The sequence below is a fragment of the Lithobates pipiens genome, unplaced genomic scaffold (genome assembly GCF_037356315.1).
Source record: "Lithobates pipiens isolate NorthernLeopardFrog02 unplaced genomic scaffold, aLitPip1_a1.2 Scaffold_25, whole genome shotgun sequence".
In the NCBI taxonomy this organism is placed as follows: domain Eukaryota; kingdom Metazoa; phylum Chordata; class Amphibia; order Anura; family Ranidae; genus Lithobates; species Lithobates pipiens.
The window spans coordinates 139,583,575-139,655,663 of NW_027507787.1; positions in this window are offsets into that span (position 1 = coordinate 139,583,575).

Genomic DNA, 72,089 nt, shown 5'->3' on the forward strand with positions numbered 1-72,089 from the left:
GACGTCTCCTTCGCGGGCCCCGCCTACCTGTACACGCGCTCGAAATGGGCGGATTTGCCTCCTCCTTACGTGGGCGAGTCCGTTCATTTCAAAAGTTGAGCGAACTGTTTGCCCAACCTTGTTCGTCAAACAGTCCGCTCGTGTGTGGGCAAGTCCGCTCATGCAAATTTTGAGCGGACTGTTTGACAAACTGTTTGCCGAACAAGGTTGGGCGAACAGTCCGCGCGTGTGTACGCGGCCTAATCCTAACTTTGCTATAAGCCCAGGACCCACCTGCTCAATCAACCAGCCAGACTCCTGGCTGTTCCAAAAACTCGGTCCCAGAATTGGAGATTCCATCGCACCCATAACGCTATGGAATCTCCGGGCTCCAGGTCCCCAAGTAGATTTTACAAACTTTGTAGGAAACTGATAAAACAGATTCCTCCACATTAAATACTTCTGGAGAACCTTGGGCGACAATTACTAGGACAGGGAACTTTACTGTCACATATCCCTCCCCCTTGTTTCGAACCAGAGGGCGAAACACATTGTTTCCTTTTGGCACCTATGTGCCAACTATACCTTACAGAAGTCAAACCCTGTCCAACCTCACTTCTAAAGGGGAACTCAACCCACCACTTCCATTGGTGCCTCTCTCTTTGCCCCCCTGTCACTCTGTAATGGGTTTTGAGATCTTCCCGACTCTTCTTCCGGGTGCATTTCCATAAGGACTTCTTCTCCTGAAATTTAAACAGGGTACTCCTGGTCTTTCTACCAACCCTTCTGCCTCCACGCTTCAAGTTTCCTGGTTTCCCCAAAACTCTCTCCACATTACTGTTCTGAGACTGTAGGGGGCCTATTTCTATAGTGTTTATAACGGGAACCCGCCTCTTATTTCTGGTACCTGACTCAGCAGTCACTAATTGTTTACCAGGTTTACCTGCACCTCTGGATACCACATTATCGTGTACCATTAACACATTACTTGGTTCATCAGTGACAGACATATTCAAACCAACATTAGACCTCTCAATGTTACACATGTCACCAATGCCTTTTTTTTCAACATTTGCTAGGGCAGAGTCCACAGAGGGCACACATACTGGAGGGCTGTCATCACCCACAAGAACCTCACAGGATGTTGCCTCCCCTGGTAGCTGTCCTACCACTTGACCTGTTCTGATGCCATCTGTATTTTTATCCACCTGAACAGGCAAGCTCTCGTCTGATCCACATACAATTTTTATCACGCTCCTTGTCCATTCCCCTGTCTCAGGGCCCTTATTAGGTTTGTCACCTAAACCAACCATTGGACTGGGGACCCCAGTCTCTTTACCCACCTTTGTTTGAGCCCTGGTCAGGATCTCTGCTGCTTTCAGGTTCACACTTGGCCCTTCCATCTCATGTGGTTTTTCCACTGGTGCAGTATACGTGCCCTTCACCGACAACTGACCAGCACCACCCTGAACCATAGCAGCAGAAATGCTTCCCATCTGGCTGTTAGGAGGTGAAACCACAGACATTTTAGGCTTATTTTCCATTTCTCCAAAGTCTGTCTCAAATATTTCTTCAGTACGTAATCCAGCAGCATACGTAGTTGCAACTTTTAACAAAAGTAGCAGATTTAGGAATAAACCATTCCTTTCCTGTTTTTCTTTGCTCTGTATAGCCTGCCATACAGTGCTCCACCTAGAGGTTCTCCGCAGTGCCAGACCATCAGACTGTGGAGGAGACACACTAGTATAGATTGGCTGTACATCCCAAAGTTCAAGCATCTCTTTTAATGCTTTGGTTAATAACCAGGCCCTTGACTCCAGACCTTCCTGGGGACTTTCATGACACTGGGGATGCAGAGAGACTCACTTGCTGAGACTTGAAAAGTTGCGACGGTAAACGGAACCTCCTCGCAGCTGGAGGTAAACACAGCCTGGTGCTCCACTAGAGCGCTGCCAGGTGCTGAACTCATACCCAACTTCTCAGGTTCAGCTTCAGTGAACTGCTCCAGAACATTACTAGTGACAACGTCACGTTGACACTCCATGTAAACCTCAGTTTGGTGGGTCACAGACTGTCTCTGCTGTGCCCTTATTTGGTTCATCCTGCTCACAAGGGTTAACCCCTGCAGCAGCCACCGTGCCCTCAGGTACAAGCTGTTCTGCAGCCTCCCCTGCTGGTACAGCAGAAACCATGTCTGCCTTATTTTTGTGCATAAAAGCCTTATCTATCAGGGAGATAAGATTTTTACTCCAACTATCCCAATCTATTGTATGTGCGCTCCCTTCTGCGGTACTCCTCAGCACCGATCCATCTGCCCAAGGAGACGCATAAGAACAGACTGGCTTAGCTGCAGACTCATTACACCAGTCATTGTAAATCATGTCAGACTGTGTTAGCACAGGTTGCAATACACCATATTCACCACCTTTCTCGGCTTGCGTTTCATAAACCTCACACACCTTTGCATTTTTCACAGGTTGTGTTAATCCACCATTTACCTGCACATTTTTAGTACTAGCAGCTTTCACTAACACATTACCATTACACGGTACAGTTCCATTCTGTCCCACCAGAGTGACATCGCAGTTGTCCAGGGCAACCTCTGACTCCAATACATGAAGTTCCCTGGAGATTCCTGTGGAGAACTGTGCTGTCTTACCACCAGTTGCTACAGGCAATGGCCCACATTTGCTAACCCCAGGTTCTTTCAGAGCAAAAGTTTTCCCAACAGCAAACTTTTCATTAACAGTAACACTTATAGCATTTTTAGCTTTTGCAGGTTGTCCTAGCCCACGGCCAACTTGAGCCTGATAGTCACTAGACACAACACTTTTAGTCACCAACACAGGTTCTATTTGGACTTTAACCCTTGCATTCCCACTGTATAGGGAAAAGTCATTCTCAAGTGCACATTCAGTGGCCCCACTAACTGGGGTCACTCTCACATCATCATGGACAGTCTCGTAACCAGTCCTTTTATACATGAAATCAGCAGTTCCAGCCATCACTACATTAAAGACAGTCTTACCCACCGCAGTAGTTGGGGTCACCATCTTCATTTGAGTATGTTGTCTTATGCACCAGTCCTCTGCTGCACTTTTACTGGCCAACTTCCCCTGGTGGCCATGGGATGAAACTACAGCAGGCATCTCCCACTGTTTTGCACCCCCTGCAGGCACAACAGGAAACTATTTGTTGCTAGGGGTGACTGCAAACATATTTTCACAGGAATCTGGGCCTACAGACAAAACTTTCTCAGCAACATTATCTCCAGCCGTATTCCATAACCTAGGGCAAAAAAACACACCATGCCCCAGCTGGCCACATTCCAGGCATGGTTCTGGACGATTTTTTTTCCAAAGCGATTCTCTCCTGGTGATTCCCAGCTGGCCGGAATGCACAGGCCTCTTTGTGGGGACGCTGAACCAAATCTCTACTGCAGCTCCTTTCAGGCATAAATTTCACTCCGGTTGCTATGGGAGACCGCACTCTCCCAGCAGAACTTTGCTGGCTCTCTCCAACATGATATATGGTCTCCTCCTTAAGCCACTTTCCACGATCCTTATTAGACATAGCTCATGGTACAGAAACAGCCCGACTGGCTTCCTCGGCGTTGCTATGGGCAACCACTCTCATCCTCAGCCTTTGATCAGCCTCTCTTCTTGCACATAGCATGGGCTTCTCTCTGCTGGATCCCGTCTCATGCTGTGACACAGTTACATCTTGCACAATAGCTGTTTTAACTGCAGCAGCTTTGTCAGGGGCAACAACACCCTCTTCCAGTTATGGACATCCAGCGGCTTTCCCCTTGCACTGAGGGTTGGCTTGCTTTCCTCTGTAGCTTGGTTAATTCCTGCCAGGTGCCGCTTGCACCAATCCACTGCAGATTCAAATGCTGGTGGACTCTCCATAACAGCAGTCACCTGTGCACTCATTGCACCAGTGTTGCTAGGGACAACCCCAGCCCTTTTTCTCCTTGATAAACTCTGATCAGGTATGTATGGGGCTCGTTCGGGTGGTAACAACCCCTCCAACCACAGAGCTCTGTCTCTCATTTCAGCAAACCTTGCTTCTTTTAGGAGCTTTGACCGCCCCATACTTAGCGACTCCAGAACAACTTTACACAGTCCAGGAAAATGAAAGTGTCCCTTTTAACCACTTGCCGACCGCCGCACGACGATATACGTCGGCAGAATGGCACGGGCAGGCATATGGGCGTATATATAAGTCCCTGCCTGCCCGCGGGTGGGGGGCCCGATCGGGCCCCCCCCCGGTGCCTGCGGCGGTCGGCATTCCTTCGAGAGCGATCCGGGATGAGGGGGCGGCCATTCATTCATGGCCACCCCCTCGCGATCGCTCTCGACGAATGGAAATCCCCCGTGACATCACTTCCTCTCCTGTAATGTAAACACAGGAGAGGAAGTGATGTATTCTCTCCTCCGTGTCGGTATTTTTCGTTCCGACACGGAGGAGAGCGGATCGGTGAGTTGCACCAACACTCTACACACACAGTAGAACATGCCAGGCACACTCACACCCCCCCTTTACCCCCCGATCACCCCCCCAATTACCCCTGCCCCCCAGTCACAGTGACACCAATGTCATTTTTTTTTTTTTTGCATTGGTGTCATTTGTGACTGTAATAACTATTAGGGCAGTTAGAGTTAGCCCCCTTTAGTTCTAATGTACCCCCCTAACCCCCCCAATAAAGGTTTAACCCCGTGATCACCCCCCGTCGCCAGTGTCACTAAGGCTGGGTTCACATTGCAGCGGTTTATGAGAACGAATGTGATTCGCACCGCACTGCAGTGCAAATCACATCCGATCTCTGTGCGATTCGAGTTCAGCCATTCGCCGCACCCGCCACACCCGCCGCACCCGCCGCAAATTCGCACGGGACCCTTTTTTTGGCCCGCAGCAGAATCGGATCGCATGGGTGTTCACACCATGCGATCCGAGTTTGCAGATCGCACTGCGATATGCGAACTGATCTGGGGGTGTCAGTAACATTTCACTGACACTCCCAGCAGTTCGCATAGGGCAGTGTGAACTGCCGCCGGGAGGCATGCGATGCGGGAACCCGCCGCGGATTTGCGGCGTTTCCGCATCGCTCCAGTGTGAACCCAGCCTAATAAGCGATCATTTTTCTGATCGCCGTATTAGTGTCACAGGTGACGCTAGTTAGGCAGGTAGGTATTTAGGTTCGCCGCAGCTTTTTATAGCGCCAGGGACCCCCATATACTACCGCATAAAGCCCCCTGATTGCCCCCTAGTTAACCCTTTCACCTGTGATCACCATATAACTGTTACAGGTGACGCTGGTTGGTTAGTTATTTTTTTTATAGTTTCAGGGCACCCGCCATTTATTACCTAATAAAGGTTTAACCCCCTGATCACCCGGCGGGTGTCATTTGTGACTAATAACTGTTAGGGCAGTTAGGGTTAGCCCCCTTTAGTTCTAAGGTACCCCCCTAACCCCCCCAATAAAGGTTTAACCCCGTGATCACCCCCCGTCGCCAGTGTCACTAAGGCTGGGTTCACATTGCAGCGGTTTGAGAACGGATGTGATTCGCACCGCACTGCAAATCACATCCGATCTCTGTGCGATTCGAGTTCAGCCATTCGCCGCACCCGCCGCACCCGCCGCAAATTCGCACGGGACCCTTTTTTTGGCCCGCAGCAGAATCAGATCGCATGGGTGTTCACACCATGCGATCCGAGTTTGCAGATCGCACTGCGATCGCATAGGGCAGTGTGAACTGCCGCCGGGAGGCATGCGATGCGGGAACCCACCGCGCATTCGTGGCGTTCCCGCATCGCTCCAGTGTGAACCCAGCCTAATAAGCGATCGTTTTTCTGATCGCTGTATTAGTGTCACAGGTGACGCTAGTTAGGCAGGTAGGTATTTAGGTTCGCCGCAGCTTTTTATAGCGCCAGGGACCCCCATATACTACCGCATAAAGCCCCCTGATTGCCCCCTAGTTAACCCTTTCACCAGTGATCACCATATAACTGTTACAGGTGACGCTGGTTGGTTAGTTATTTTTTTATAGTTTCAGGGCACCCGCCATTTATTACCTAGTCTCACTAGTGTACCCCTAAATTTAGGGGTGTCTACTTTCCAAAATGGGGTCATTTGGGGGGGGTTTGTGCCATCTTGGCATTTTATGGCCTTCAAAACTGTAACGCCCTTAGAAAGCCTGAAGGCGGTGCTTGGTTTTCGGGGCCCCGTACGCGGCTAGGCTCCCAAAAAGTCCCACATATGTGGTATCCCCGTACTCAGGAGAAGCAGCAGAATTTATTTTGGGGTGTCATTTCACATATGCCCATGGCATGCGTGAGCAATATATCATTTAGTGACAACTTTGTGAAAAAAAAAAAAAAAAAAAAAAGTTTGTAATTTTCCCGCAACTTGTGGCAAAATATAAAATATTCCATGGACTCAACATGCCTCTCAGCAAATAGCTTGGGGTGTCTACTTTCTAAAATGGGGTCATTTGTGGGGGTTTTGTGCCATCTTGGCATTTTATGGCCTTCAAAACTGTAATAGGTAGTGAGAAGTGAACTCAAAAATTTACGCCCTTAGAAAGCCTGAAGGCGGTGCTTGGTTTTCGGGGCCCCGTACGCGGCTAGGCTCCCAAAAAGTCCCACATATGTGGTATCCCCGTACTCAGGAGAAGCAGCAGAATTTATTTTGGGGTGTCATTTCACATATGCCCATGGCATGTGTGAGCAATATATCATTTAGTGACAACTTTGTGAAAAAAAAAAAAAAAAAGTTTGTAATTTTCCCGCAACTTGTGGCAAAATATAAAATATTCCATGAACTCAACATGCCTCTCAGCAAATAGCTTGGGGTGTCTACTTTCTAAAATGGGGTCATTTGTGGGGGTTTTGTGCCATCTTGGCATTTTATGGCCTTCAAAACTGTAATAGGTAGTGAGAAGTGAACTCAAAAATTTACGCCCTTAGAAAGCCTGAAGGCGGTGCTTGGTTTTCGGGGCCCCGTACGCGGCTAGGCTCCCAAAAAGTCCCACATATGTGGTATCCCCGTACTCAGGAGAAGCAGCAGAATTTATTTTGGGGTGTCATTTCACATACGCCCATAGCATGTGTGAGCAATATATCATTTAGTGACAACTTTGTGTAAAAAAAAAAATAAAATTTTTTTTTTGTCATTATTCAATCGCTTGAGGCAAAAAAATAAAATATTCAATGGGCTCAACATGCCTCTTATCAATTTCCTTAGGGGGTCTACTTTCCAAAATGGGGTCATTTGGGGGGGTTTTGTACTGCCCTGCCATTTTAGCACCTCAAGAAATGAGATAGGCAGTCGTAAACTAAAAGCTGCGTAAATTCCAGAAAACGTACCTTAGTTTGTAGATGTGACAACTTTTGCGCAAACCAATAAATATACAATTATTGACTTTTTTTTTACCAAAGACATGTGGCTGAATACATTTTGGCCTAAATGTATGACTAAAATTGAGTTTATTGGATTTTTCTAATAACAAAAAGTAGAAAATATAATTTTTTTTCAAAATTTGCGGTCTTTTTACGTTTATATCGCAAAAAATAAAAATCGCAGAGGCAATCAAATACCATCAAAAGAAAGCTCTATCTGTGGGAAGAAAAGGACGCAAATTTTGTTTGGGTACAACATTGCATGACCGCGCAATTACCAGTTAAAGCAGCGCAGTGCCAAAGTGTAAAAAGACCTCTGGTCATTTACCAGCAAAATGGTCCGGTCTGAAAGTGGTTAAAGCAAGTTGCTTTTCTCTTCATGCAAGCTTTCCTCACCTGCACATTGCACACACAGATTGTGCTGTCTCATGCACACAAACACAGTTCATAGCAAGAAAAAAAAAAAGAAAATTGACTTTTCATTCACAGGTACACCACCTGCAACAAGCAATGCTTTTTGCCTGGCTGCACTTCCACACACAGCCAATAATAGTTCCTGACTTGAACTTACTGTGGAGCAAGGACCCGGATTCCACCGTCTTGTGCCCGCATTCGAACACCACTTGTAACATTGGGGGATGTTTAACTCAGTGGCAGATGTCTTATCAGTAAGTTCACAGTGAACAGGAACTTTCGTTTAAGGGCATGGTAGCCCACTTTTATTAAAAAGGAACAACATAAAGTTCATACATGCACTTGGTTGCCCACACAGGGGTTCTTCTCCCAAAGACAAAACATGAAAAATGCCAAGCCACCTGGCTCTCTTCAGCAGTACTGTCACCTAGGCTTTACACTTCAGCCCTCTTGGCCATATAACAGGGTTCCCGTACAACTACTGTACCTCTTTTCAGCTTTCTTGCTGCTCAGGCCTTCCACTTCAGGCTCTCATTTGTCTCAGATGCACACAGCTTTAACACACACAGTGTCTATCTAGAAAGCAGCCCCTCACTGCTCTGATTCCTCAGACTTGGCTCTCTGGCTTTCTCTAGTGCACACCTGCACTCCATGGACTCCTGAAGACCTCCTGTCTCTCTGAGTGGAGCCCAGAACCCTAATCCTAACTTTGCTATAAGCCCAGGACCCACCTGTTCAATCAACCAGCCAGACTCCTGGCTGTTCCAAAAACCCGGTCCCAGGATTGGAGATTCCATCCCACTCATAACGCTATGGAATCTCTGGGCTCCAGGTCCCCAAGTAGATTTTACAAACTTTGGAGGAAACAGATAAAACAGATTCCTCCACATTAAATACTCCTGGAGCCCCTCAACCTACCTATTTGAGAACCCTGGGCGACAATTACTAGGACAGGGAACTGTACTGTCACAAAAGGTATTCAAGAGTTAGGGTAGTTTAGGTTATCACCTATGTCCTTCTTGAGAGGAATGCACTTACCTCATAACAAAGGGTAATCTCTGAGCAATTGTGGATAGCTAATATATATGGCACAATTAGAAAAGCAGAGCTGTGCTAAACAGCAACCTAAATAGGAAACTGTGAATGAACCAACAGAAACTTAATATAGTAGTCCATAGTAGACGTCAACACCACTCATGTAGAGAGAAGTGAAAAAGTATATATCACTTTAAGGCTGAGTTCACACCTATGCAATTTGTATGCGGGTGTCCTTGCATCCGATTCACATGACAGGAGATTGTGACCAGCTCTCTATGGAGCCAGTTCACATATCTCTGTTGTGTCTGTGGAGCGGCTTGCACAGGAATGCTGTGCATCTTTGGCTCAGATCCAGGGCCGAATTTATGCAAAAATTTGTCCCTGATTTGTCCCTGAAATGGAGAGCAGGGACGCACCAGACCCCTGCTGCAAGCCGCATCCATCAGAGGTGTGAACCTAGCCTAAAAGTCCTCCACGTTATGTTGGTGACTCACGACATGACAAGAAGATTACCTCTAGCACATAAAATACACACTTATCAAATAACAAACGTTTTAACGCTTGCGGCTAATACCAAACCAGGGCCTTTGTCCTCAAGAGGGAAGTCAGGTGGCAGCTTGTATCATATGAAACATTCCAACATGTAATAGAACAAAGCAGATGATCTAGGCCTTTCCTGAGATCCAAAGGAGCCAAATTAGATTTTCAGTTGATGTACTTAAAGGGATAACCCAAAAAGAGAAATTTTTACATAGTGTAAAACCAACTAAACCTTTTATTATAAAAATGGTAATGCACTTACATTAGAGGTGCATAAAACAGCATGTATTTGAAAAAGCCAGCTGGCTTGAATAAACGCCCGTGCTTCCAGGATCGTAATAGTGCGGTGACCTCAGCACGTCCCTCCCCCTGATGCGTTTTGTCACAATTTGCCGTCGTTCTGGGGCAAATATTCAGCAACATCCAAATATTGGAAAAATGTCAAGGTGTTTATTTATTTTTTCTGTTTTTCCGAGAGTACACTTATGTAAGTAGATCTATCATTCCACAAGTAATGATATCCTTATAATCCTTGGTGGTATTGGAAATAATTGAGACAGCAATGGTGCCCCCTTTGTGTGCCAGTTTTTAGGTGATTTCTTTATTTCCTTGTAAGTAGTAAATTGCTTTTCTTTCCTCCCTGCTGATATTAGAATAAGTGTGTCTTGATTTCATCAGATATTGAGCATCTTTCGTTATCATTCTAATACACGTCTCAATAGTAGACGTTTCCCAGATAAGTACTTTTTTTTTTCTCTTGTCTTGTCTCATCTATTCTAAATTTAGGTTACATCTCATATTTTTATAATTCAACCTCAAATTGAAAAGCATTGAGATAATCAGTAATACAAAACAATCACTTTTGTAAAAAGTTTGTCTCACTCATAGTTAATGAATGCTCCAAAATGTTTATTACAGGGTTACTTTTTTTTTTCCTTTCCTAATCTTTTCCTAAAAGTTCCCCCTTTTGGTCTTTTTTTTCCTCTCACTTCTCCTGAATCGGTGTCTGGTGTGGCCCCTGAAAAGGGTTAATAGCAGTGTTAATTTTGGCAGCAAATTTCGATTTAGTTTTAGTCTTATGCCTTGTACACACGGTCGGCATTCGGACAACAAAATCCATCTGATTTTTTTCCAACGGATTTTGTGCCAAACTTGTCTTGCATACACACAGTCTGACAAAGAAAATCAGATCATTCCCGAATGAGGTGGCGTTCGTTGCGCTCAATGGGATTACGTAGAGGCTAGTAGACAATAGCTTTGGTCTCGTAATTTAATCTGAGCATGTGTGGCACTTTGTCTGTCGGAATTCTCTACAAATGATCGGAAAAAGTCTGATCGGATTTTGTTGTCAGAAAATTTAAGATCCAGCTCTCAAACTTTTTCTGTTGGGATTTCCAATGGAAAAAGATCGATAGAGCCCACACACATTTTCTGACAACATAATCCCATCTGACCTTTTCCGTCGGAAAATCCGACCCTGTGTACAGGGCATAAGTCTTAGGACTAAAATGGTATTTTAGTTTTAGTCCCATTTTAGTCTTCTGCAATTGTTTTAATTTTAGTCGTATTTAGTTGACTAAATCTCCAGTACATTTTAGTCGTCTAAAATCGAATGGTGTAATTAAATTGTAATGTAATAGTTAACATTTCTCTACAATATCCAAACTCATTATATATTGCTGGAGTGAAAAAAAACTAATATGTTATTATTAATAGTATTGAGTTATGAACATGCACTACAGACCAGTGTAAATTTAGAAGTCAAATTTCAATTTAGTCTTAGTCTTTTGACTAAAATGCCATTTTTGTTTTAGTCGTATTTTAGTCATCTCAAGTTGTTTTCATTTTAGTCTACCAAAATAGCATTCATTTATTCAACTAAAATGTTTTAGTCTTATTTGACACAATTAACACTGGATAATAGCAGTGTGTAGTGCTGTAATCAATGTTCCTTGTGACTAGTCACTATCAGATATACATTTTCTGCTATGGAATCATTACGTGAAGAAATAGAGGTGGATTTCTTAGAGGGTTTTCTGATGGCAGCTATTCAAGATGGGAATTCCCCTCACTTTGAAGAAATTCTCTTTCACTTTCTGTTGTGTGGCCAGAACAGAACATGTAGAGAAATCTACTCAAAGGGGCATAGGCAGGAAAAGAATAAACTAAAACATATCAAAACATTTTGGCTAAACAAACTCTTTAAGCTTTACAGGTCAACATTTATCTAAACAAAGAATATATAGTTGTGCTGAATCTACATTTATTCCAAGAAATAAAGAAAAACACACATACATATATACTGTAATTGTTTTTTCTTTTACCCTCAACTCTTGTCAGTTGCAGGTTTGTACTAAAACTTTTCTTGTTAACGTTTCTTGTTACAGTGTGTGTGTGTACAGTATCTCACAAAAGTGAGTACACCCCTCACAAAAATGAAAGAGGGGCGTACTCACGTTTGTGAGATACTGTATACACACACACACTGTATATTTGTACATGTACAACTTATGGGAGGCTGACAGGGATGTATTGGGAACCGATTCTAGGATCATGTCCCATTAATTGCCATCTATGTCTCCAACATCAGTGATCCATTGAGCCCTGCATTTTGGGAAAGCTTGGTCCTGGATGGACAACAAAAAACAAAATATATACAAGATATCAAACCTTTGCAGACCCTAGCTTGAAGGACCTCAGTTACTAGAGAAGAACTAGCTATGGTCAAATTGAGAGTTTGTTGTTGGGCCTGCAATGCATTTCTAAACTAAAGTTATTGGTAAAATAGCTTAGAGCATAATTAAAATTCAGTGCATAGTTGGTCATATGCCTTAAGAGTGGTGCAGGGAAGACTTGGGTAAAAAAACACACACCCCTCTGTTTCCAAGAAGAGAATTCCTGCAGTTTATGAATTTCAAGCTAATTAGAGTTGTACCATAGTGGGGTAAATTCCAAAGGGCCAGTAATAGATAGTGTCTCTTTGGAGGCCGTCCATACTCTTTTAAGGAGAACTACTGTAGGGGAAGAGGGGGGGGGGGCTCGGTAGGTCCATCTCTAAGTAAGAGCTAGCTGGTAAGTTGGGGTTAAAGTAGTTACTAGTGTTGGGTGAGCCGTTCGGCCCGAGCATGAGTAAAACACCTGAATTTGCAGGGTGTTTGGTAGATATTTGCCCTGCCGAATGCACTGCATGCTTCACAGTTAATTTTGTACCCTGATTGGGCAAAGCTTTGCAGTATAAGATGGTTGTTAAGGAGTTGGGCGAGTAAGCTGGTTGCACCATCCTTATCAACCATTGATTATTCAGCTGTCACTGGGTGACAGTTGAATAAAAAAAATGTGTTGGTTAAAAAAGAAAAAAAAACACAGGGTTCTCCTAGTCCACACCAGGCCCTTTGGGTCTAGTATGGATTTTAAGAGGAACCCCACACCAAAAAAAAAAAAAAAAAAACTGTGTGGGCCCCCCCAAAATCCAGTCCACATGCCCTTAACATGGGGGTGGGTGGTTTGGGACAGGGGGCTCTGCTCTCACACCCCAAAGCACCATGTCCTCAAGTTGATGGGGACAGGGGCTCATCCCCACTACCGTGGCTGGTGGTTGTGGGGGTCTTTGGATAGGGGGCTTATCGGAATCTGGAAGCCCCCTTTAACAAGGGTGCCCCAGATCCCACACCCCTAATGTGAATGAGTATGGGGTACATGTTTTTATTTTTTTGGTATGGACTAGGGGGGACCCAACAGAAATGTTTTATTTGTTTTTTTCAATAGTTGGGTGCTGGCAAATGCAACCACCCACAAGTCATTTTAAATGTGATTTGACAAATTTTGTTTTATTATTCATGCTACGGATGCACCACTTTACATGTAGACTAAGCCCCCCCCCCCCCCCCCCCACACTATATGTAAAGGATTTCTTTTCTTTTTTATTGTTGCACTTTAAGCATCATTAAAATCACTGCTCCTAAAAAAAAATATAATTTTAAAATAATTTTTTTGCATTTATACATGTCCCCCAGGGTAGTACCCAGACCCCCATACCCCATTAATGGCCAATTACTTTCATATAAGTAAGGCTCCCCTGTTCAGGAGTTCTGCTTTGAACCAAACAGAGGGATGTTCGGCCCATCTCTAGTAGTTGCTAAGTGAGCTATAGGATCTATTACTAAAGTACTCCCAGCTGGCAAGCTGCTGCAATTTAGAAGCTAGAAAATATATTCTGTGATGTGGAGATGCCAGTCCCCCCTCTCCTTACTATATTGGAGAGTAGATAAACTGATACAGGCTTTTTTCCTTTTCATTATCGGTTTTGAGAGTCAACACGTTAACCATTTGTTGGAGATCCACATAGGGGAGTTATGAAAGAGGTATAGAAGCTATGGGGCCCAAATCATCTTACCGTAATTAAATCAATGCACCCCATTACCGAAAAGGGACAGATTACACTAACTTAGACCCTCAGTGGCCTTTAAAAGATTTGGCTCCTGTCTTCCATAACTATCAATTCAGTAGTGTTAGTTGGGTTGTGACCAAGCAAGGACTGTACACGCATGAATATGAACATTTCATTAGGAATTCAAATAATACTGGCCTGGTTGTTTACAGTTACAGCCACCCCCCCCATTGGGGAGATTAACCTTCACCCCTTTACCTCCTGTGCTGGAGTCACATTAGCAAATTAGGATTTTACCCCACCTCTTGCTCTGGTGGAAACTCAACATTTTTGGATTTCCCCTCACTGTCTGTCACTGTAACCAGGATGAATAGAGGGGTGAATTTTATCAACAGGGAGAAAGACATCAATAACAAAAGTGGACAGAGTTAAATCCTTCTATACAATATTACTCTATCCAAGAAAGAAGCAAAAAAATGTGATCAGCAGCTATATTGCACATGTCTATATTTTCTGAAAATTTGTTTCTACAAAAATAATTTAGTATTTTTTTTTTTTTTTCATTAAAAAAGTAAATAAAAATGTCTGATTTCTGGAAATGGCCAAAATTCAAGTTGTGGTTGGCTCTACTAACTTTGGCCTGACACACTTTGCATGGGATAAAAATTATTAAATTATACACTTTTAATTTGAAATCAAAGGAACTATACAGAAAAAAAAGCCAAACAGTGATTGCAACCAATCATCTGTGTCTTTTCAGTTATTCTTGCAGCCACTGGTCGGCAGTGGGATGTCGTCTATCCATCCTTTTTAGTGTGGATGGGGAAATCAACGTATTCCTCTCATTCAGCCCAGCCAGCTTTAGTAATTTGTTGAAGCTACTATTAATAATAATAAAAAAAAAGAATTACTTTACTGTAAATTCTACCTATATTTTTTGGCACATTTCTTGGAAGTATGCTAGAACAAATTTTGTGTCACACACATTAGAATGTCTTGGCAGCACATTATTTTTGCAATGTTTAAGTCGGATTCAGGTTTGCAATTTTCCAACACATTATTTATTACTAGAAAATAAAATAACCTTTTCCCGCCTGGCCTATAATAAAATGATGGCCATCATGAATGCAGCCATCCTCAGTGGACATCATATGATGTCCTCCCAGGATTGTGCCTTGCGTACGCCCCAAGGACCGCACTCTGGAGATATCTTTAACCTGTTGTGTCTACTGGACACAGCGGATGACAAATCGGTGCACCAGCAGGGTTGTCAATTGTCAATAAATTTACTAACCGTTTGTAAATTTTGTAGTTTTTACATATGTCCAAGAATGTCCATTACAGATATGCAGGTTGCATGTCCATAGCAGACATTCACGAATAGGTGCAAAAATTTTCAAACTGTTCATGAATTTACTGACAGTTGGCAACCCTGTGTACTGGGCCACTGTCAGTACCATGTGATCATTGTGATTAATTACAGCAGACCACATGGCAATTGTACACAGAAGTACAAAATGAATTGTGTACTCTTGTGATTGCTCACAGCGATCACATGGTACAGACAGGGCCAATCACAGTGCATCTGTGCCATGTGATAGCTGTGGCCAATCACAGCTCCACAATAGTACACATTGGATAATTGCAAGCCATTCATAAAAAATGGTTGCTTTTAACAGTTATCATTGTTTTAAGAAATCATACTGTGTAAAAAAACAAATCACCTCCCCGGAGTAGTACAGTGTTACAATGGTAAAACTGTGCTGCGTTGGTCACAGTATATAAATAAAAATGTGAAATAAAAAATTAATTCATTGTATTAAAAAAGAAAAAATGTAAATGTCTTTCCAAAAAAAGTGACAAATAATTACAAAAAAACATACTATGTCTCTTACTAAATACGTACGATTGTCTACTTTCCAAAAATGGGTCATTTGGGGGGTATTTGTACTGTGCTGACATTTTTGGGCCTTAAGAAAATAGGATAGGCCATCAGTACATTAGGACTGATCAATTTTTAAATATACTGTATATAAATAAATAGTTTGTGTACTCTCTAACTTTCCTACAGACTAAAGAATATACATTGATTTGTATTATTTTTACCAAAGAAATGTAGCAGTACACATTTTGGCCTAAATTTAGTAAGAAAGATTACTTATTTGCAAAAATTTATAACAGAAACAAAGAAAAGTGTGTTTTATTTTTAAAAATGTTTGGTCTTTCTTCATTTTGTTTAACAAGAAAAAACAGTGGTGATTAAATACCACTAAAAGAAAGATCTATTTGTTTGCAAAACAAGATAAAAATGTCACATGGGTACAGTGTTGCATGACTGAGTAATTGTCATTCAAAGTGTGACAGCGCTGAAAGCTGAGAACTGGCCTGAGAAGGAAGGAGCTGAACGTGTCCAGTACTGAAGTGGTTAATCAATAAATGCTTTACCTATATAACTGTGTTATGCAGGTTTTACATAGTGGAGCTTTGTCAAGAGAGTGGACTGGAGACTTAGTAAATATTTTACCCTAATCAGATGCAGGCTGGGAGGATAAGGCAAGGTCGGAGGTTGTGTTGTCCAATCACATCCAAGCTGTCAGATTCCCAGTGCAGGTAGTACTTTTCCGGGGCCATCTTTGGAGTGCTGCATGGCTGGTAGTAGTAAAGACTTAGTCCTGAGTAGGGATGAGCCGGACACCCCCCTGTTCGGTTCGCACCAGAACCTGCGAACAGACCTAAACTTCGTGTGAACTTTAGAACCCTATTAAAGTCTATGGGACTCGAACGTTCACAATCTAAAGTGCTCATTTTAAAGGGTAATATGCAGGTTACTGTCCTAAAAAGTGTTTGGGGACCCGGGTCCTGCCCCAGGGGACATGGATCAATGCAAAAAGAAGTTTTAAAAATGGCAGTTTTTTCAGGAGCAGTGATTTTAATAATGATTAAAGTGAAACAATAAAAGTGTAATATTCCTTTAAATTTCGTAGCTGGGGGGTATCTATAGTATGCCTGTAAAGGGGCGCATGTTTCTGGGGCTTAGAACTGTCCCTGCAGTGGGGGTTCCCCTAAATTCAATTACCAGGCCCTTCAGGTCTGACATGGATATTAAGGGGAACCCCGTGTCAAATTTAAAAAAAAAATGACTTGGGGGTCCCCCTAAATATCCATACCAGACCCTTCAGGTCTGATATGGATATTAAGGGGAACCCGCATCAAATTTAAAAAAAAATATTGACGTGGGGGTCCCCCTAAAAATCCATATCAGACCCTTTATCCGAGCACGCAACCTGGCAGGCCGCAGGAAAAGAGGGGGGGACGAGAGAGCACCCCCCCTCCCTCCTGAACCGTACCAGGCCACATACCCTCAACATTGGGAGGATGCTTTGGGGGTCTGTGACCCCTCAAAGCACCTTGTCCCCATGTTGATAAGGACAAGGGCCTCATCCTCACAACCCTGGCCGTTGGTTGTGAGGGTCTGCGGGCGGGGGGCTTATCAGAATCTGGAAGCCCCTTTAACAAGGGGACCCCCAGATCCCGCCCCCCCCCCCTGTTTGAAATGGTAAGGGGGTACAAAAGTACCCCTACCATTTCACAAAGAAAGTGGCAAAATGGTTAAATAAGACAAACACACTTTTGAAAAATTCCTTTATTAAAAATGAAAAAAATAAAAAAAAGATTCCAGCGGTGCTAATCCACTCTTGCTATCCAGCGACGGATCTCCGGGGTCCAGCGATGGATGATCATATCCAGCAACGGGGGATCTCTCAGTCCAGCGCTGTCCATACATCCTTCTTCTGTCTCCACTCCGGAGACACTGCAGAGAGCCCAGCGCTGACGTTTCTTATATTAGGAGGGTGGGGCCACCCGTCACCTGACCCCGCCCCTCTGACGCTGGAGAGGGAAGCCAGGGGTTCCCCAGTGACGTGTGGGTGACCCCGCCCCCTCTGATGTAACGCAGGTTTCCGTTACATCAGAGAGGGCGGGGTCACCCACACGTCACTGAGGAACCCCTGGCTCCCTTCACCAGCGTCAGAGGGGGCGGGGTCAGGTGGCGGGTGGCCCCGCCCTCCTAATATAAGAAACGCCAGCGCTGGGCTCTCTGCAGTGTCTCCGGAGTGGAGACAGAAGAAGGATGTATGGACAGCGCTGGACTGAGAGATCCCCCGTCGCTGGATATGATCATCCATCGCTGGACCCCGGAGATCCGTCGCTGGATAGCAAGAGTGGATTAGCACCGCTGGAATCTTTTTTTTATTTTTTTCATTTTTAATAAAGGAATTTTTCAAAAGTGTGTTTGTCTTATTTAACCATTTTGACACTTTCTTTGTGAAATGGTAGGGGTACTTTTGTACCCCCTTACCATTTCAAACAGGGGGGGTGGGATCTGGGGGTCCCCTTGTTAAAGGGGGCTTCCAGATTCTGATAAGCCCCCCGCCTGCAGACCCTCACAACCAACGGCCAGGGTTGTGAGGATGAGGCCCTTGTCCTTATCAACATGGGGACAAGGTGCTTTGAGGGGTCACAGACCCCCAAAGCATCCTCCCAATGTTGAGGGAATGTGGCCTGGTACGGTTCAGGAGGGAGGGGGGCCGCTCTCTCGTCCCCCTTCTTTTCCTGCGGCCTGCCAGGTTGCGTGCTCGGAAAAGGGTCTGATATGGATTTTTAGGGGGACCCCCACGTCAATTTTTTTTTTAAATTTGATGCGGGGTTCCCCTTAATATCCATATCAGACCTGAAGGGTCTGGTATGGATATTTAGGGGGACCCCCACGTCAATTTTTTTTTAATTTGACACGGGGTTCCCCTTAATATCCATGTCAGACCTGAAGGGCCTGGTAATTGAATTTAGGGGAACCCCCACGCTTTTTTTTTTAAATCAATGAATGAATGAATTGTCGGCTAATACAGAGAACACTCATTGAGTGTTCTCTGTATTACGGAGACCCGACAATTTAGCCGCAAGTGATTTTTTTCCTGCACAAATGACACTTTGTGCAGGGACAGTTCTAAGCACCAGAAACATGCGCCCCTTCACAGGCATACTATAGATACCCCCCAGCTACGAAATTTAAAGGAATATTACACTTTTATTGTTTCACTTTAATCATTATTAAAATCACTGCTCCTGAAAAAACGGCCGTTTTTAAAACTTTTTTTTGCATTGATCCATGTCCCTTGGGGCAGGACCCAGGTCCCCAAACACTTTTTAGGACAGTAACCTGCATATTACCCTTTAAAATGAGCACTTTAGATTTCTCCCATAGTGTATAGGGTGTTCCGGCTTTTCGAATTTGCTGCGAACAGCCCAAATTGTTCACTGTTCGCTGAACAGGCAAACAGGCAATGTTAGAGTCGAACATGAGTTCGACTCGAACTCGAAGCTCATCCCTAGTCCTGAGACTTTCTTCTTTTTCCTCGACAGATAGATGGCCAATAGAAATGCTCCCCTCCAGTAGTAGAGCGAGGGAAGAGGAGCAGCTTTGGGTTGGACTAGGTTCTCCAGCGGCTAGGAGCTGTAAGTTACACCCTCCCCCCCCCCCGTTTTACATTTTAATGAACTATAAATCCCACTACTTCTCCATCCTCACAAATTAGGGAAAAGAAACAAGCTCATGCTATGAAAATTAAGAAACCTTTTTTTAACTACTTCCCACCTGGCCAATGTACATATACAGCCGTATGGGTGCCCTCTTCTTCACAGTGGACGTTCAGGAATGTCCTTCATAAGAAGGGGGATCATGCGCACGTGCGTGCCCACGCAGTGGCGCAATCCCAATGTGCTTGTGTCACCCGAACACGGTGCATCTCCGATTGGTAGGAGGGCTCTATGATTGTGCCCTCCTGAACGCATGACAGCGGTTGCTAGGCAATCAGCTCTCCTCTCCTCACAAGGAAGTTGTCGCTGGGGAGAAGAGAGCAGATTGCTGCAGCTGGCTGGTGATCAGTGAGTATGAGCTGTTTTTTACAGCTTTTTACTCACTGATCACCAGTCTAGTGTAAACACAAATGTAAAACACACATGAACACACACATCCCCAAATAATAAAGAAGAAAATATTGGGGTTTTTTTCCACATTTTCGCTCTTTTTTCGTTTATATCCCAAAAAAGAAAAAACAGAGTCCTGAATAAATACCACCAAAATAAATCTCTATTTATGTGAAAAAAATGATAAAAATTGCATTTGGGTACAGTGTAGCATGACCGCACAATTGTCATTGAAAGTGTGAGAGCGCTGAAAGCTGAAAAATGGTCTGGGAAGGAAGGGGTCGAAAGTGCCCCGTATTGTAGTGGTTAAACATACTGGAGCATGATCCCACATACACTACCATATCATTTAACCCAATAAATCCACAATGCTAATGACATGTTAGAATCAAATATAGATAATTATAAAGATATGTTTTTTCTTTAGGTTACCACATTTGGTTTAGGGAACAGTAGTGACATTTTAGTCATAATGTAGGATTAAAGCATCATGTTATTTGTTCAAGACATCCACTGGGGGTACTCCTATGAACGTCAAGTAAATTGTGCTTTCAAGTAATTCTTAAACACAGCAAGACTCTGCGAGGCCTGATTGTAAAATGTTTTAAATGAAGATGATTCAAACTGTTTTACATTGATTATGCAGGAGATGACATCTGTCCCATTAAGCAATGGAATGTAGATAAGTGCTGGTCCAGCAAGTCTCAGGCACCTGGAATGTCTTTCTTTTCATTTTAGATCCCTACTGATTATTACAACTTACATTCATTTAACCATCGGGCAGTGACAGAATGTTTTAAGGCAAAACAAGAAAAAATGACTGATCTCATATTATTGTTTGTTGCACTTTTAGGGTCCTTTCACATCAGTGCTATTATTGGGATTGACACCCCAAGTCACCTCCAAAACATATGTGCATTGCAAGACACAACACAATGGGGTTTATTTACTAACACTGAAGAGTGCAAAATCTGGTGCAGCTCTGCAAATAAACCAATCTTCTTTCAGGTTTTATTGTCAAAGCTTAATTGATCAAGCTGAAGTTAGAAGCTGATTGGCTACCATGCACAGCTGAACCAGATTTTAGGAAATCAACACCACAATGTCCTGTGCATTGCAGCATGGCAAGATATAGTCTGCCCTATTTTGGTGTGCATTGCTGTGGTTTCAGTCGCGAAATAGGAAGGCGATACCTTGGGTGAGCAAGAGGAAGCTGCACGCCCCAATAAAATTATTAGAGGAGGATTAGAGGACCTGAATTTATTCACTCTTGAGAAGAGGAGAATAAGGCGGGATATGATCAACATGTTCAAATATATAACGGGTCCATACAGTGAACTTGGTGTTGAGTTAATCTCTGTACAGTCAACCCAGAGGACACGCGGGCACTCTTTACGCCTAGAGGAAAAGAGATTTTATCTTCAAATACGGAAAGGTTTCTTCACAGTAAGAGCTGTGAAAATGTGGAATAGACTCCCGCCAGAGGTGGTTCTGGACAGCTCAGTAGATTGCTTTAAGAAAGGCCCAGATTCTAACACTAACATTACTAACATTTACAGGTAAAGTTGATCTAGGGAAAATCTGATTGCCTCTTGGGGGATCAGAAAGGAATTTTTTTCCCCTGCTGTAGCAAATTGGAGCATGCTCTGCTGGGTTTTTTTTGTTTTGCTTTCCTCTGAATCAATTGTGGGCATAAAATTGGGTATATTGGATTATATAATAAAGGTTGAACTGGATGGACTTGTGTCTTTTTTCAACCTGACTAACTATGTAACTATGTAATTACAAAAAATGGAAAGATTTCCCTAGGGGGTTTTGTGTTGCAGCAATAAAAAAAGTTTCAAAATTATTTAAAATGTATTTATTACAAAAATTGAATGAAATTATAAAAATATACTTATCTATTAAAACATGAGCTCTGTGATGGAGGCTAAGGAACATGAATAATGATACATCGGTACAGTGAATTAAAAAAAAAAATAGCATGATGTACATGTATAATCACACTAGGACAACTCCGACACGTTTTGACTATATATAGTAGAGGTCTTCTTCAAGGGGAAAAAAAGAGTACAACATTCTAGAAAATACAATATATAGATGAGTACATTGAAAATCAAACAAAAATACATACAGATTCCAACATATTATATAATGATTCTTGAGATTATATTTACCACTAGCGGATATAGAGCAAGCCTCTCAAATAATGTGCCTGAGAAGATTGCTCGAGGATCCAGATAGCACAGCAAGGACTCGCAAAACCCCCATGTCACAAGAGGGCGGCTTCTCACAGGACCGGAATCCGGACCTAGAAGAGGCTGTGCTTACAACAAGCACAGAAGAATTAGGGGGAGATGGGGGGCAGATTGATCACCAACCCCAAAAGAATCCTGAATCACTGTTGATAATGTATTCAATTAAACATTGTTCATAAAATGAACCTCTAAAATGGTAAAAGATGTGCCAGTGACAAAGTGTGTGGTGAAAAAAGTGTGAAAAATTAAGTGAACAAAAAAAAAAAAATTAAAATTGAAAGTGCAGTAAAAAGGTGCCCCGAGACCACAAACTAACGCAGACGGGTGCAGAAAAATGAAAAAGTGAGACTTTTGAGAAGCAGGTGTGCTAAATAGTGACAGATGTACACACAAGGAGTGGTGACCAAACACGAGTCGCAGGGGAAAGGAACCAGTGATAGCGGGAAAGATGAGAGCCAAAAAAAAAAAAAAGAAAAGGAGAATACCCCAGAATGGAAGGGGGAGAAAAACCCATGCTGCTAAGTGCATAGGAATGGGAATAGTGGAAAATGACGGTGAAAAAACATGCTACAAAGTGCATAGAAAAGGAATAATGGGAAATAACAGTAGAAAAACAAATATGAAAATGAGGCCATGAAGAAATTCTTTGGAAAAAGTGCCTGAAATAGAGTGTGGAACTTGAGAAAATAGTGTGGGAAAGAAGGAAGACATGCAATAGATGGTTAAATTGCTAGATTAAAATTATTTACCTAGATGGTCAATTATGAACTTTTATTCATCTATAATAGGAGGGCCAAGCGTTAAAAACCACCCCATAAACCTAACTCTGGGTAGTAGTGAGTAAAGCAGACCTCCAACTCACATAATTAATATATATTTGTATAAATTTAGTGAAGGGTCAACATAGTAAACCAAGAATTGTATAGTCCAGCAAGTACCCATGGGTATACAATTCACTTACTTTACACAGGGACAACAACAGTCTATTCGGCCTGGTAGCTGCCTGGAATCTGAGATTAATCTGTGTTATGTATTGGAATCATAATGAGGGGGACAATCTAATAGGTCTGGGGCCCGACGGTGCCCCCACCCCCTCCCACCCAAACAGAAGCACTCCCTGACCTGGTAAGGAGGACCACCATGATCCGGCGTCCTCCACGCGGCCTCCCCAGTGTCCCGGAAGGGGAGATCCCCTGCGGCACTGCCGTCACTTCCGCCGCAATCACGCATGATGTCATGACGGGCCACGCACACTGCTGAGATACTCATGCATGCGCGGCAAGCCAATCAGACGCCTGGAAAGATTGGGGGATGCCATTCAAGTCATTCATTCATTCATTCATACTGACAGGTCTGTGCTTCCTCCAGTGGCACAAGGGAGAAGGGCCGCCTTCGGAAGCACAAGAAATGAAGGATATTGTGGTGGTTTCAGTCAATGTCTTTCAGCTGCTCACCCAAATTGTCCCAATTTAGTCAGATATGGCTGTATGCATGCCATGGCTTCTGCATTTTTAATTCAAGGTACAGAGTTCGACAGGTGATACTGTCAAACTCGCCCATTTAAATTATTTTATTATATTATTGGGACCACACTGCAACTGTGAGTCAAACGCTGTGCTTACAGTTGAAAAATGGTCCAATAATATAACCATGCCATTTGAAAATTAAAAAAAAAAGTGAAAAAAAAAAAAAGATGGTAGTTAAAGAGGTAAAAAGGCTTTTCAGAGGGTGGTAAGAACTGTAGAGTATCTAAAAAAGCCCTTAAGCTCAATTGTTGGCAGGGGATTGTCTGTTGTCCTAAAATCTTACCGTTAGTATGCTCCTTTTGACAATTGTTCAAATTTCTGTTGGATGACAGGCTAGTAAATTTAGTGGACAACGGTTTGCCATCAGATTTTCATATGGTCAGTACACAAATCCATCACACAAAAGTTAAAAGTACAAACATGCATGCTAAGAATCAATGCTCACCAAACACGAAATTAGCAAAAGGAGCCCAAAGGGTGGCACTCAAGAGTACATTGTGTCCCGTTAGTATGGAAGACAAGATCCTGGCACACACGCCCTTTTGACAAAAATCAGACGCTTGGTGGGCCAACATTCGTACCGTGTGTACGAGGCTTTAAGGTGCCATTTAAGATGCACATAATGGGCATCATAATGATGTGTCTGTGTCCTAAATCTTTATAAAACTAAAAGTATTCAGGTTGATGCAACTTATTGCTTTGACAGCACAAATTCTTAGGTGATGATCAAGCCTCTCACTTCCCCCTGTTAGTCTGTGGAAAAATATGTTTGAGATAACACCAGCTTGTTTAAAACAAATACATCACCAAATGGAAAGTCCTAAAAAAAAAAAAAGAATCGTTATCTCTCTTGACACCCATGTCATCCGTTTTAGAGTTGATGCATTTTTTGCATGGCTCATTTTCTGATATTTGCAGTGGTTCAGCTAAACATCACATTTTATTTCATTGTAAAAGTTTTCTGTTTTTCAGAATTGTGTTGAAAAGTTACAAAAATAGCTTTAAACAATGACATTTCAGCTGTCAGTGTGAAAACTTTCCAGGTTTGAAAGTGATCACTATATCTGGGAAAAAGTATTAGCCACTGTGTAGCTACACTAGGATCAACAAATAGCTACACAGTGGCTAATACTGTGAAGGCGCTTCTACCCTTGCAAGGGCAGGGGAGTTGGTGAGTGCGAATTCTGCCTATTGCATCAGAATTGCACCAAATCGCACCAGATTTTTTACCCCCCAAGGATAATTTGCACTTAACACTTTGCACCTTTGGATTCGTTTTCTCATGTTTTAAATTTGTGTATTATGGACACTAAGTAGAAGAGTAATATTTGCCTAGTATTTGCACAAACTGTATACAATTGTGAAAAACGTTTTTTCATATACACATTTTTTATATTGTATTATCTAGTTATTGTGCATTTGGAGACATATATTTAACACATGGTAAATTTTTTAGATTAGCATTTGATTATTGATTTATTTTCACACCGTGCATTTATTATTTTCATTTTTCACATTGTGCGTTTTTTTTGTTTTTTATTTTCATATGTATTTTATTCCCTGGGGTTATAGAACATCAGAGTAGAGCGCCCTTACTACCTATATTTACAATATAGATATACAGTTCCAACTTTTTGTTGCGAGCCTGAGGTAGTGGCAGCCCTCTTATATTCACCGATCCTTTTGTTTAGTTTATCCATAGCGCAACCCCCCTCTTTTTTGTTATTTGCTTAAGGGTGATGTTTGTACCTGTAATCGATTTAATAAAATCACAGACCCTTCTCCAGAACTCAGAGATCAGCGGGCAATGCCACCAGACATGTATCATAGAGCCTACTTCCCTGCCACATCTCCAGCAGAGATTGGATATCTGTGGGTACCAAGCTGGAGTCGCATACCATTGAGTGAGAATCTTGTAAGAATTTTCTTGAAGCTTAGTGCTTATAGAGCACTTGTGTGCTAATATGCAAGTTTTCTCCCATTGGGAATTAGTAAAGCTCGTGTCTAGAGCCTTTTCCCATTTGGACTTAAGAATAAGATTATGCTCACTGGTATGTGCTTGGAGCCAAGAGTATGCAAGCAAGGTAGAATTAGTAGTCTTAGTCGCATGCAAGCAAATGTTTTTAAGTTGCGTTGTTGGCCTAGAAAATAAGTGCTTACATTTGTGTCTGCTCAGGAAACTATGAAGTTGAAGGTAGGTCCATTGGGGGAACATCTGATCTGCGCACAATGTGCGGCGGTTTTCCCTTGATTTATTATGGCCTTCTTGTACACAGTGTGAGATAAGCAGGGGAGATCCTAATGAGGTAGTTGGGAACCCCTTGCAATGCAAACATGGGATGAATTCTGGGTTGTCTGCAATTCTGGTTAAAGGGCCAAGTATGGATTCCAAGTCGTATTTGTGAGGCGATAATGTGAAAAATTTGTAGCGTTGTGCCTATAAATGGATGATTCTGTAACTCAGGTGGATGGAGATGTCTCTGGACCCAAGCTAAAAATTTAAGGGGTAAGGGTGACAAAAGATCTTCTATATAAATTAAATCCTTATTGTCTGTGTGGCAATGCCAGTCTATTATTCTGGTAATATGTTTGGCGTAATAGTATTTTTTTAAATCAGGCAAAGCCATGCCCCTCAGATTTGTTGGATGAGTAATGGCATTGAAATTAAGACATGGTTTGTTGAGGGCCCACACGAACTGTCTTTGTACAAACTGTAAATGTCTAAAGAAAGTGGAAGTCAATTTAATTGGTAATGCATGCATGCAATACAACAGTCTAGGGAGGATAACCATCTTCACTATGGCAGCTCTCCCAAACCACGAGAATCCACCAGTGTGCCATTTTTTTGCGGGGAAAAGTTTTGCTCGAAGAGATCTTTGGCGTCCGGAGTAATCCAGATCCCCAGGTATTTTAATTTCCCATCCACCCACCTGAAAGGGCAGTTCTGTTTGGTTAAAAGAAGCTTATCGTGGGGGGGCGTGGCCGGCCGGAACCGAGGACGGACGTGTTTTAGCACAGCTCCGCCGGGCCTATCTTTATCTACTGCCATCCTCAGCTTCTAAGTGCCCTACGTACCAAAAAACTACCTCACCTTGTTCCTCACAGGGCTCCCCACCAGTTGGGCTGCTTTTGGAAGTCCTCATCCTCCCATGCGCTGCAGGATTCCGCCCGTTTCGGCCGCTGGGGGCCGCCTCGCCGAACGCCATTTTGCGGCCTACTAGGCCTCAAGAATCCCCAGACTTTCCTGCGGGACGTCCGGATCCGCCGCCGGATCGAACGCATCCCGCCGCCGCACCGCTACATCCGCTGCATGTGGGAACCTCCTGGGATCCTCAACTCTGCTTCCACCCGGCCTGGTGAGTCCCCCTGTGGGGATAACTGCTCTGATCCAAACACTCAGCTGCCTGCTCCCCTCCAAGCCTCTCCTCCTTATCCCACATCCTCCAGATCCTGCTGACCCTGCTGGGATATCCCCACAGATCCCTAAGAACTGACCCATTGCCACCGGTATCCCACCCCACCAGGCACGCCTCATCACTAGCAGCTCTCTCCCAGCAAGGCCCTGGCTTCGGCCTATACTGGAGCATAGAGGCCATCTTGCTACACCCTGCTACACCTTGTTCTTCATAGCTCATAACTCCGCAGGGTGTGGGCCTTATTTCAAACTCAATCCATACTAACTCAGGGGCATGGCTAGCCCCTAATTGAGATGCCTGCCTGAGTCATTACCTCCATTCCATAGCGGGGAGACGAGCTACTCACAGCTATTGCACACCCCGAATAGGCATACCGCCTGGACTGAGACACTCATCCGGACCCCGGGGCATGTCGAAGAAGCGACAGAAACCCCCTGCGCCGCGCCGCCTCACTCATTATTACACATCTGCCACCATGCAGGAGGCCCAAGATGGCGCCGGCTCCGGGAGCTCTCGCAGGTCCTCTCCCAGCCCTCAACGCTCCAATGGGAAACCCCATCCTCGTCATGCAGAAGAGGACACCAGCACTCTCCAAGGGACTGAGATGGACACCCTCCCACCACCACCTATGCCGCTGGGCACACCTCACGCTGATAGAGGTAAGAGATTGGCCTCTTCCCCTGCACAATCCCCAGGCAAGGAACCTCACGCGAAGAAGCAGCTCTGGTCTGCAATTGTGGCAGGTGGACAGAATGCAGACCGAACCCCCTCTCTTGCGGCAGTCCCAGTATCAGATAACCCAGTTTCAGAAGCCACGTTAAAAACCATGCTGCTCACACTCCAAACTGATCTCCACAGAGAACTGCAATTCTCGTTGTCCCAGATTCACGACAGAGTGGATTGCCTGGAGGAGAGAACAGATACCATCGAGGAGACGTTGCAAGACTACTCCAAAGCTCACAATGAACTTTTGGATGCACATGACCATCACTCCGCAGAAATCCACCGTTTAAAGTTAAAAATGGCGGACTTGGAAGATCGCGCTAGGCGCAATAATATCAAATTCAGAGGGGTTCCGGAATCCGTTAAGCCACCGGACATTATTCCATACCTACAGCAACTATTTACCACACTGGTGCCTCATCTGAGCAACACTGACATTTTAATTGACCGGGCCCACAGAATTTCTAAACCCTCTCATCTGCCTGATGACGTCCCCAGAGACATTCTAGCGCGCATCCATTTTTTTCATATTAAGGAACAGATCCTTGCCACTACCAGATTATCAAAGTCTCTACCACCTCCCTACAACAATGTCAAACTGTTCACAGACCTCTCCCCGGCCACGATGGAACTTCGCAGAACTTTCTCTCCAGTCACATCCATCCTGCAACAAAAAAAGATCGCCTACAGGTGGGGCTTCCCCACGAAACTATTGGTGAGCTATCAGCAGCAAGTAATCCCCATCCTCAACCCCAAAGATGGCTATAAGAAATTAACCAATTGGGGTTTCCTCCCGCTACCCCCGAGAGACTCCCGCCGCACTAATGAGCATTTTTCTTCACTCCCTCCTGGAAAAGATACTACTTCACGAAGAGAGCGCGAAACCTGACTCCGCGGTACACTCCGGTCCGAACATGGATCTCCCCGTTATGGACGGACTGACTCTTGCAAGTATATTAATTTACTACTGTTTGCTTTAGTTTCTTTGAACTTGAACAACGTTACTGTTTGTTTGTTGGTGCACTCTGCCTCTTTACACCCCCCAAATTAGAGTGTGCTAGGCACACGAACAGATACCCGTATTCATACGGTTCACCCCCTTAACACCCTTGCTCTCTTGTTTTGTTTTGTGTTCATCCGGTTTTTTGTTTTCTGTTTTTTTTTTTTATTAGAGGTTTGCAAACCCTGTTTTCACAGCACACACTTGATACTTATTGTATTGCCTTCTCTTCACTTGTGTTCGCTACAGTAATCTCTTTCCGAGTCTTCCCTCTCCGTTGTCTCCCTATAGGCATGGCCCTCACGATCTCCACTATCAATGCCAAAGGCCTAAATTCCCCATTTAAGCGTAGCCTCCTCTGGAGAGAGGCGTCTAATCTCCGCTCTGACATCCTCTGTGTTCAAGAGACTCATTTCACACAAACTGATCCCCCCAAATGTTCTAACAGACGCTACCCTCACACCTTCTTTGCGAATGCTTCACGCAAACAGAGGGGGGTGATGATAGCTGTCAGCGCCTCGGTAGACTTTGAGCTACACCAATTCGAGAAGGATGCAGAGGGGAGATACATAATTCTATCGGCCACAGTCAATACCCGTCCTCTAACCATTGTAAATGTATATGTTCCTCATGTTGCACAAAAGAAATTTTTTACTACCCTTATGGCCAAACTAGCTCCGTACAGATCGTCACCATTAATCATATGCGGAGACTTTAATGGTCTCTCTGACCCCGCACTGGACTCAACTTCACACGCCAAGCATAGACCCTCTGCCCTAGCAGCTATGCTTGCCCGCGAAGACCTTTATGACTCATGGAGATGCATGCACGGCTCAGAGAGAGATTACACCTTCCCCCCCCCCCCCCCCCATCAATCCTACTCCAGAATAGACCTGATTATCACAGATAAACATTTATTACAGTCAATTTCTGAATCAAGTATAGGACTTATCTCATGGTCCGACCACGCCCCTGTTACTATTAAACTAGCCCCGCTATCACAATCACCCAGGCACACTCTCTGGAGATTGAATTCATCCCTCCTTAATGATCCTAAACTTGCCTCCCAAATACATGCAGAACTCCTCTCCTATTTCCAATCCAATGACAATTCCGTTGATGACCACACTGTCATCTGGAATGCCCATAAAGCCTGCCTACGCGGCCTTTTCATTAAGTTGGGTGCACAGCAAAAAAAGGCCCGTGCGGCCACCACGGCTACCTTGCTCCAACAGATTCGAACCTTGGAAGCCATAAACAAATCCTCCCCTTCGGACATGATCTCCGCTGACTTAAAAAACCTTAGGGCTAAACTTAGCGAACACCTCCACATGAAATTTGAATACTATATAAAACGCCTTAAGCTACAATCCTACTCCTCAGCGAACAAACCGACCGCATTTATGGCCAAACAGCTGAAGCGACAACTCACTCACAAAAAAATTTCCTTTCTGACAACCTCCAATAAAACACGTATTACTAATCCCCTCGATATTGCTAACGAATTTAGCAGCTTCTATCATGCTCTTTACAACCTCAACACCACTGACCCCTCCCCCCCACCTTCCCAAGCCGATATAGCTAATTTCCTAGCGTCTGTATCGCTCCCTACGATCACCCCCTGAACAACTGGACTCCTTATCGGCCCCCTTCCTCCCAGAAGAAATCCATTCTCTCATTAAGAAGCTCCCCCTACATAAAGCCCCGGGCCCAGATGGCATTACCAACGAGTACTATAAGAAATATGCTGACATCATCGTACCCTATCTCTGCAAAACCTATAACCAATTTGCGAGCACTGGACAGATCCCCAAGGAATCCCTAGAAGCACTTGTAGTCACTATCCCTAAGCCAGGAAAACCTCCTGATAGCCCAGCGAACTACCGTCCCATATCACTCCTCAACACAGACACCAAAATTTATGCCAAACTTCTAGCCCAGCGACTAGCCGTAATTCTCCCAGACCTAATACATCGTGACCAAGTGGGCTTCGTCCCGGGAAGGCAGACAGCAGATGGAACCAGACGATTTGTCGACCTGATTCAATGGGTCGAATGTAAGCGAACGCCTTCTCTCTTCCTCTCTCTGGACGCAGAGAAGGCGTTCGATCGAGTCTCCTGGCCCTATATGGAGGCAGTCCTCCGCAAGGTAGGGCTTTCAGGCTCCTTCCTGTCAGCCATTCTGGGACTCTATACGCACCCTAGTGCACGGGTGTGGACCTCGGGCATAATATCGAACCCTTTTCAAATCACCAATGGCACCCGCCAAGGATGCCCTTTGTCCCCATTGATATTTGCCCTGGTAATGGAACCCTTAGCGCAGACTATCAGACAAAACCCCCAAATTAAAGGCGTCACGGTGGCAGACACAGAACATAAAATTGGCCTCTACGCCGATGATGTTATCATTGCCCTCACCGACCCACTTACCTCACTCTCTGAGGTTCAACGCACGTTGGACTCCTTCAGCGCTGTATCAATGTACAAAGTTAACCATTCCAAATCTTTAATGCTGAATCTTGGCCTAGACCCACACACCGTGTCCCAGATTTCAACAATGACCTCTTTCATGTGGGCTACTAATTCTTTCCTCCCGTACTTAGGTATACAGCTGACATACCCCAGCTCCATTCTAGTGAGAACCAATCTTGAAACTCTACTGGGCAAACTTCACCGCCTAACCAAAGACCTACTGACTACACCGGCTTCCTGGACAGGTAGAATTGCACAAACCAAAATGTATCTACTCCCCCACATTCTCTACTTTTTTCGCTCCATCCCCCTCCCGCCCCTACAAGCCCATCTTAAAAAGCTCCAAGGGATACTTAATGCTTTCATTTGGCAGCACAAACACCCCAGAATTAGAAATACTATCCTCCTGACACCCACTCGCTTTGGTGGCATGGGAGCCCCTAATCTCAAAGCATATTATCGAGCTGTCCTACTAGATCAACTCAAAACATGGTGGTCCTCAGACCTACAACCCACTTGGAAGCAAATAGAACTTGCCACCTTAATGACAGACCCAATTAATATTTTGACAGCTATCTGGTTGCGTTTTAAACCTTCTCGTTACCCACTTGACTCAATTAACGCATCCCTTAGAGTATGGCAAACATACTTTCAAAACACTGCTCATGTCTCCCTGTCGCTTCTCCCACTGGTCCCCCTAGAAGCCCTCCAAGTATTCTCTCCCGATCTCCCCATAGGGGTCTGGGCCGCAGCTGGGATTACTAATCTGAAAACATTATTTTCTTCAGCAACTCCCCTATCCTTCTCCCAACTACAATGCATCTATCATGTCCCCTCCACAACATTCTTTTTATATCTCCGGATCAGGTCCATCCTAGCAAATCTTCCTCTTTCCGCCAAGAACTCACTCAAGGATCCCCTACTACAGTTTTTTGGGAATAAATCTCAAAAAAAGGGAGGCATTTCACTCATCTACAGATTACTCACCTCGCCAGACCCAGAAGTTGATCCCGCACGCACTGCATACTGGTCATCTAAACTGCAGCACGTAGTTCCCCCAGAAACTTGGCAGAAAGCTCTGAATGCTCCGGCACGCTTTTCTCACTGCATCTCACATTGGGAATCTCTGATGAAACTTTATCATGGTTGGTATTACACACCGACCAGACTGGCTAAAATTTTTCCCTCTTCCTCACCTAATTGTTGGAGGAACTGCGGTGACAGAGATACATTACTGCATATCTGGTGGAGCTGCCCCTATATACAACCATTCTGGAAAAAAATTAAAAACCTAATACACCAGATTTGCAAAATAACTTTCCCGCTCTCTCCCACTGACTTACTACTAGGTCTATCCGTCCTCTCGTGGCCGCACCACCTGCACGCCCTACTGACCCACATCCTTATCGCCGCCCGACTAGCTATTGCAAAAAGTTGGAAATCGGTTCATTCCCCGACCCTGAAACAAGTTCTCATATTGCTGAATACCCATTTTGTATTCGAATCCGCCTTTGCTAAAGCTAACCTCACAACCGATAAGTTCCTGTATGCCTGGAAACTTTGGATAGCAGACCCCAGGAGTAGCCCATTGCACTGAACATCCTGGGTATCATATCCAATTTATATCTGCTTCATAAGCTTGATGTTACCCACAATCAAGAATATACCCAAAGTACCTATACTAGACCTACCCGTATATTTTTCTCTTGTCTGATTTTTCTCCCTCATTCAGTTTTTGCCTATACTATGTCCGCAAATCAAACTATGGTTATACCTGTTTTCATTTTTTTTTATATATTTTTACTCTTATATGTCCTCACTCATCCCTTTTGCAAACCTCCCCTTCCTTCAAAACCGAGTATCCTGCTAGAATTTTGATATGTTACTGTGTTATACACCATGTCTGCATACCTGTATCTGTATGTACCCTACCTGTTTGACAAGTTTACTGCCAGGGTATGCCCATTTGGCTATGTATCTTTTTGCTGATTTTTCTTTTCATCTCATAATAAAAATTTACAGTTAAAAAAAAAAAAAAAGAAGCTTATCGTTTGACAGGGAAAGGTTCAAGGCCTCTGATTTGTTAAAATGTATTTTTAGGCGTGGCTTGCCGCGAGTGAAGATGGCAGCATAACTCCAGAGCTCCTTCACACCGCAGCTTAAAATCAGCCATACGAGAGACAATTACTGCTTTTATTACTCCCTCGGATGATGGGTACAGCATCAAGGGGCTCTTCTACCTCCAGATCAAGATCTCCGAGGGAAAAACACAGCCGAGGAACACAGAATATCTCGGATCTGTTCAGAGCTCAGAGATCCAATATGGCGACGTCCACCTCCGCTCCCTCACAAGACGGGATAATACTAACCCCCACTCCTGCACCCCTCGCTACCGCTACTACTGCAATCTCGTCTGCGGCTTCACAATCGCCAAGCCTGCTGGATCTACGCACAGTGGCAGCTGACATTAAGGATACTCTCTTCGCAGCCATCTCAGACCTCAGGCATGAGATTCAAGCCATTGCGGGGAGGGTGCTTGAGGTAGAGAAAAAGACCGCCATTCATCAAACAACGATCTCCACGATGCACCGCGCCATCGATACTCACACGGCCCAACTCAGAGATGTCCAGAGACACGTCAAGGACCTGGACAACAGGGGACGGAGACGCAAACTTCGGGTAAGAGGACTCCCCGAAAGTGTTGACAATGACCACTTACTCCCTGTGATTACTACACTCTTTAATCAAATTCTCGACGACGCCAATCCGTCCACCATAGCGATGGAACGCATTCATCGTGCCCTTAGACCCCGCGGACGTGATACGGATCCACCCAGAGATGTCGTCTGCTGCCTATCTGACTTTCAGATCAAGGAGCAGATTCTAAAACAAGCCAGACTCAAAAAGCACTTAGACTATGAGGGTCACCCCATTTCCATCTACCAAGACCTTTCAGCCATAACACTTCGCAACAGGAGAGATCTACGCCCCCTATTGGAGGTATTGAGAAACAACGGAATCCCATATCGCTGGCGCTTCCCGTTCGGGCTCACAGCCTCTTACCAGGGCAGGTCGGCCATTTTAAGAGTTCCAGAAGAGCTAGCAGCATTCTGTCGCACATTGGATATCCCATTGGTATATCTTCCCGATTGGTATGCGGAATTCAACAGCTTTTCATCCCGCTCGGACCAGAGAATGGAAGACCAGATGGAAACTATGCAGTCACCATATAGGAGACAACGCTCCCCATCTCCTCGACGCTCCCACCCGGAGTCCTTTCATCAACAGCAGTTGCGCAGCCCCGCGGCTGCACCAAACGCCCGCAGAGCTCGCCGTGACCGTTGAAGAGGACATGCCGTACACACGAACGGACTGTTCGCCCTCCTCTTAATCACCCGACCTACGACTTAGATGCCCGGCTTACAGCACGATCGCAACTATGCGATACACCCGCCCTATTCTGATACCGCCTATAACAACGATATTATTCAGTTCCTCTACACCGGACCCCTTCTATCCCCCACAGTACGACTTCCCTTGCCTTTTCTGGGCATGGTGCAGGTATGTCTCACAACTCTCAGCTCTCTAGACCTCTCACAGCCTATTGGATTGACTGAGTCCCTACCTGTATTTTCTAACTTCGGATTGATTTTTTTTTGGGCATCACCCCCTTTTCATTAATCTGACTTTTCACCCTCCCATATTGTTTTGCCACCATACCCTCCTTCTACTATAGTAGATGTATGCCTGCTAATGAGAATGCTATGTTTTCGTAACAGAACGAGTGCTCTTTATCCTCACTCAGGGACCCTTCATTGAAACGTTAAACTGTTTTACATTTTGCCTATTCCTACTGAACGTTTTCCCCCTATAGCTTGTACCACGTAATGAGGGCACACGCTTCTCAAGGGTGTCAGTATCGTCCAATCTCATGAATAGATTCCCGGTTAATGGGTAATTTGTTTTGTTCTATACTGTGTTTTTCACATTTTTTTTTTCTGTTTTTTTATGCTGGGTCAATCTGTTAGTTGGCACTGTTACTGTTTATACTATAACGTGCACTGAGGGCGAGGGGGGGGGGGGGGGCGGTCTGAAGCTTCGGTTGAGACCTCTTCTTTCAAACCATGGGAATTGCTCTGGGTGATTTTGCCACCCGGGGGGCACACCCCTTTAACTTGTACAGTGTATACCTGTACTCCTTTCCCCTCTGTTATGAGCCTCCCATCGGGGGCGATGCACCGGCTCCGCCACCCCACCGCCCTCATGGCTTTGCCAGCACAGGCACATTTTACAACTTATGCGCAAGCTTTTTTTTTTCTCAATCAAAGGTTTATTGAAGCATATTCAGTGTTACAATAAAGAATATAAAAATAGCTGTCCTTAATAACAAAGAAAATAGTGACATTGGTAAAAGTATAAGTCTTGCAAATGTCATATAGAGTCTGGACAACGACATAGTAAATGCTAGGTTATGATATAAACAGTTAACATCAGAGTCATTAAGACTGAATATGAAATGATGATCTTGACAAGATTGTCAGGATTAGCGTATATCGGATTGGGGAGTTTATGGGATGGGGGGGGGGGGAGTGTATTGCACCAAAGGTTTTTGGTTATGGTAACTTGTTCAGACCTCATTCATTTATGACCTTATTGTAAACTTGGGAATTGATAAGGGTAGGTAAATCATTGGGTAAGTAATTGGTAATCAGGAGATGGAGTGAATAACAACCAAGGTTGCCATGTTTTTTTGAAGTTTAAGCTGTTTTCTCTCTTCATGGCCACAATTTCTTCCATTTTAAAGATATATTGTACTCTGTTTACCCAGTCCTTGATTCCTGGGACTTTTGTGGATTTCCAGTAAATGGGTATGAGAGTTTTGGCAGCAGTAAGTAGGTGTCGTGAGAGTGATTTTTTATATCTGCTTAAAGTAGTGGGTACTAAGTTAATTAAACATGCGGCCGCATTTAGTTCAAGTTTGGTATCTGTGATGTGTTTTATCCAGAATTTAATTTCATCCCAGTATGCCCGAATGGATGGACATTCCCACCAGATGTGCAAGAAGGATCCGGTGTGAGTCTTACAACGCCAGCATATGTCCGAGGTTGAGCGGAACCATCTCCCGGCCCTCTGTGGTGTTATGTACCATTGCGTAAGGATTTTGTTTCAAATTTCTCTTTATTTATTTTATAAAACATACATTCAAAATTTTCCATTCAATTTTCACATCATTATAAAACATTCCCCATAAAAAAAAAAAAGAAAAAAAAAAGGATTTTGTAGGATATTTCCTGATATCTAGAGCTCAGAGAGCATTTGTGTGTCATAATACACGCCTTTTCCCATTGCTTCTCGGAGATCTTAATTTTGAGATCTTGTTCCCATTTCCTCTTATGTTTATAGTTATCAGCATGTGCTATCTGATTCAGCCAAGCATATGCAAGAGATGTGGTATTCGATACCTGTGATCCTTTGAGGCATAGGGACTCTACGTGTGTCAATGGAAGGCGGTATTGAGATTTGTGTTTACCGTTGATCAGGAAGTCCTTCAGTTGTGTATAGAACCATAAGCCGGGAAATGATTCGCCCACCTCGGAGCGGAGTGCTGCAAATGACTTAATGTTCGGGCCATTCATGCAATGTGAGGTGAGAAGGTTGCGTGGTATATTATGCTGCAGGCCTGGTGCAAAATCAGGGTTGTTAGCGATGGGTGTCAATGGTCCCGGTATGGAGGCAATTTTATATGGACCTACTATTTTGTGCCAAATATAGATTGTATTTGCAATTAGTGGGTGGTTTATGTGTTTGTTTGTCTTGGAGTGAAGTGTCCATGGGTAGAAGAGGAGTTGGTATGGGGATAGGTTGTTTTCCAATTGAACCCAGTCTTTATTTGGGCCGTGACAATGCCAGTCTATCAATCTGGTGATATGCGAAGCCTGATGATATTTTTTGAAGTCTGGTAGTCCTATACCCCCTCTATTTTTGGGTAATGTTAGGAGACGGAAATTTATTCTTGGTTTTTTGTCTGCCCAGAGAAAATTTCTTTGTACTGTGAGGAGTTTTGTGAAGAAGGTTCCTGGGATTCTAATGGGTAGGGCGTTAAACAGGTAGAGGAGTCTGGGGAGTATTGTCATCTTTAGGATTGAAAGTCTACCAAACCACGAGAACATCTTTGGGGTCCATCTACTTAGGTCTTTCGTTATGCCGACTAGTAAAGGCTTATAATTAGTGTTATATAATGAGTCAAGGTTGTTTGTTAAATATATCCCTAGATATTTAAGTGTGTTTTGTTCCCACTTATAAGGGTAGTTATCTTTTAACATCGTTAATTGTTCTTGGGGCAGGGTGAGATTAAGTGCTTCAGATTTTGATTGGTTTACTTTAAAGTTAGAGATGTATCCAAAAGTTTCAAAGATTTTATGGAGATTAGGTATGGAGATATGGGGGTTGGATATGAAGAATAGCAGGTCGTCCGCGTATGAGGCTATTTTGTATTCCCTGTTGTTTACTGTGAATCCTTTTATGTCATTATTTAATTTAATTGTCCTTATTAGGGGTTCCAATGCTATAATAAAGAGTAGGGGGGAAAGTGGACAGCCTTGGCGGGTGCCGTTGTGGATCCTTAGGGGTTCAGAGAGAGTATTATTTACTTTAATTTTTGCGTGGGGATTGTGGTAGAGGGCAGAGATCCAGGTTAGCATGTTTTCGTTTAAACCAATGTGGGTACAAGTGGAAAACATGTAGTCCCAAGAGACTCTGTCAAAAGCCTTTTCAGCGTCCGTGGAGAGTAGTATTCCTTGGCTTTTAGAGTTTTGGACAAAGTGAATTAAGTTTAGGGCTTTCGTAATGTTATCGCGGGCTTCTCTACCAGGCATAAACCCAACCTGTTCAGGGCCAATAATCTTTGTTAGAAGGGGTTTTAGTCTATTAGCCAGTATTTTGGCAAGGAGTTTGAGGTCAATATTTAGGAGTGAGATAGGCCTAAAGTTTGCGCAATCTGTATGATCCTTGTCGGGTTTGGGGATTACAGCTATGTGTGCCATGAGGAAGGAGTTAGAATTGGTTTTGTTCTTTGCAAGATATTTAAAGGCGGATTGGAGGGGTTTTGCAAGTAGGTGAGTATAAGTTTTGTAGTATTGTGAGGTAAAGCCATCAGGGCCCGGGCTCTTCCCTGTTTTTAAATCTGAAATTGCTTCGGTAATCTCAATTATGGATATGGGTTCTTCTAGTTTATTTGAGTCCTTTGCTGATAGGGAGGGGATTTTGCTGTCTTCCAAGAAGGATTGTATTATGTCCCTTTTAGATTGCGTTAGGTGGGGTGGTTTATGTTGAGATGGGAGATTATACAATTTGGAGTAAAATTTATGGAAGATGTCTGCGATTTCTTGGGATTTGTGTTTTGGCGTTCCTTCCTTGTTTTTGATGGCATGAATGTGACCTGCTATAGTTGTGTCTTTCAAAGCTTTGGCTAATTGTTTCCCACTTTTGTCTCCATGTTCATAAAATATGTTTTTTTTAAAGAAAAGGGATTTTTTGATTTTTAAATCTAGAATATGTCTCAGGGATAACCTGCTTTGTGTCAATTTTTCCTCCAGTATGATTGATTGAGATTGTTTGTGTTGTAGCTCCAGATTGGCAATTTGCTGGGATAGTGTTTCAATTTCTCTGTCCCTTTCTCTCTTTTTCCTGGCGCCCCACTTTATAAGTTCGCCTCTTATAACTGCTTTGTGCGCCTTCCAGTTGTTTAGTGGGTTTGTATCGGCGTCGGGGTTGTAACTGAAGTAGGTATTTATAGCACTGTGTATTTCATCTTTTATTTCTTGGTCTGTGAGAAGCGCTGCATTGAGTCTCCAATTGAAGGAGGTGAGGTGGGGTGTATCTAATTTCAATGAAATGGCCGTGGGAGCGTGGTCAGAGAGGGCTACAATGCCAATCTCAGCTGAAGTTAGTTTGTTCAGGTCTCTTTGTGAGATAAAGATAAGGTCAATTCTTGAGTATCTTTTATGTGGAGAAGAGTAAAACGAGAAGTCTTTCTCTATGGGATGTGTGGATCTCCATGTATCGATCAGTGTTAGAGATTGTAGTAGGGATTTGATTCGTTTGAGGATCTTATAAGTGATGAATGTGTGTCCTGTGGAAGTATCTTTAAGTGGGGAGAGAGGGATGTTAAAATCTCCTCCTAGGATGGTGCAACCTTCTGAGAACCATTTAAGCTCTTCTATTATTTTGTTGCAGAATGTGATGTGGGCGGTGTTCGGGAAGTACACATTTGCAAGTGTGATTGGGGGTCCCTTCCCATGAGCCTTTGAGGATTATGTATCGACCTTCAGGGTCAATAAGCTGCTGTTTAAGTTCAAAGGGAGCATCTTTATTGATTAATATGGACACACCTTTGGTTTTGGCAAGGGGATTGGTAGCATGGTAGGCAGTCGTGTAGACATTATAAGTGAGTCTGGGGATGTTTTTGTCTTTAAAATGGGTTTCTTGAAAAAATACGACATAGGGGCGGACTTTCTGGAGTTCTCTCAGAAGCTTGGTTCGTTTCTCTGGTATGTTCAGGCCATTTACATTATGGGAGATAATTGTTGGTGCTTTCCCCAAAAAGGCGTACGCCATGGCTGAAACTGGGGACTGGTGAGGTCAGGGATTTGAAAATCTAGATCAGGTAGAGGTCTTTGTAACCAATTACAGTGGGGTATGCTACGGGCGGGGGGGGTTTATAACCGAGGAAGAGGTTATAGTCAGTGGGGGGTGCAGGGGGAAGTTGTGAGGGAGGATTTGGAAGGGGAGTGATAAAAGGGGTTAGGTATTCGGCAGGGTGGTAAGTAGGATAGTTGTCTGTTGTCCGTGTATAAGTAATGAATGATGCTAGTATATAGAGTTTGGAAGGTTGAGGTATTATTTTCCCTCTTTTTCCTGTTTTTGCCTTCCTTTTGGGGAGGTAGTGGGAGACACGTAGGTGGTAATAGAGATAAGCAATCTCGTCATATGATTTGTAACAGTAGGAAATACTTTTGTGGGGGGTGTTCGTCAGGTCCAGAGGAGCCCGAGTATACAGTTATGTAGTATCAATTGTGACTGGTATGTCTGAGACCGTTTGTGCTGTTATGTCATATCTTGGGTAAATATGATTGTCACTGTATTGGAGGGAGGTACGTCTCAGAGGATATTACAAAGCAGTTCACAAGATGCATAAACAATACAACCGTTCTATAACCTGTCATAAAAAAAAAAACGCTAAACTTAAACATTGAACTTTACATTAGTTGTCATAGTGGTCAACTTTGACCTTTAACCCATAACCTGAGGATGTCGAGTGGCAAAAAAAAAAAAAAAAGGGGGGGGGGAGAAGGGTGGAAATGTCTCAGTCCTCTCCTGAGGCCCGGGTGTTTGCACAGCCCAGCAGATATGTGTCCTCAGTGTTTGAGTTGAGAACTAGTACAGCTAAGAAAAAGATAGGTAGTCTACCTGTTTCTGGCTTCTCATTTCCATTTGGGTGCAGAGAGAAAATGTGTCTCGTTATGTGTTGAGTGTAGCATAGTGGTCAGGCCAGGTTACTTACACTGTGAAGGCTCCAAACGAAAGTCTTATCAGAGTCTGTGCAAACTGATAGCAATCCCGGGGAGCAGCGTTCACAACCCACCGTAAGCTATCTTGAGGCCATTGCTGGGGGTGGAAAAAAAAAAAACCTTTTAGTGCAAAACAGAGAGTTCATGTCAGGCGTTGCCTTAAACCGGCCTCACTGTCAATTCAGCCTGTGGGTTGATCCAATCTTGAGGTAGGCCAAAAAAAACATAAGTGGGTTTAACTGTTCAGTGTAGATGTTTGGTAAATAAGGTTGTCACTGGTTATATCGCAAAGTAATTCAATATCCTAAGGATTCCCTTGCTCTCGGGGCCTTAGTGGCTTTAGAGGAGGATGGAGAAACAAAGCTGCTTCGTTCTGTATGTCTGGCATGTTTTCCACGCTGGTAAGGAGATTGTGCGTGGTGTGGTCCTGGAGAGGCCTGGGGGTTGTTAATTTCAGGTGGAGTACAGAATTCAGCGTACCAGTCCGGTAGGTTTATCGGTGCCACCTGTAGATCCTCACATAATTTTTGCAGGTCATCAGGGACTCTCAGCAGGTGTTGTTTCCCCAAGTAGTTAGCTTGTAGTGCAAAGGGGAATTTCCATCTGTAGTTGATGCCTTTTTGTCTGAGCACTTCCAGTAGGGGTTTTAAAGCTCTTCTGTTTTTGAGTGTGATAGGTGAGAGGTCTTGAAAAAGTTGTATTGAAGCGTCTGCATACAGGATTTGCTCTTTAGATCTCGCTTTTTGAAGGATGTCTTCCTTCAGGCCATAATCGGGCAAACAGCAAATGATATCTCTTGGGGGATTCCCGTCTTGCGCTCTAGGTTTGAGAGCCCTATGTGCTCTATCGAAGTCAATAGGGGACTGTTCAGGTCTCTCAATGAGGCTGTTGAAGATGGCAGTAAGCGCAGGTCTGATCTGGTCAGGGGGAACCGCTTCAGGCACACCCCTGACTCTGATGTTGTTTTGCCTGCCGCGGTTGTCTAGATCTTCGATTTGTCTGTTCATATCGATCAGATGTTGGGAATGCAGATTCGTGATGGTGTCCAATCTGGTTAGGGCTTTGTCCCTTCTTTTCCCTGCACGTTCCGCTATTGCCATTTGTTCTGTTATTTTCAGCAATTCAGTTTTCATGTCTGTGATTGCGGCAGAAAGAGAGTTTTTAATGTCAGCTGCAATATCTGTCATAGCGGCATACGTTAGCGGTTGGTCGAGTTTGTTACCGGCGACCGAATCCTCAGATGCTGGTAGTGAGATTTCGTCATCATCTAAGTCATCCTCAATATTGTTCCTCTGTGGTGGGGCCATCTTATGGGTTTTGTTGTTGCCACTGTATCTAAACTTGTTTAGGTTCCCAGGCGAGGGTTTTCTTTTAGGAGTCCCTAGGGAGCGAAGGGTATGGTTGTGTGTGCTGCTCCTCAGGTGTGTGGACATATTCTCCTTTATTGGTCTGTTTTCAGTTTTCAGGCTCCTCGGAACACCGGGGCGTTAATACATCATAGCCATGTACACTGCGTGTCAAGCCACGGCCTCCAAAATTTTTAAAGTGCCATGCAATTAGCCACCTCGGTAGTAATTAAGGGCTGCAGCAATAGATAGAGGGTGTGTATTATCCTCAGAGCAGAATGGGGGTGGGCGTATTTCCCTGGGTCCTGTGGTGGGACCTCCGTCTGTGAGGCACCTTGAGGCTGGGTAAAGTGGTCTGCCCAAATGACTCTGCACCTTTCTTGCAGTGGGGTGGTAGTCAGATATTTCAAGGATGGATTAAGACCAAATTATGCTGCTGAGGGAATAATTGGTTGCTGCTAGGGTTGGGTGTAGGGGGAGTACCAAGATGGCCGCCGGCTATGGGGAGGTAGGCCGAAGCCTCTGACTTTCTTGGGGGTTATAGCCACTCAGGGGTTCCCTGCCCTTGCTCAAATACGTTAATCCTGACAGGGGACAGAAGTGGGCTCCACCGCTATCTGGAGGGGGGGTGAGTTAGCTCTCCTACTCACTGCGTCCTGGGGAGAAGTCCTGGGGAGAAGGCCTGGTCCGTAGGCCTGCAAAGCAGCTCCGGTCCGCGGGCCGTCAGCGCCTGCCGGCGGTGTCTGTCGGATGTCCGCCGCTGGCTTTTAATGTAGGATGGGCGGTAGAAAGTGGTCCCCAGATCGGAGATCCACTACAGGCCGCGGGCGTTGTATGTGTCCGGCCGGAGTGTAGGCCGCAAGATGGCGCCGAGCGCTTTGTGCGGCTGGCCCCTCCGGGATCGCCGCGGCTGCGAGTGGGAGTTCTAAGCGGCGGAAAATGTTCAGGATGGCAGAGCGGGTGTCCCTGAAGCTTCCCCCGGTCGTGGCTGTCGTCGCCCGCGGGAGTTAGAGCAGGGATGGCGGTGGATTCAACTCTTCTGTGTGGAGCCCTGTTTCCACACGTCCTCCCTGCTACACTGTTCGGCCACGCCCCCGCGCAAGCTTATATATCCGATACTTTGGATATTTGTTCTTAAGTTTTACTTTTATTGTTTATGTGTGTTCAAGTAAATGTACCGCATCACCGACTATGACGTTATAATTGATCTCCTTGCTCACAGTCATACCATAGTGGAAAAAAAAAAAAAAGAAAAAAACGGCGCCCCCCGTTTTTACACATAACACCCCCCTCAACTCGCCACATACAAGAGTACACTTACCCAATATTTTAAGATAAGTAATTTCCTTATTTTCATATCCCTGATTCTCTCCTCAATTTCTGTAAGAAGCTGTTGGTGTGTAGGACGTCACCCTTCAAACCCTTTACGACCGACGACCTCCTCCCACTCTGTGTTTTGTACATAGGACGTACCTTACAGGCCTCTAACCTCGTCCGGTACTTTTTCCCTATCATTTACACACGCAGGTGAGCGGGTTCTTACCTGTGGCCGGAATACCCACTTAACACCTCATAAATACATTGTTCCCTTTCCAACTTCCCTGTTCCCTCCCTATCTTCTGCTAACATGTTCTACCCTCAGACCATACTTGTGCTTGTTCTTCTCTTACTACTCGGTCATGCCCTCCACGGAGAAAGTAACCAACCTTGAGCATATCAAAATTACATCGCTAAACACTAAGGGCCTAAATATCCCAGAAAAAAGATCGAAACTTTTACTAACCATGCAAAAAAACAAGTCAGATATTCTATTCTTACAAGAGACCCATTTCCGAACATCGAATATACCGAAACTCCGAAGCAATTACTATCCTATAGCCTATCACTCCACCACTGCCTCGGCTAAAACAAAAGGAGTTTCTATTTTGCTTTCACGTCACTGCCCCCTCCAGATTACCGATTCCATGATAGACGGCGATGGCAGATTTCTATTCCTAAAAGGCTCCCTCAGGAACAAAACCATCACACTAGCAAATATCTACGCACCCAACACACACCAGGTACAGTTCTTCAAAGACATTACTTCTAAATTGATCACATTTCAAGAAGGTACACTCATTCTCGGAGGAGATTTCAATGTTCCGCTGAATCCCATCCTCGACACCTCTAACGGGACATCATCCCTCACATTTGCCGCCTTGCGATCGATTAAAACCCACCTACAATCATTGCTCTTACATGACGCTTGGCGAACTCTATTCCCAGACACGAAAGACTTCACTTTCTATTCGGCACCGCACAGTAAACACTCCAGAATTGATTTCATCTTTATCTCCCAAGAGGCCCTGCCCTCCCTCACACAAGCATCCATCGACCCCATGTTCCTATCAGATCACAACCCGATCTCACTCACGCTGTCTACCCCTTCATTGAACCCACGCACACACTCGTGGAGACTCGACCCTTCCCTTTTGACTGACCCGATTGTAACATCCGAAGTGGAGCAAGCTCTAAGACAGTACTTTCTTGTAAACAAAATTGAGGATACCTCTCCACTTTTTTTTTTTTTCCAATTTTAAATTTTATTCAAGTTAAATCACATAACAGGCTGAAAAACAATCACAGTATGCAATGTAAGAAACAATTAGTGCATAGCAATTGTACTCGAACTCAGATACACAGATATAATTATAAACAACTTCTGGTACTTATAATGTAATCTTGGCCTCCAGGCCGGAACAACAGAGCAGCATTCCATGAAGAAAATGAGTACCAGACCAAGAGAGAGCACTGTAACAGCACTTAATTAAACACTGTAGAATCCTGTGGACAGATAGTATACCTGATCTGTAAGGTATATGTTTAACAGGGAGAAAAAGGGGGAGGGGTGGGATATAAGGGAGCAAAAGAGGGTAATGAAATTGAAAGAAAGAAAAGGTAGAAAAGAAATCGGAATAAGTAGTCAAGGAGCAAGACTGCGACAAAGGCTGTTATCACACAGAGGTCCACATCCAAGCCCGCTAAAGCATGTCAACAGACACCTAATTAGTCGGTCCACCCAAAAGCGGGGTACTCGTCAACCCGTAGATAAACTAGCGTATGAGTCTGAATACTTAAATTGAACCCAAGGTGACCAGGTGCTATGAAATTTTTCAGAGGATTCATTGGCCGTGGCCAGCGTCTCTTCCATTGCAAAGATTCGATTAACTTCCCGTAACCATTCCCCCACTGATGGGGCTAAGGTCGATTTCCAATATCTAGGGATCAGGGACTTAGCGGCAACAAGGAGATGCTTCGATAAAGACCTTTTGTATCTGCCAAGAGGCCAATCAGAAACATGAAGCAGGCAGCAAGCCGGTGTCAGAGGTAGAGTCGTGTCCGTAATGCGTAAAATCAGGTTGCAAACCTTGCCCCAGAATTCAGAAACCCGGGGGCAAGTCCACCATATGTGCAGCATGTCTCCCGTGCCCTCACCACACCTCCAACAGAGGTCCGTTGAAGCGGGGTACCATCTCTTTACCTTTTCTGGAGTGGCATACCATTGTGACAATAATTTATAAGAATTTTCCTGTAGCCTAGTACTAATAGAGCACTTATGGGCCAGAATACATGCGTTTTGCCACTGCAGATCTGTAAAGCGAGTCTGGAGTGATGCTTCCCACTGGTCTCTAAAACGTACCGGGTCCGCACTCCCCTGTTGCTGGAGGCATGTGCACATAAGCGAGGTCGCCCTCTCCACCGGCCCGCCCTCCAAGCAGAGAGTTTCGAAGGGTGTAGGGTCTCTCAGCATCTCCTTCCGTCTCGCAGGTGCCATGACATAATGACGTGCCTGCCTGTAACTCCAGGAGGAGAGCACCTGGGGTTCGGGGCCACTCAGCAAGTCGTCCTGAGAAATAAACTGTCCAGTCCGAGTCAAATGTAAAGCCAGAAGGGGTAACGACCCCCTCCAGGCGAATGTACTTGTATCCTCCCCAGGGGGGAAATCTGGGTTGTTCAGCAAAGGAGTTAACGGTCCTGGCGAAGTAGCAATTGAATACTCTGTAGAGGATTTATGAAAGGCTTGTAGGGTCGCCCTAGTGAGAGGGTGTTGTAACAACTCTGGGGGACAACTAGCCCAGGGTATCCACGGGGCGAATTTTAAAGGAGTGTGTGAGCCCGCTTCCTCTAAAGCTACCCAATCCTTATTTCCGGAATGGCAATGCCAATCTATAACTCTGGCCAAATGCGCGGCATAATAGTAAAGCTTAAAGTTCGGGAAGCCTAAGCCTCCTGCTGCCTTTGGCCTCATCAACAGGCGTAGACCAACACGCGGCCTCCTGCCCGCCCAGACAAATTTCCAGAGTACAGACTGTAATTGCTTAAAAAAACTGACCGGTACCGTGATAGGTAGGGTGCGAAAAAGGTATAGTAGTCTGGGGAGCACAACCATCTTTATTATTGCTGCTCTCCCAAACCATGAGAAGAATTTAAGGGACCACTTCGATAAGTCAGATTGAATCCGTCTCAGCATGGGTGTAAAATTGCTAGAGAACGCACTGTCAAGCTGAGAGGGCAGCAAAATTCCCAAATACTTAAGCGTTGTCGATTCCCATCGAAAGGAATTATTGGTCTGAGCCTGATCTAAAACCTCGGGCGGGAGTGAGATATTCATGGCTTCTGACTTAGCATAATTAATTTTTAAATTAGAAATATAGCCATAGATAGAGAATGCCTTTAATAGATTGGGGATCGAAGCGTGGGGTTTAGTCAAAAAAAACAACAGATCATCAGCGTAAGCTGCTGTTTTGTAGGATTTAGAGCCGATCTGGAAGCCCGTGATATCAGGGTTTTGATTAACGATGCGTATGAAGGGTTCTAGTGAAAGTATAAATAGGAGGGGCGACAGGGGGCAGCCCTGTCGCGTCCCGTTTTTAATAGTCACCGGCTCTGAAAGGGAGCCATTGATTTTTAACTGAGCCGTGGGGTTCACGTACAGGGAGGAGATCCAGGACATCATGTGGGATTTCAGACCTATGTGGGCGCAAGTAGCCAACAAGAAATCCCATGCGACCCTATCGAAGGCCTTCTCCGCGTCCGTAGACAGGAGAAGGCCCTCGAGTCCCAATCTGCGGCAGTGGTATGTCAAGTTTAGAGCCTTAATCACATTATCCTTAGCTTCCCTCCCCGGCATGAACCCAACCTGCTCTGGACCTATTATGTGAGGCAAAAAGGGGCGCAGGCGATTCGCGATTATTTTGGCTAGAAGTTTTACGTCCAGGTTAAGAAGAGAAATGGGCCTGTAACTTGCGCACTCCGATGGGTCCTTGCCCGGTTTAGGGAGCACCGTGATATGTGCCCCCAAAAACGTGGCAGGGATTTGGTGAGGGTCCATGAGAAAATTAAGGGTCTTTAAAAGTGGGGCCTCCAAAATGGTCCCAAACGTCTTATAATAAAGGGCCGACAGCCCGTCAGGCCCTGGGCTCTTTCCGGGTTTGAGGTTTTTGATAGTAAGCAATAGTTCCTCTGAGGAGATCGGTCGCTCCAGAGACTCCGCATCTTCAGGAGAGAGCGATGGTAGGCCACTCTGCTGCAAATAATTCTGAATAATTTGGGCCCTGTCACTCCCCAACTCCCCCGGTTTGTGCTGGAGGGGAATGTCATAGAGTTTGGAATAAAAACGGTGGAAGCTCTCCGCAATCTCATCCGTTCTATTTGTTAGCGAGCCGTCACTGGTTTTAATTGCCATAATATTGTTAACTAAGGAGGTCTCTTTTAACGCCCTCGCCAAAAATTTTCCCCCCTTATCTCCATGCTCGTAATAAATTTTATGTTTAAGGAAGAGTGCGCGTTTACTGCGAGCGTCCAAGATGTCTCGGAGCTCACCTCGTGTTGCCAAAAGTTCCTGAGCCTTTTGAGCGTCCAGGGATTGTTTATGTTGGGCCTCCAGATCGGCAATTTTGGCTGAAAGGGTTTTAATCCGCTTTTCGGCTTCCCGTTTGCGAGCAGCCCCTACTCTGATGAACTCCCCCCTCATCACGCACTTGTGTGCTTCCCATATTGTTAAGGGGGAGAGACCATCAGAGCTGTTCTCAAGGAAATAGTGGCGCACCACATCAGTCAATTTTGGCAGTAGTTCAATATCTAACAACAACGAAGAGTTCAGGCGCCACATGCAGGACTTCGGCCTGCGATCTGTACGCTCAAGGCAGAGAGAGGTAGGGGCGTGATCCGAGATCGATTGGATACCTATGTGTGCCTCACGTAGCATCGGCAAATCCTTCTGCGTAATAAAAATATAGTCTATGCACGCATATTTATCATGAGGTGCTGAGTAGCAAGTAAAATCTTTACCGGACGGATTCAAGGTACGCCACGAATCTACCAACGTTAACGAGTGCATAAGATTCTTGATACGTTTTAACGTACCATAAGTCACACTGGATTTGCCCGAAGACGTATCTTGAGAGGGATTTAGCGGTATATTGAAATCCCCCCCAAGCAAAATACCTCCCTCTGCGAAACCCTTGAGTTCCTCAATAATGTGTCTACAAAAAGTTATATGGGCCCTGTTTGGGAAATAAACGTTAGCCAACGTCAACGGAACCGTCCCCCAAGTCCCCTTCAAAAACAGATACCTACCGTCTGGGTCTGCCAGTTGCTGAGTGACCTCGAAACCCGCCGTTTTATGCAGCAAAATTGTGACTCCCTTGGTCTTAGCCAAGGGATTTGTGGCATGATAAGCCACAGGGAAATTTTTATGCCGTAGGGTAGGAATTTTAGTAGACTGGAAATGTGTTTCTTGTAAAAAGACAAACATAGGTTTTACCTTGTTAAGTTCTCTGAGCAAGGAAGAGCGCTTCTCTGGTGTGTTCAGACCTCGGATATTGTGAGATATCAGGGTAGGACCGTGGCCCAGCCCAGAGTATGCCATTGTGGAAGCACTCCACCCCCTTCTCGCCGCCCTGCAACCTGAAAGAAAAAGAAACAGAAAAAGGGGGAAAGCAAAGAAAAAAGAGAGTAGAGAAGGGATAGGGAGGGAGGGGGAAAACAAGGGAAGTTAGGGATCTAGCCCGTAGGTACAGGCCGTATATCTGGGAACAAAAAACAAGAATCTGCCTGCAGTGCACAAGACTGCAAGCTTTATAATAGAATGTGAGCAGTACCCGTGCACAATCACGGCACGACACTACTCACTTGCGGGGTAAGTGGGAGGAACTCCGAGCAGAGAATGCTAGGGTACTTCCGAACTATATGTAATTTGCAACGTGTACCACAACAAACAACCAAACTGAGATCCATCTAGGAGAGCTGGAATCAGAGGCCCCGCAGTCCAGCAATTCTGAAAATAAAAAACACAGATAAAAGTTCCTTGGCAGTATCAAAAATAGGACAAAAAATAGGACAAAAGTAAACACATATGACTCATAGAACAAGAAACGGGTCAGCATAAAGGGAATATTAGGATATCAACCCGGGGTATAGAAAAACTGCAAGCTGAGTCACAATAGGCAGTCAATCAGCCGCCCAGACCGCAAGCCAAAGGCCGGCACCAGCAGCCGCCAGCTCCCGGCCCATCCGACCTGAGTTCTGCAGATATGGAGAGAAGGAGAATGCCAATTAGGCGTCAACGCAACAGTGGTGAGAATCTTTAGTAGAACAGGGGAGGGAGACAACCCGAACAGCAGTCATCAAGTAATGGGCACAATATAAGGTAGCCATAGTCATCTCATTGGATCCAGCAAGTAGTTCAGGGGCAGTCACGCTGTCTAGGAGGGTGCACTGAAAGGGATGGGCGACTCGGGCCTTGGCCTCCAGGTCTTCCCATCTTGCTTCTCTTAGGCGGAGGCTTAGCAGGGGACGACTGGGGTGAGTTCACAGGGCTGCGATCAGTCGAAGGGAGCCTGAACTCCACATACCAATCTGGTAAATCCGTGTACGGAATGTTAAGGGCAGTACAAAAGTCTGGCAACTCCTCCGGCATCCGCAAAACATATTGCCTCCCCTCCAACGTGGCCTGTAGGGCAAAAGGGAACCGCCACTTGTAAACAATCCCCCTGTTCCTGAGAGCTTCGAGAAGTGGGCGCAATGCCCGCCTGTTGCGCAGAGTGATAGGTGACAAGTCCTGGAACAGGGAGATCTCACTGTCATTAAAGAACACATGTTCATTTTTCCGTGCTTGATTTAGGATCTCCTCTTTCAAAGGGAAGCTTTGGAGGCAGCAAACAATGTCCCTGGGGGGAGCGGAGTCCAAAGGTTTCACTCTTAAGGCTCTGTGAGCCCGCACTAGATCAACGGGGGTATCAATCGGGTTCTCCAACAAATTGTTAAAGATTGATCTCAGGGCGGAAGGGATTTGTTCAGGGCCCACCGACTCCGGTACCCCCCTCACCCTTATATTGCTCCTCCTGCCTCTATTGTCAAGGTCCTCTAAATGACGGTTGATTTCAATCAAATGAGCAGAGTGGGATGCAGCGGTGGCTTCCAGCCTGACAATGGCTCTGTCTCTCCTGCCCTCTGCCCTCTCCAAAGTAGTCATCTTCTCAGTCAGTGATAGGAGGTCCGTTTTTAAGTCAGTTATTGCAGAAAAGAGAGTAGTTTTAATGTCTGCGGCAATGGAGGTCATGTCTCCTAATGTGAGAGGGTGATTGGGATGTCCTGCACCGCTTACCGCGTCCTCCGCCGCTGACTGGGACCCGTCGCTGTGTTCGTCCTCCTCGCCTCGCGTCAGCGCCATCTTGGTCGGCGTGTTGCGGCCGGAGCGGGTCTGTGTGGCGAAGATATCCTGAATGCTGCGGGCGCATGAGGGAGCGGAGGGTCGTCCCGATCGTGTCCCCGTGTTGTGGCGCCCTGCTTTGCTCATTTTCGGCTGCGGTACTGCCAAGGAGAAGGCTACAGGACTGCGGGTCTCCGGGAGCTCTGAGATCAGGCAGCCATTCTCCGCGCGCGCCAAGCCACGCCCCCTCTCCACTTATTAACTGGGAAGCCCACAAGTGCGTAATCCGGGAGGTTCTCATAGGAGCAGCTGCTAGAAAAAGAAAAGAACATAAAGCCTGTTTCAACGACCTAGCTTCCAAAATCAGGAGCTTAGAACGTGCACACAATCTTAAAACCACCACTGCCCTCCTCACTGCACTCACTCAAGTGAGAAAAGAAATGCTTGAATTATTAGGGAAACAGACTAGACGCAAATACATACTCTCTCAAAAAACATTTTATGAATATGGTAACAAGTCGGGGAAATTATTAGCGCGGGCACTGCATTCTAAGAAAGCGCAACAGACGATTCACAGCATCTCTACTCCATCAGGTAGAAAACTGACCTCCACTCCCGACATTGCTGATCAATTTGTCACATACTATTCAAACTTATATAATTTACACAAAACGAACACAATGCACACCAACCCTAACCAGCAGCGGGAAAAGCTTATATCCAAATTTTTATCCGCACACTGCCCGTCCCCGATTTCCCCATCTGCATACCAAGCACTGGACGCGCCGTTGTCCCCGGAGGAAGCCGCTCAGGCACTTGCCGCCATGCACACAGGCAAGAGCCTGGGCCCAGATGGCTCAACAGTCGGTTATTATAAAGCTTACGAACACATTTTGTTACCCCACTTTTTAGCCTCTTTCAACCACTGTGGATCGCTCAGCACTCCCCCGCGTGACATGCTAACTGCCCACATAGCAGTAACTCCAAAACCGAATAAGGACGCCACACAGATAACTAATTATAGACCTATATTCCTAAATGTTGACATAAAATGGTATGCAAAAATTTTATCGAACAGACTCTTGCTCCTTCTCCCCGTCCTTGTCCACCCTGACCAGGTAGGCTTCATACCTGGCAGGGAGGCGAGGGATAACACTCTCAAAGCGCTCAATATTCACCATTGGCTTTCGTCCCAAAACCAAAAGGGCTTCTTCCTTTCCTTAGACGCAGAGAAGGCATTCGACAGGGTGGCCTGGGACTATATGTCAGCCACTTTGAAAGCCATTGGTCTACCACAAAGAATGCTTAACTTTATTGACACATTATATTCAGGCCCAACGGCGAGGGTGAAAGTCAATGGCCACCTGTCGAATGCCTTCAGGATCACTAATGGCACCCGTCAAGGATGCCCACTATCCCCGATCATATTTATCCTTACTCTCGAACCGCTACTAAGACAAATAAGATCACACCCAGATATTAAAGGTGTGGATGTTAAACGGAGAACGTACAAGGTCGCTGCTTTCGCCGACGACGTTCTTCTAACCCTGACAGAGCCCCTAACGTCCATACCTAATCTACTTAAACTCCTAGACCAATTCCACAGGATTTCCAATCTCAAAATCAATTTTAATAAATCCCTTGCACTAAAGATTTCCCTGACTGACAAACAATGTTCCCAATGCCAAGTGAATTTCCCCTTCAAATGGAATCCCTCCAGCATACCCTACTTAGGGATACAACTTCCGAAATCCCTAGCTAACCTATATTCTCTCAATTTCCAACCACTTTTGCAAACAATGTCGGCTGATCTGCAGAAGTGGTCCAAAGGCCTCTTCTCTTGGTTTGGCAGAGCAGCTATCATTAAAATGAATATTCTACCACGAATCCTTTATGTACTCCAAACTATACCTATTTCGCTTCCCCGATCGTTCTTTGCCTCCTTTCGGAAACTTTGCTCAACGTTTATCTGGGGCGACAAAAGACCCAGATTGAGTCATGCCAGACTGACCACACCAAAGATGCTGGGGGGTATAGGACTACCAGACATACACAAATATTATATAGCGTGCCACCTCACCAGAATAATAGACTGGAACGTTCACCTAAAAACCAAAGATTGGGTCCAACTCGAAACATCCCTAGATCAGATTCTGGTTGCTCAAACCCCGTGGCTCCTTTCCACCCACATCCCTCACAGTTACTCCTCCCATCCGTTAATCGCCACATCACTATCGGCATTCCGTTACGCCTGCAAGAATTTTCAGATATCTTCGGTCACTGGCCCACTGACACCTCTGAAACTTAACCCGGCATTTCCACCTGGCATGCATCAATCTTTTCTACAAGGACTGTGGCCTCACCCCAAGATATTATCCAAAGACTTCTATGCTCGCAAACGCCTCCTGCCCTTCACAGAATTGTCTAATCACATGCTCAACAGCGGATTGTCTCCTTGGACATATAATCAAATGCGTCATTTCCTAACCTCACATCCATACACCTTAGAGGGAGCCCGTTCCTTAACCCCATTCGAACATATGTGTACACTTGCAGAACCTCAAAGGCACCTTATCTCCTTCTCATACAACCTACTGACTCCATCTTATCCCACACATAACCACTGGTTCACTAAAGCTTGGAATAGAGACCTGCCATCGGCCCTCTCTCCCAAAGAATGGGAATTTGCGTACTCTGTTGCACACAGGGGTTCCCGAAATGTCTGTGTTCAAGAAAACGCGTTCAAAATACTCTCCAGGTGGTACAACACACCTCTCAAACTGCATCATATATTCCCGTCTGTTTCTCCTCAATGTTGGAGATGTCAAGCTCACACTGGTACCCTAGAACACATATGGTTGTCGTGCCCCATAATTCAGCCATTTTGGCAGGATGTTCACAAAATCACCCAAAAATTCTCAACCCGCCCATTGACGTTTTCTCCCAATCAATTCCTCCTTCATGTGTCGGCTCACCCTAAAAAGGCTTACATAGGCTCTTTACCCATGCACATGATCATGGCTGCAAATATGTGCATTCCCGCAAAATGGAAAACGAAACACCCTCCCATGCTATCGGAATGGTTTCAACACATAAACAAAACAGCCGAGATGGAGGAATTGATACACCAGGCGAATGATACCCCTTCCACCTTTACCTGCATATGGTCATCTTGGTTACTTTTCCGTTCTTCCCCCGATTACTGTTTACTGAATCCCTGACCCGACGAATCTGTCTGACAATGGCACGCGACCTGGCTGGTCCAGGTCATCTTTCTTTCTTTCCTTACCTAGCTCTTCTCTACAACTGATCATTTTAGTTCCCTTTCCTTTCCTATTTTTTCTTTTTCCTTCTCTTCCTTCTCTTCTCTATTTTTTTTAACAAATAACACTATACTATATATGCATAACCCCCCTCGCATATCCACATCACCAAAACCACTTACTCTATGGCGAATCTATCGGATCGTCAATGCTAGTTTTTCCCAACCTTCTGTACTGCACATGAGTTACTTAGTGCTGTGTCTGCATACAACATATCCGTTATTAAATGTTGATTACGGATATCTAAACACATGCTGTTTGGAAATATTCCCCCTTTTGCCTTAGTCTGTATACTATTGTTTTAGATTTGGGCTTTGTATTAGTTTATACTGGTATTTCTCTCAGCATTGTACTGCTCAGTAATGTTTTCTCTCCACTGGCTTTGTACTTGTCAATGACTTAATGCCTGTATTCTTTTCAATATCTAATAAAATGTTTTCAAAGAAAAAAAAAAAATGTATTTTTAGATTCAAAATATAATTAAAGGTATTGAATTGTTCTAGCAAATTAGGGATGGAAATATTGGGTTGGGTTAAAAAAAAGAGAAGATCATCCGCATAGGCGGCAGTTTTAAACTCCTTATCTGCTAACTGAAACCCATGTATAGAAGGGTTTAGATTGATAGATCTAATGAACAGTTCAAGGGAGATTATGAATAGAAGGGGAGAATCTTTGATTCTGTTCATGCGTATGACACATATGACAAAGACTTTTTAGCATGCACATCCAGATTTTGTCTGACGAAAAAGTCAAATCAGCTTTCGACAATCTAACAATCCTAAAATCCACAGACAGCTCGTCTTATGAATTTTCCCTTCTGATTTTCAGATTTTTGTATTGTGTGTATGAGGCCTTATGCCGTGTACACAGGACCGGAATTTCCGGCAGACTAAGTCTGACGGTCTTCCCAATGGTATTTCAGTGGACTTTCCGAACTAACGGACTTGGCCACACACAATCACACCAAAGTCCAACGGATTTGATCGTAATGGCGTACGACCAGACTAGAATAAGGAAGTTCATAGCCAGTAGCCAATAGCTGCCCTAGTGCCGGTTTTTGTCCGTCAGACTAGCTTACAAACAAATGGATTTTTCGACCGGACTCGAGTCCATCAGAAAGATTTGAAACATTTTCTAAATCTAAAGTCCATCTGATTTTTTGACAGCAAAGGTCAGATGAAACCCACACACGATCAAATATTCTGACAAATTTGTTCCGTCGGACCTTTGCTGTCGAAAAGTCTGGCCATGTGTACACAGCATTAGTCTCCTGCAGATACTTCCTCCAGCTTACCTGGCCATACCTCCATACTGATAAACAATTAGAAAGCTGAAGGAAGTATCAATGAACTACAACAGCGCTCACCAGTGCCCTTGCAAAAATTGAGAACTAAAAGCCGTCTGCCGTAGTGGTAGATAGGACTTGTAGTTCATTCATTCACTGATTGCTGTAAATCTATGACAAAAAATTACCAACAAGAATAATTTAATGCACATTGCAACCTGAATAGCCACCTTAATTTACCTTCCTCACTAACTCCAATGTAATTCACCGAAATGTCCAAATTTTTGCCAAAATTTGAATAAAGAGAAAATGGTAAATTTTCTCCTCTCTTAGTTACATAGTTGGTGAGGTTGAAAAAAGACAAAAGTCCATCACATCCAACCTGTGTGTGTGTGTTTATGTTAATAGTACATTGTCCCTGTATGTTGTGGTCGTTTAGGTGCCCATCTATTAGTTTTTTTTAATTATCTATGCTCACCGCTAAAACCACTGCTGGTGGAAGAGAATTCAACACCCTTACCACTCTTACGATAAAGAACTCTGAATGCAGTTTGAGGTTAAACAGCTTCTCTTCTAATTTTAGTGAATGGCCACGTATCTTATTAAATTCCCTTGCATGGAAAAGTTGTATTCCTATTGTGGGGTCACCAGTATGGTATTTCTACTTCAAAATCATATCCCCTCTCAAGCGTCTCTTCTCCAGAGAGAATAAGTTCAATACTTGCAGTCTTTTTTCATAGCTGAGATCCTCTAATCTCTTGATTAGCTTTGAAGAGGGCCCGAAGAAGGGCTACAGCTTCTGCACATCTCTCCAGAGGACTGGTGCCCAGAACTGGGTGGCATACTCCAGGTGCAGAATTATAATTTTATCTCTGAAGTTAACCCTCTTTTTAATGCATGCCAATATTCTGTTGGCTTTGCTTGCATGCCATTGCTGAGACTGTCATCTACGAAGACCCCCAGGTCCTTTTCCATCGCAGATTCCCCAAAAGGTTTTCCCCCTAGCGAGTAACTTACATTCATATTTTTGGAACCCATATGCATTATTTTACAGTTTTCAAAATGAAACCTCATTTGCCATGCCGTTGCCTACCCCATTAATTTGTTTAGAACTTCTTGCAAGGAATATTTCCACATCCTGCATAGAAGTTATTGCCCTGCTTAGCTTAGTATTGTCCACAAATACTGAGATTGAGCTGTTTGTCTAATCCTCTAGATCTTTTATGAATAAATGAAATAGGATTGGTCATAGGACAGAACCCTGGGGGATCCCATTTTCCACACCAGACCATTCTGAATACTTCCCATTTATTGTTAGTATAGTGATCATTTAGGACTAACTAAATACATTTTTGTACTATAGTTGAACTTAAAGTTGTTGAAAATCCTTACATAGACCCACTGAAGTGAGCAGCCTCAGGTGATACATAGAGATGAAACAAATCCAAAAAAATTGTATCTGTTTAACTGCAGCTATGCATTATCCACAGCCATTCAAATTGCACAGTTTATAGAGCATGTCTAATTGTCAGAGAGCAGGGGATGTCACACACTGCACAGCATAGAACAGGGAGCTGAGTGTAATCTGAGACCTGAGTTGAGGGACTAGACACACCTCCCTCTACACAGTCTCATAGGGAATCATGCACCACTGAGACTGTAAATCACAGGTTGTGTGCTGGAGCTCACCTCCCTCAAACCCTTCGATCCCATGGAGTCGGCATAACCATTTAGAATTGACATTACTAACATGCAGTTAGCAGTGGAAAAACAACCACCAGAAATCATACTAAGTTGTTAATTTTAAGGTAGACAAAGGGGAGAAACCAGGAAGTGCCACCTGAGTGTAGTATTACAAGCTGCTTTAATGGCAAGGTAACAAAAACTCACTTACAAGAGGTAAAAACATAAAAGGCTCATCTGTGCATATGTGTGTCTGTCTGGAGGTCCCAGGATCCAGATCTGGTCATTGGGTGTGGCTGTGTGTTATTTCTGGTTACTCTACGCATCCTGTGGCCACCAGGGGGAGCCTGAACCAGCGTCGGACACTCATGGATGATGTCACGGGTCACAGGAATACATCCGGGGGAACATCCACAGAGAGGGAGAGAAGAAGACTAGCAGGTTACGCGCTCGGAGCTTCAGCTTCTTCTATTGGCCTTACTGTTACCCTTTACATTAAGGCAACTGCACACTATAGAAGGATATGCTTTGTTCCTTTTTTATTTCAGAGGATTACAGCCACTTAAAAGTAAAACCAAAGGCAAAACTTTTTTCATTGTGGATAGAGTATGGGAGAATTTAACTCTTGTCAATTTTTTGTCACATTTAAAGAGATTTCTCTTCACTTTCTGCCCCATAGCCAAAGCAGGAGGTGAGAGAAAACCCCTCCAAAGCGAAGGAATCCCTGGTTTTTACCAAAGCTAGTGTTTTCATTGGAAAATTTCCCCTCTATTACTGCTCTGGGGACAACTCAAAATTTGTGATTTTCTTTTATTTTGATTATAATGGTAAACAAGACAAATAGAGAAAGAGGCACAAACAGCCATTTTAATCCATTTACACTCTATCCAAAACAAAAAAAAAAAAAGCCTTGCTTTTATTTATTCTTTAAGCCAAAATGTTTTTTTTTTTTCAATAAATGTGGGGAAAGTCTGAGCCTCATACTTTTATGGATGAGTGTGTCCTTACTAGGGAATTAAAGTGGTCTCTGAGACAGGATGTGAGACAAAATCTGCACAATGTGGACGCAGACAGTGCTTATTAGTAGCATCACATTTAAAAACCTTCCCTGTTGTATTATAGTTGTCTGTATTCACAGTAAAAAAAAAAAAAAGTGACAGTTCAATTCTATTTAATTGACTTCCATTAGATGGACAAGAAGTAAGGGGACATCTTCTTAACATCCTTACTGGTAATCCCGAGTGTGGATCGGGGTGGCTTTTCATTACCAAAAGCGGTAACCCTGAGCCACACTCCAGATTGCATGGCAGGATCCAGGCAAAGTTACTTACCTTGTCCCCAGGATCCTGCAGTGTCTCCCTGCTGTGTGTGCGAGCTGTGTCTCTGCCGGGTCTATCACAGTACCGAACTCTGTTCCCTGCGAGCATTGCGGCGCACAGGGGCGCCAAGTGCGCACAGGGGCGCCAAAGTTTAAAAACACATTACACATACAGTACACTGTAATCTTGCAGATTACATAACTGTATCAAATCATTTCACAACCCCTTTGTCCCTAGTGCTTTGTCCAGTACCCTGCATGCAGTTTTATATTATATATACTGTTCTTTCTGCCTGGAAGCTGGAGATTGTCTATAGCAACCAAAAAGTGTCCTTACATCAAAAGCAGTTTTAGACCAGGTAGAAAACAGCGATAATACATTAGAATCTCTTGCAGACTTGAGTGACAGTGATTTGTGGGCAAATTCATCATCAAACACTGAAAGTAATGACAGCGATAATTCTGCAACTGAGTAAATTTCTGTGTTTTTGATTTGATTACATTATTGAATAATTTTTATGATTATTATATTATTATTTGTTATAATTATTTATAGTTATTTATTATATTATAATTTATGATTTTGTGTTTCAAATTTTATCATACCCAGGATGTCTACTAGACTTTTATTTGGACAAATTTAAGTGTGTTATTACTAAGAATTACAGGCCTACAATATAAAACGCCAAATTTCCATGCAAAACAATGTACCGCTTTGAGCATCAAAAATATGAAATAATCATACCACCAGGGAGGTTAACAAGGAACAGACATCAATAAGAAAGTTAAAGCCTAAGTGAATCTTCAGTTTAAATCTCCTAAATGTATTGAAGGCACATCAAAACAGAAGGTATTCTATGAAAAAAAAAACACATTGTAAGACAAAAGTACACAGAACTGTGTACAGAATGCATCAAGGTAGCCATATTCTAATTTACAGAAAATTACAGAGCTGCAGATGAAAATGAAAAGTAATTTTTAATAACATTTGTGACGGGAGTCACTTTGGACGGGGGGCTGAAGGAACCCAGCTTACCTTGGAGAGCACTGGAAGCTCCTTTTCCAGCTCCTCAGATCCTCCTATGTGTAATTCACCATGTCTATTAGACCCAGCATTTCCTTTTGACACTGTTGTCCTGGATGCTGTGTGGTTTGTGCTGAAGGAATGAAGGGGATTTTTCCCTTTGGGTAGTAATATTCCTGAACAATATCCCTCAAGGAATATATAAAGATAAATTTCACCTTTCTAACTGCTGGATTACTTGAGCTCATAAGCTGTTGTAGTCTTTTTACTAGGTTGTTTGAAGTGTGACTGCTGTCCCATGTTCCTAAGTTAGCGGACAGTCATACTTCTCCCAGCCAGGCTTGTTGAACTATTATTAGCCACCATTGTTACCACGCCTGTCTCCTCTTTACTGTTTGTATTATGTGTATTGTGCAGGAAGACCAGGGGCAGGGAGGAGAGAGGAGGGGGAAATTCCTCCAACAGCCCCCCTGCTGATAAGGTGGTTTATTGTTGAAGTGTTTGATTTACCTGTGTGTCCCTTATTGCTGTTTGGACAGTTTACCCCACCCTGAATCAAAGAGGGGGGGGGGGGGGGAGGAATTGTCCCTGAGTTGTATATCTCTTGTTACATGTGTTTCAATAAACGGTCTGTTATTTTCACCCTATATTGAGTTACGGCTAATGACTGGGTGCTCTGAGGGATCTTGGATTGTGCTGCTACCGGACAGAGGAAGCATTTATGGCGGACAGACTCCTCTTGAGTACGGGGGCCCGTCACAACATTCAATTCAATATGAATTTGTAATGCAATTGTATACACTATATTCTTTTTTTTTTTATTTGCTAGCTTTTATTCCCACAAAAGTGGAGTTACCTTTTAAAATAGATATACTATAAAACTGCACAACTTTAGTGTTTGGCACACCGGGAATATATTTGGTCAATTTAAAATTAAATTTCAATTGGGCTTTAAGGGAGTGTAAACCTTTTACCCGCATGGATTTAAAAATAAAATTGCTGAGTTTCACGGTAAGAGGTATTATACATTTTTATTGGCACATAACATACTTAAAGTTTACTAAACCCAGGAGCCTGCATTCACTATATCTGGTCTCTCACAGTACACAAAACATGGACATTCCATTATTTTACTAAACATAAACTGGTAAATACCTTTTCTGATCAGCACTAGATAGCAATCTTGTGATTTCTATCAGTGTCCAGCTGAGAACTGATCAAAGTTTGTAGGAGGAGTTTTCTTTCACCTCTGACTGTGCTTTGAGGTTGCATGACCCTTGCATGACCCCTGAACCTCTATCTGGACAGTGCTGATTGGCCCTGTGCTGATCACATGCACCCCCCCCCCCTAAAAAAAAGAAAAACAACTCTAGCAATACACACCAAACTGAGCATGAGCAGTGTCTGTACTATCAGCAAATGGATTGGGGACTGTAAAAGAAGAGGAGGATCAGAGAAGACAGGATCTAAGAGCCTTTTTAAACAATGTTCAAGATTAATCCCTTAGGTCCTACAGTGAGCATAACAAGCATGCTTTACTACATATACAACTTATTTTACTCTTGTGGGTTTGGTAACACTTTAATAGCCATGGAAATCTAATATTCACTGTTTAGAAATATGAGATACACAATCATATATGAAAACAATTTTACACACGGCACATATATTATTATTTGGCAGCAGATGACCATGCTACTGAGAGGTTATACAAAGACATTACTTCTTTCCAGCATTACAAATGCAGCAAATAAGCCCGGCTGAAATCAATGCTTTTTCTATCATGAAGACCTGGATCAACTCTGTCATGCAAACATACTGATGAGAAGCAGTCATTGAAATCAATACAATAATCCCTTGTTTGCCTGCGGAACAAGCTGATGCATTGCTGTGTATGCTATTATGAAAAGATTTCCACATTTTCCAATTTCTCTGATATTTACTTATTATTTGTGTATAATATATGTGGCTATACCACGTTTTAAATATAAAAATACTGGCCAAAGATGCTATTAATATTATTGTTATTATTATACAGGATTTATATAGTAGCGCTAACAGTTTGTGCAGAGCTTTACAACAGATGTGCAGACAGTACAATTTTTGCTATGTACACATGATCGGACATTCCGACGGATGTTGGCTCAAACTTGTCTTGCATATACACGGCCACACAAATGTTGTCGGAAATTCCGAACGTCAACAACGCGGTGACATACAACACGTACGACGAGCCAAAAAAAATTAAGTTCAATAGCCAGAACGGCTCTTCTGCTTGATTCTGAACATGCGTGGACTTTTGTGCATCGGAATTGTGTATACACGCTTGGGATTTCCGACAAGTCTTCTTGTCAGAAAATTTGAGAACCTGCTCTCAATCAGTTGTTGGAAATTCCGACAGCAAATGTCCGATGGAGCATACAACAAGCTCACATCGAACATTTGTTGTTGGAAAATCCTATCGTGTGTACGGCCCATTAAGATATATATTCCTAGATTGTAAGCTCTAATGATCAGGGCCCTCTGATTCTTCCTGTATTGAATTGTATTGTAACAGTTAGTGCAAATGTATTATGCAATCCATATGAATTCTTTATATACTTGTTTTATACTGTTTAACCTCTTCACTGTTCTTGCCCTGTACTCCACTTCTAACCTCAGGGGCCCTGTTAATTTTCATAAGATTTGATGTTGGTGGGAATATTTCATTTGGGCTCACTGGTGTGATTGCGCCCTTAACGTGTTAGTGCACTACAGTGTACCAACAAACAAAATGTGCAGGGACATATCATGTGTAGTTATGGGGTTCACATGTGTACTTTGTGTGTAGGGGGGGTTGGGGGTATTTAACATGTTTCCAAAAGTCATAGACATATATGTCAGTGGTAGAGTGGGCTCCAATGCTGAGTCAACACACATATGCATCCATAGGGAGCTGCTTTTCTTTGTTGAGAATGCACTCACTGCATGCATCTAGCACAATGATCAAGCTCTCACAGGTAGTTTATGGTCAGGAGCTTTCAATCATGACCAATATGACAGCCAATCACAGAGTTCACATGATGGGGAAGCCCACCTTTGCCTTGCCAGAACTTTTTGAAGGGCTGCTTGGTGGCAATAACAAGGGGTTAAGTCAAGTTTCAAATCTATGCACTGTAGCAACAATGTGAGCTGCTTATTCATTCAAATGGGCTGGCCAATGTACATAAAGGTGCATGTACTTTTTTTTTTTTTTTGAGCTGTACAGTGCATCAAAATAAGTTAATAAGAGTCATTGTGTGCTGCAATGCAAGGCTACATTTGCACACATTCCAACATATTTTTTTTTTTTATATATTTTTCCTACTACTGGGGTAGTTAATGAAATATATATATATATATATATATATATATATATATATATATATATATATATATATATATAATTATTTTTTTTTTTCTTAAATAACAAATCTGTGATATTGGTTGAGTGCTACATAAACCTAGCTATATTCATGGGAAGTTGTATGGTGGTCCTACTGGTTAACAGAGTCTTAGACTGATGCTCTACCAGAGTGTTATACCCCAAGTCCTGACTTCTCACTGCTTACTTGGAGAAAGCTTTTCCCCCCTGGTATTATGGTATATGCTGGTCATTGTTTAATATTAATTTTTTTCTTGTTACATGGGTAAACTCCGCTTATGCTCTAAATATTATTTTATTTGTATAGTGCCCTGCTCCCGATGGGCAGACGCTATAATTATAAATGTAGTTTTGTCTGTAGTTTAGCTCAGACTGATTGTGTAAAAATTCTGGTTTCTGTTCCAGCTCAGTTGGGTTGCGTAGTTTTCCACTTGGCCGAGGGGTGGCGCTCTCATAATTGGCCAGGGTTGGAAATTGCAACAGGATGAGTGCCTCTTTGCCCGGAAACAGTCAGTGGGACTGGTTTGCCCAGCTGTGCATTCTAGGAGAGGGTACTTAAGGAACAGACCCCGTGGTAGGGCGGGTTCTGACCTGATGGCCCTCCTGGCCTAAGGTGTACTGTAGCCATTCAATTGTCTCAGGGACGGCTGGCCCGAGGCTTCATTACTGAAAGGTAGGCCCAGAAGTCCTGGGGCGTACTGATCCAGGGGTGGTCCTGTGCTGTCTTGCCTGCAGGGAGAAGGCAAGCAATTGAAGAAACCACGGGAGGACTCTTCAGGGAGGGAACCGAGTGGCACGACCGGTACTTCAAGAAGAGCCTGGAGACTCAATTGGAGGATGCATACCTCACAGTATCGCCGGCTTGGTTGAAAGAAACTGGTACTGTGTGGCTGCACTTTGATGTTACAAAAGTTATTGGTTACACAATCCTGTGGCAGAGGAATGTGCAACAGTTCCACTAGTTCTTCAGGTCTGTGGCAGAGACTATGACTGAGTATCGCATCGACTGCTAGATCAGTGAGAGAGGCCTATCCGTTGGTTGCTGGATCCAGTTGTGGAGTTGTTTTGTCCTCTGGATCAAGAAGTACCCGTGACCCGCACTAAAAGTTATGGGGATTCCCCTTAACCCTCTATCCCTCTATTTGAACTTCTTTCCTGTCAATAAAGCATTGAAAAAAAGACTAAAGCCCCATACACACTATCAGATTGTCTGCTGATTTTTTCCATCAGATTTTCCAAAACTATATAATATGAGGTCAAACCTTAGGGGTTTCAATGTGTATGCAATCAGGCAGGTCCTTGTACTACATGGTTTTGGTAAACCTGAAGGAAAAAATCAGCTGACAATCTGATAGTGTGTATGGGGCTTAAGTGTCGGAGCTGAAATCTGTGAACTCTTAATGGGACACCTATGACGGACATAGTGGAATGGTGAGGTAACAGTAAGTCCAATCAAAATACCAGCAGCTCCTTTGGGGCTTAGTGCTACATTTATTATGAAACTGCTGCACAAGCCATGTTATTAAAGGTTACTTTTTCTTTTCAGTTGGTTGCACTGTTTTTTTTTTTGTAAAAATTCAATCCAATATGGGAACCTGGAGGTGTTTGTGTACAATTGTCATACCGAAGGCTGCCAAAACACGACCTGCTTTTATGATTGTCTCACTCATTTTCACAGAAGTCTATAAAAGTCATATTTTTGGCACCCCTGCAAAAAAAGTTTGTTTTTTGGTGTGGTACTCGCCTTCCAAATCCTCTTCAAATCCTTTTGGGATTGCAGATGTTGCAACTTTCCTAATTAACACATGTAGCGCTGGCTCCTGGCGAACACGTGCTATATGTTTTTCAAAGTTAAGCTTCCTGAGACCGCAGTTTGCTTTTGGGGCTAATTTACTAAATTTATGGTTTCAGTGCCAGTCCAGTTGGATTGCACTGGGTTCTCCTTGGCCACAGGTGTCGCTGTCACCGAAAGAGTAAGAATGCAGTCTAGCTGGGTGTATTGAATGCCATGTTTCTTTCGGAATCAGCCCAGTGGGAGTGTTCTCCTGCTGCGCATTCTGGGAGGTGGTATTTAAGGTACCCACATCACGTGGTTTTTGGGTTCTGTTCTAGAGATTATTTTCTGTCTGTTTGGTTCTGGTCCTCTTGACCAGCCCCCATGGCCCTCCTGGCCTGGGGTGCAGAACCATGCATTTCCAAGTCTCAGGGCTGGCTAGCCCGAGGCAACGCAACTGCATGGAAAGGCCTGAATGGATCTCGGGGCCTATTGATTCAAAGGTGGTCCGGTGCCGTCTCATCTAAGGGAGAGGCCCAGCAACTGGAGAAACCCCAGGGGAGGACTCTTCAGGAGAAGGCCGTGCACAAGGCTGGCTTCTCTGAAGGAGCTTGGAGGCTCAGTTGAAGGACACTTCATGGATCTACACTCATACGGTATCGCCTGATCAGCTGAGAGATATTGGTACCATATGATAGCTCTTTACATTTTTCTATGTCCCTCAGTTACACTCAAGTCTGTGGCAGAGACTTTCTAAAGTGTTCTACGCTCAAGTCTGTGGCAGAGACTTTCTCAAGTGTTCTACGCTCAAGTCTGTAGCAGAGACTTTATCAAGTATTCTATGCTCAAGTCTGTGGCAGAGACTTTACTCAACATCCTACCAGCTGCTAGGCCTAGTGAGAGGAGGTCTATCCGGGGGGTTGTAAAATCCAGGTTTGAAACAGTTGCTATTCTCTGTTTTTTTCCTATAAGAGACTTTCCATTTTTGCAGTCCAAAGTACCTGAACGTATTCCTAACCCTCTACCCTAAACTCTGTTTTGCTTTAAATAAATAACCCAAAATAAGATTCAGTGTCAGTTTCCACATTTCTTTGGGCCATCTACCACGGGAAACCCTAGATGGAGAAGCACTCAAGAAGGTAACAATAAGCCCAATAAAACCAGCAGGTCCTTTGGGGGTCAGCGCTACACACACACAGGGGTTGATTTACTAAAACTGGAGAATGCAGAAAAGGTGACCTTTATGGTAATTGTACATCGAAACCCATCTTTGTTGGTGTCATATTCTTCTGACAATTCGCTTTTCCCCAATGATTTGTCATGCCCACTTGGGTGCTTGGCTTGCCTACTTCCATCTTTGTAATTGGTTTCCCAAATGGTCAAACAAGCACTGTGGGGAGCTTGTAGTCACTGTTCCATTCTTTTTTTATGATAATTTTTTTGTTGAATGTTACACCTTGTCGATGATATTCTCAACTATTGTATGTAGTCTCAGGGTCAAATGTCTAGCATGGTCGTTATTACTGTACTGTCACTGAACTATCTTTCAATACAATTGTATTCTTTAACCGCTTCCCGACTGGCGCACGATGATGATGTACGTCGCCAGAATGGCACGGACAGGCAAATTGGCGTACAGGTACGTCCATTTTAAATTGCCGCTGTGCCATTCCATGTGAGCTGCCGTTGGTGCACGCGCATGCCAGTCGGGACCCCTGTGAGTCCGACCACTGGTCCCGCGGACTCAATCGCCGTGGGGATACCCGCGATCATCTCACGGGGAGGAAGAATGGGGAGGTGCTGATGTAAACAGCATCTCCCCGTTCTGCCTAGCAACAAGTGACACTGATCTCTGCTCCCTGTGATTGGAGCAGAGATCAGTGATTTGTAAATCACAGCCATGCCCCCCACAGTTAGAAACCCACCCCTAGGATACACTTAATCCCTACACTGCCACCTCTTGGTTAACCCCTTCACTGCCAGTGTCATTTTCACAGGAATCAGTGCATTTGTATAGCACTGATTGTCCAAAAAATGTCCGATGTGTCCGCCACAATGTCGCAGTCACAATAAAAATTGCTGATCACTGCCATTACTAGTAAAAAATAAATAAATATTAACAAAAATGACATAAAACTATACCCTATTCCCAACCAATCAATAATCGCTTTTTTTTGCCAAAAAATATGTAGAAGAATACGTATCAGCCTAAACTGAGGAAAAAAAAGTTTTTTGTGGAAAAAAAAAGTAAGCAAAAAAAAAAAGCAAAAATTAAAAAATAATTCATTTTTTTTCAAAACTGTCGCTCTTTTTTTGTTTATAGCGCAAAAAATAAAAACCGCAGAGGTGATCAAATCCCACCAAAAGAAAGCTCTATTTGTGGGAAAAATTTTGTTTGGGAGCCACGTCGCACGACCACATAATTGTCAGTTAAAGCAACGCAGTGACGAATTGCAAAAAGTGCTCTGGTCTTAAGCCAGCAAAATAGTCCGGGGCTTAAGTGGTTAAAAAAAACGGAGTGCACAAAATCTTTTACAGCTGCACAAAGAAACCAGCTTACATTTTTTTTTTGTAAAAACTTAATTGAACAAGCTCAAGTTAGAAGCTGATTGGCTACTATGAACAGCTGCACCAGATTTTCCATTCTCCACTTTTAAGAAATCAACCCCATAGGGTATATAATCTGATTATCAATCAAAAAGACCCTGCCATTCAGTCGGCAATCAGTCTGATGAAACAAAGATCTATTTCTTCACAGTAGAGATGGGATGAACACCCCCCAGTTCGGTTCACACCAGAACACGTGAACAGACAAACATTTTTTCTATGGGACATGAACATGAAAAATCAAAAGTGCTCATTTTAAAGGCTTATATGCAAATTATTGCCATAAAAAGTGTATGGGGACCTGGGTACTATCCCAGTGGACATGTATTAATGCAAACATTTTTTTTTAAAAGGCATATTTTTCAGGAGAAGCAATTTTAATAATACTTAAAGTGAAACAATAAAAATGAAATATTCCTTTAAATATCGTGCCTAGGGGGTCCCCTTAGTCTGCCTGTAAAATAGCAAATTTTTTCATGTTCATAACAGTTCTGCAACAGAATGACATTTCTAAAGAAAAACATGTAATTTAAAATTGCTTGCTGCAATATACATGAAAAATATTGTAAAAAATGGTATGGGTTCCCCCCAGTCCATTACCAGGTCCTTAGGGTCTGGTATGGATATTAACCTCCCTCTCAGATTTTAGATGCTGAAAGCGGTACCATTATTTTGCATGAAAATTTGGCGTTTTATATTTTAGTCCTGTAATTCTTAAGAATAACGCACTTAAATCTGTCCAAACCAGAGTCTAGCAGACATCTCGGGTATGATAAAGTTTGAAAAATTAAATCATAAATTATAATATAATAAATAACTATAAATAATTATACCAAATAATAATATAATAATAATAAAAATGATTCAATAATGTAATCAAATCAAAAACACTAAAATTTGCTCAGTTGCAGAATTGTCACTGTCATTACTTTTCAGTATTTGATGACGGATCTCCCCACAAATCGCTATCGCTCAATTCTGCGAGTGATTCTAATTTATTATCGCTGTTTTCTAGCTGGTCTAAAACCTCTTTTGATGTAAAGGGACAGTTTTGGTTGCTATGGACAATCTCCAGTTTCCAGGCAGAAAGAACAGTTTTTATAATATAAAACTGCATGCAGGGCACTGGAAAAACCACTAGGGACAAAGGGGATGTGAAATAATTAAATACAGTAATGTAATCTGTAAGATTGTATACTGTATGTATAGTGTGTGTTTTACTTTTTCAATTTGGCGCCGTTCTCCGTCCCCGTGCATCGCAGCGCTCGCAGGGAACGGAGCCCGGCAATATGATACATAGAGCGGAGGACGAGTCGCTCGCAGTGCGGGGGGACATCGCTGGATCCAGGGGATAAGGTAAGTAAGCTCATCCTGGATCCAGTGATGTGATCCCAAGTCTGGCTCGGGTTTACCGCTAATGGTACTGAATTTCCACCCCGAGTCAGACTCGGGAATACCGCCAGGGGGGTTAAGGGGAACCCTGTGCCAAAATAAAAAAAAATGGCGTGCCCCTTCCCCCCCCAAATCCATACCAGGCCCTTCAGGTCTGGTATGCGTTTTAAGGGGAACCCCGCTCCAAAATTAACAAAATCCATACCGCATTCTTATTTGAACATGCACCTAGAAGGTTATGCACCCCTCTCCTGAACCATACCAGGCCACATGCCCTTAACATGGGGAGGGTGCTTTGGGGTCCATGTTGATGGAGACAAGGGCCTCAGTTTTGGACAATTCTTTTATTTAAAAAAAAGTGTCCCGCAATGCCCATCCATCTTCAATCATGGCGCCGACGGTCCTGTAAAAAAAAAACTCTGCCTCCATGGGAGGCGTCCCATTGACTGCCATATTTTTTCTTTGACAGCTCTTATATAGCCGGGGGGGGGGGGGGGGGCACCCGCTGATGCAACGAGTGATTCCGCCCCTTCTGACATTATGTGATATCATAGTAAGCTGGTCACCCGTTTACATCATCGGGTGGCCCGGCCACATTCGACAGCGCTCAAATTTCACACGAATGCCCCATATGTTTGGTTAGTTTTAGAACAAAAAACACCCAATGTTCAAGTCAAACGTAAGAACCGTGGGCTCATCCCTACTTCACAGCAACAGAGGTAAGTATGGTAAGTTGAAATTTTGCATAATATTTGCAAATAAATTTCCTAAACGACAGTATTCGGCAGTATTTTCCAATAAACATTATATTTACTAGTCCTAATGTAACTGTAGACATCAATGAAATGGCTGAGGACAGTGAAATAATCCAACTCATCTCCTCTTTTTGCCTTTGCATGGCCTCTAGATTCATCCAGGACACCATTGTCTAGGTAAAAGGCTACCCTCTCAGAAGGAAGTTACAGTGGCATTGCTTACTTCCATACAAGCTGTTATGTGCCAACTGTCAGAGTGAATAGACAAGGAGTGACATTTTGTGGCTATGTAAGGCTTCTTTTTTTGCTAAAGAAACAAAAATAAACAAATAAGCTAATTAGAATATGTGCTGCAGTTTTCTATAGCATGAAATTCAGATTTTCTTATTCTTACCAACTGTATTTTTTCCTTTGAGGTATACAGTATATACACCAACCAGATGTGGTTAAAAATGATGCACTCACTGCCTTCTCTGTCTCCACTGCAAAATCTCATGGAATTGTGTTTAGAAGTTAAGCCTTGTACACACGATTGGATTTTCCAATGGGAAAGGTTTGATGAAAGGCTGTTGGTGGAAAATCCGACCATGTGTATGCTCCTTTGGACAATTGTCGTCGGACTTTCCGCAGACAAATGTTGGCTAGCAGATTCTCAAATTTTCAACGGACAAATGTGTGTTGTCAGATTTTCTGAGCGTGTGTACACAGGTCCATCGGACAAAAGTCCAAAGCACAAACACGTATGCTCGGAAGCAAGGATGAGCCAGAAGCGGTCGGTCTTGTAAACTAGTGTTCGTAATGGAGAGTTAACTTTCGTGACGTCGAAAATTATGGAGTCTCAAATTGCAGTTTACATTCTCCTCTTCTTTAATGGGATAATAATGAAGCTGCTTTGCTGGTGATACTGATGAAGTTATCGCAAACAAATTTTCAAAGGCTTTTTTTTATTTTCTAGTGATATCAAAAATAATATTATTATGCTTTTTTCTTTTCTTTTTTTTTTTTTATTTGGGCAAGTTACCACAACACCATTAGCCTGTAGTTTTTAAGATCAAAGATACAACTACCGTATATACTCGAGTATAAGCCGAGATTTTCAGCCTCTTTTTTGAGGCTGAAAGTGCCCCCCTCGGCTTATACTCGAGTCATCGCCGTCTGACTGCTCGATCAGCGTATCGAGCAGACAGACGGCGGACATACTACAATTCGAAAGCCGCGCCTCCGCCTGTGATAGGCGGAACACTGAATTTCCCAGCAGCCTGTGTTCCGCCTATCACGGACATCGTCTCATCCTCGTCCGTAGTACGAGGATGAGACGATGTCCGTGATAGGCGGAACACAGGCTGCTGGGAAATTCAGTGTTCCGCCTATCACAGGCGAAGGAGGAGGCGCGGCTTTTGAATTTTAGAATGGCCGCCGAGGCGCCGACGAAGAGCGGCGATCCTGGCACGGGACGGGACGGAGGCAAGGCAAGGCACGGCACGGGACGGGACGGAGGCAAGGCACGACACGGGACGGAGGCAAGGAGGCAAGGCACGGCACGGGACGGAGGCAAGGAGGCAAGGCACGGCACGGGACGGAGGCAAGGAGGCAAGGCACGGGACGGAGGCTCGGGACACAGGTAGGCTGGACACACACACACACACACACACACACACACACACACACACACAAGGACACACACACACAGGGAGGGATGGATGGATGGAGACACACACACACAGGGATGGATGGATGGATGGAGACACACACACACAGGGATGGATGGATGGATGGAGACACACACACACAGGGATGGATGGATGGATGGACACACACACACACAGGGATGGATGGATGGATGGACACACACACACACAGGGATGGATGGATGGATGGACACACACACACACAGGGATGGACGGACACACAGGGATGGACGGACACACAGGGATGGACAGGCATGTCTCACCCTCGGCTTATACACGAGTCAATAAGTTTGCCAGTTTTTTTGGGGGTAAATTGGGGGCCTCGGCTTATATTCGGGTCGGCCTATACTCGAGTATATACGGTATGTTGGTGTCCCTTGTTAATTTGACATTGTATTTTTTAAAATGTAACTGCCTACTTCCAAACTGTCATTTGAAGTAAAACACATAGCCAGGTATTATTCTACAATATTTTTTTATTGTGCATTAAAAAAAAAAAATTAGACATACTATCTGCCAATAGAATTTAACCAAAAAGTGCATTTTATACATCCAAAATTATAGAAAATATACCAAATCAAATCATTATTTAACTAAAAAAAAATGTCAAAACAATAACTCCAAGGCTAATAATAAATAACACATCTCGTCCGATTCCACAAAATGTCTGGTTGGCAAATGGCCATTCAGAAATGCACTGAAAAGCACAAAATGAAAAGCACAAATCAACACTCACCAAACTTCTACTAACATGAAATTAGCAGAAGGAGCCTATAGGTTGGCGCTAAATAGCTAAAAAACGACGTAGTATGTCACTACATTTGTAATCCTTGGCCAACAATTGTGTGGCCATGTGTATGCAAGACATGTTTGGGCCAATGCCCTTCAGACAAAATCCCACGGATTTTGTTAGCCAACAATCCAAGGATCCAATTCGAGGCTTTACAGTGTATATATAGGTAACATACTTCAGAAGATTTGGCTGCTGAATGACCAGGCCATTTTTTTTGCAATTCGCCACTGTGTCGCTTTAACTGACAATTGGGTGGTCGTGCGACACTGGACCCAAACAAAATTGACGTCCCTTTTTCC